We start from the raw sequence: 70,716 nt of genomic DNA on the forward strand, positions 1-70,716 counted from the left end.
GCCTGAGTCCTTAGAGGGACCATACAGCCACCATACCAATTCTGGAGTGCCTACCTCTGGACTTCTTCAATGTGAGAAAAATTAACTTCTGTCTTCTTTAAGTCACTGTTCATTGGGGTTTTTCTTTTATAGCCCACTGAAATGGATCCTAGTTGATTCAGAGATGGTCTTCTACTTACTCTGATTGAAAATAAATGACATCCATGGGCTGCTTTTCTCCTGGAACTTTCTGCTTCCTGTCCCTAAACAGTGGCCTGGGAAGAAAAGTCAATTAAAGTTCACGTTGCTGATGTCCCTGCTTGTCCTCCCTATGCCGGGAAGTTAATCATTGTCAAGCCTCAAGGTTCTCCAAAAGGGACTGTGATGCCCAGCCAGTGTCCTTGGGTAGAAAGTCTAGAACAATGGTTCCTAAAGCATTGTCTGCAGATCAAGAGCGGCGGTACCTAGAAACTTCTTAGAATTGCAGATTAGCATGCCTTACCTCAGACCTGCATCAGAAGTTCTGAGGGTGGGCCCAGCAATCTGTATTGTATCCAGCCCTCAGATGATTCTGAGGCATGCTAAAGTCTGAGAACCACTGGGTACCCAAGAGGAATTGCTCACACCACCTGGAGCAAAGAGCGTCACCAGAAATAACCAAGGTTGAAGGCATTCTTTTATGGGGCTTGGGACAAAAGAGAGCTGGAAGAGTTGACTAGTCGGGAGGAATGGATAGAGGAGACAGGATTTAACAGGTGCTCATCTGAACTAAGTCTCTGGTTGGTCTTCACAGTTGCCAAGAAATTCAAGACTGAGATGGAATTCAAGGCTTTCCATTTACTTTTGGTTCTCTTTGCTTGTTGAGTGTGACCTCTCTCTGCGAGTGAAACATATAGAACCTCAATATATCATGGTCACACCAGTTAGAATATTTTTCTAAGCACTAGGGAAGTTATCTTTGCGAGCGGTCAGCATAGTCTGACACACAAGGAGACTGATTTTCAACCTTCAAGGGTAGGTTCCATTTTGGAAGCAGCTCAAGATATCTGCCAGGTAAGTCATATGACATAGCCTGATCATTTCCCTTAGGAGTGGAAGACGAGGTGGACCTGGAGAGGAAAGAGCAGGGGTGATTTCAGGCAGCCTCCCAGCTGGGGAGCACCCGCACCGGATACCTAGGAGCTTTTGGCGAGTGGTCTAGCTGCCTGTAGGGATCCCGTGCAGTTGGGCTGGGATTCATCTTTCCGTTGATTTGACTTCCCCAGAGTGGCCCACCTGAACACCGAAGGGACCTGGCTCTGCAACTGCTGTAGACCTCAGGCCTGCGGTGGTAGGCATTTATTTCAGGACTTTGTAACCCTAATGTTCGATCTAGAAATTCTCCAGATGTAGGAGCCTGACCTCCCCAAGGTTAAATTTCCAGCCTCATTGCAGCTAGAACACAGTCAATCTGATGGACTCATGTGAGACTTTGATTCAGAAGTGAGCAAGTGGAAGAAAGGGGCTGCACGTGGAATTGGGCTTGCTGGTGACAAAGACAGCCAAGCTATTTGCTTTCAAAAGTGGTTAATTGTGAGGTTGGGTCCCTGGCACAGAAGAGACACCCCTGAACTGGTAGCAGCAGCAGTCAACAGCTTTGCCTCAGTTCCATGACATGATAAGGCTTGAGACACCTTTTCTGGTTTCTCCAGCCTCAAAAGAATTCTATGAGCTGCCTAATATCCTCTCTTCTAAACTTACTTTCTGATTCATCAGCCAAAATGATCTTCTATAGCTAGCAACTAAAAATTCTAATATAAATATGGGCATTGGAAGTTGTGGAAAATCAATAGAACCTCAAGGAAATGGGGGTTACCTGGAATTGGTTATCTGGTCTGGCAGGGGCTGATGACTCGGAATGTCCAGAAGAATTAGGGGAGCCTGTGGTTACCTGTGGAATGAAATGCTCGCTGCAGGCAGGCTTTGGGGATAGCCAGTGGCCACTCTCATAAAACAATATAAAGGCCATGAAGCAACAAAGACTATGAGGTGAGCTGCTTCCATTTCTAGGAACCCAGAACATCCAAGTGACCTCGATTCCACTCGGGTTGCATGATCCTTGCAGGTCCTTTTGAGGTCAGGACTTTACTCTTCCAAGTCCATTCTAAGGTCACGCAGGCCCATTCGCATACCTTTCTCGAAAAGGCTACAGGACCTTATAGACTGGATTACTCTGGGGGATCAGATTTCCTCCCCTTCCACCTCCTCTCCTCCCTGCCCTCCACTTCTGCCAAGTTACAGCCACCAGGAAAAAATGATAAGACATTTATTGAATCATCTATAGCAGTTTGACATTCTTAAAATCCCGGACAAGGTTGTGAGCACAGCAGTAGCAGTGAGGTCTGTGGGGCTTATCTTTATTGTGGGAGATGAGACCCAGGTGGGCCCGGCTCCCACAGCGAGCCTGGACCACGTCTGGGAAGCCAGGGGCGTCCCCACTCCAGCCCTCACAGGGGCAAAGCTACAGAAGACAGACATAAGACAAGACACACATGGCCAAGCACAGACACATCCCAGGACATTGAGTTCAGGAAAAGGAGAAAAATGAGCACACAGCCCTTGAGGGGTGTCCCAGATTCTTGAAGGATTCCCATGGGGGTGGCATGGAAACACTAACATCACCCACATGGAAGTCTCATTCTATCCGAAGAACAAACGCCCAACTAATGGGAATAAACGTGGAATTCTGTGTCCATCAGCGCCCACTGGCCTCCCCCTCCACCCCCCAGTGCTGGTGGTTTTGCAAATGGGGCCAAGGTTAACCCAGGAGAGCTCAAAGCAGTTGACAAACAGCATGGGGTCCCCCTTTCAGAGGTCTTCACCCCAGTAAACAGCTCACACCTGTGTAGTTTCCAAAGCCCTTCCATATGCAAGGGCATCTCACCTCAACCTTGCCCCTGACCCGTGGGCCAGACTGAAAATCATGTCCACCCATTTCTCAGATTAGGAAGCAGAGGCCCAGAGAGTGCCTGTGCCTTGGAGCACAGAGCAGGTGGTCAAGTGAGGCTAGAACGCAGGTCTCCCCTCACCACGCCGACTCCACTGTCCCTCCTGCAGTCTGGAGTCCCGACAACCTCCGTAACCAGAGCCCTTCTCCTGCGCAAGGCTGAATATTTTCTGGTCGGAAGCTTTACTGGGTGTCTTGTCCTGGCTCACGTGCAGGGGGGCACATATTGGCAGGCCATTTCCCCATTCAGGTTTGTAAAGCATACCGGGTCCCCAGATGGTGCAGGCACTGTGCTAAGCCCACCTGTCTGTGTCTTCTCATCAGCCCGATGGGGAGGTTTGACCTGCAGATCTCCAAGTTTCCTCCCAGCTCTAGTACTTTGTGAGTTTCCCCAAAGATACATGAAGGAGTCCAGGCCAAACAACAGCTCAGTGGCAAAACTGGAAGACACCCAGGTCCCCTGCTCCCTGCTCAGGGCTCCTCCAGAGGAATCCATAGTCACTGGGCCCAAGTAGGAACTTATGATGACAAAGCGCTCCCTGCTTTCACTCTGAAGTGGCCTTGAGTGGATCAAGGGTACTCACAGAATTACAAAGAAGCCTCTTGTAGCTTTCCTTCCGGGAAGGGAGAGGGTCAGATGAAGGAGGTGGGTGATAACGGACTTGAGGGTACTTCAAGGCTCGGGCCCCAGCTCCAGCTCTCTGGCCCTATGCCCTAGAGAAGCCGGTTCAGGGAGGGGTGTGGGTTAGAGAAGGAATCACTGCAGGCCCCTGGATATGTCAAGGAGGGTCATGGAGCTGCCCACTGAGACAGAGAACGTGGCCTGGCCTCAGGCATGGTGGGAAGTCATGAAGTCTGTCGTGCTGGGGACCGCCAGAGAGCCCCTGAACCCCGATTCCCACACTCCGACCCCTCACGGTTTCCCTGACAGGCTCAGCATCTTTGTCTTGGAGTCCCATTTCCCCCAGGGCTAGAGTCTCTCTCTTGATACTGCTTGACAGCACAGTCATGACAGAGGATGAGAGATTTCTTCATCCCAAGGGAACACTGCCTCCCCTGGGTGAGTTCTGTCCCTTAGGACTGCACAGCACAAAAACAACCCCTTTCTAGAGACATGGAGTCAGATAACTGCTCCTCTCCAGCCCAACCGTTCCCAAGGCCCTTCGGCCCCTCCTCACTCAGCATGATTTCCTACCTGTTCCTGGTCCAGGTGAATACTGCAATCCTTGCCTGGAGCCCATTCCCAGGAGATGGCTGATGTCTAGACGAGAATCTCCGAGATACAGTGGGCTATAAAAGCTAGCTAGTCTTATTGCCCATTTTACAGGTTTGAAAAAGCAGGTCAGAGAGGGAAGGGTGGTACCCAGACCTTATACTGTCCCCCCACTGCCTGTGACCCTGAAGAACAGCTCCTGGAGCATTCAAAATACATCGGGCGCATCTGCTCACAAGGCTGGCAATAATTTGTTCAGAGACAAAAAGCAACCAACAGGAACCTGGAACCTCTACGAGGATGCAGGCCCACAGCTCAGGGGGCAGCACGGCATGGGGATTCGGGGTAGATTTTGCTTTTGCTATTTTGTGATGATATATGTATAAGATCAAACCCTCTTCTTCCACAGTGAAGCAGACCTGCTGGTGGGGGCGAGGATGAAGAAACAGGGTCCAAACTCAGGGTACCGCTCCTAGGATCTGGGGGTAGCCATTGCCCACCCAGACGTGGCACCCTGCCCCAGCCGGGACACAGCTGGGTCTGCATATCATGCCCTGTCCAGCTGTCCCTGGCCTGAGCCTTCCCTCTCACTGTGGTGTCCAAATGTAAGAGACAGATGTCCCATTTCTAAGAAAGGGAGAGTACACAGCATCCAACCTCCCTCCACTCATACACAAACACAGACGTTTCAGAACCGCAGATGATACACATAACAATGATGTGTGCCCTTTTACCCGCCCTGGCTTTGAACTGGAGAATTACTGAAGCACAGAGCCTGGAGAAGCACTAGAAGTCGCCTCATGTCATGAATGGGGAAACTGAGGCCCAGAACAGGGATCACTGTGTCCAGTATCTCAGCAGTCTGAGCCCAGCTGGGGCAGACTGTGTGTCTCTGGACACCCCCTCAGGTAACACACGTGGCTCCCAGACAGAGGGAAGGGGATCATGAGGCAGGTAGGTGTAGGGTGGGAAGGCCGCCACACACTCCATGGCCAGCCTGAGTCGCCGTGTGTGCCTGGAGCAGGGAAAGCAGGCCCTGCCCTCCTCTGGCTTAGCCAAGACCCAGGGTCCACAGTGCTTCCCTGGACGTGGAGCTTATCTGTAAACCAAGCACTAGGCCCTTCTCCAGCCACTTCGAAGGCCTCTCCAGGAACATGTCCCTTCGTCCCCTGGGCCTCTTCCTCTCTATAAAACCAAGCAAAGCAACATTCCCCATCCTCCCAAACTCTCCAAGTGTTCCAGAACGTGCCCGTCAAACAAGCCCACACACGCACTTGGACAGAAATACCACAAGCTGACACAAACGAGGGGGGCCCCGCACAGGGGCCACTGCATTCTAGCACTTTCCTCCACCTGTCCTGAACCTGGTTCTGCCCCAGTTTAAATTCTTAGGGTGTGGTCTGGTAACTTGTGGCTGGGCAGCCAGGACAGGAGTTTGGGTGCAGCCACTCCTCCCATCAGCAGCCCCTACTAACAAGCATGGCAGGTGTGGCTTCCCCTCCCAAACCCTACGACACCCCGGCATCCGTGCTGACTCCATGTCTAAAGCGCACAGAGGGAAGTCTTTGCAGAGGTCTCCAATTTCATTAGCTGAGCCCAAGCCAGAGAAAGCTGGTGACGGAGGCTCCTCGTGGTCTGGGGCGGTGGGGGGGCGATGAAGGGGAGCCCTGGGCCCTGGGCACGTGGAGGTGTAAGGTGCTTCGCGATTCACTGATATCACAGAAAGGTGGCTGGTTCATCCCAGTCATGGCTTTGACTTCGAGGGGGAGGGGGAGGGCTTAGGGGCTCTATATGGTGAGCGTAGTTGGGGAAGAGTTTCTCTGAGGCATCCATCTCTCAATGTTCTGCAACTGATGCCTGGGGACAGGAGGCACAGAAGGGAAGCTACCAGATGAACCCCCGCCTACCTTGAGTCAGGGGTAAACTAATGGAGGTGGTGAAGGTCTTCTTCCATGGGTCCCTCCAAACTCTTTCCATCTCCATTCCAATCACATCCACTTTTCTGGCTCCTGGCAATTTTTCTTGGGCCAAATGAAAAGCACCAGAACTTTCTCTGGCCTTAGCCCCACATCCAAACTGAAGACTCTGACTGGAAGAGCCCTGGAGCTTTCCCACTGTCTGATACCCAGGAACTGGGCACCTGGATACCAAGATGTTGGGTGAGCATGGGTCTCGCCTGCACCGAAAAGCACTCCACGCTGGACCTCTGGCAGCCTTGGGGACTGGGCCAGGCCTGAAAAGAGCCACAGGGTGGCGAGTAGACTCAAAGAGTCCATACCGAGAGTCAGACACTGCAGGGGGGCTGTCAGGCAGGGCCCACCCCGAATCCACCAAAGCAAGGTCACCAGCCTCAGCTCACAAGGCCTCCCACACAGGGTCAGGCGATCACTGAGGCTGGTGGGGACGGGGTCGGGTGGAGCTGGGGACCTGCCTGAGGTGAGCAGGGACACAAGGTAGAGGGGGAGGGATGGGACGACTTTCCCAAAATTAAGGAGTATTTACATGTCTGGGGTCAACGCCCAGGGGCCCACGGTGGGCGGGGCCAGCGCCAAAACGGGGAGGGGAACTACCCGTCTGCGCCCTGCATCCTTCTCCCACCTCGGGGAGCTGGGCTCCCAGCCCAGGGCCAGCCCGAAGGGAGAGAAGAGGCACAGCACGCGTGGGCCGGCGCCCACCCACCGGAGCCCCAGCCGCTGTTCCGAGGAGAGGAGGGGGCAGGGTGGGCTCAGGTGGCCAGGTTGTCGGCTGGGAGGCCAGACATGCGGATCTGGGAGCTGCTTTTGCTCAGGATGGAGAGCTGGGTGCCCCCGTTCACCCCGCTGCTGGCCAGGGACGGGTGCCGGTGCTTGAAGTCCATGGTGAAGTAGCGGTTCACCTTCCAGCTCCGCCACTTCCGCTTGATCTCTGCCTGCACCTGCGGGGGCAACTCGGGCGGTCACTTCTGGGCAGACACCCTCCCACACCTCACCTGCCCGCCGGCCGGCCCTGGGGCCCCTCCCAGGCGGGCACTCCCATTAACAGCGGCTGCAGATGAGGATCGCCTGGAGAGCTTTAAAAACCCAGATGCCCAGACCATATCCAATCTCTGGGGTGGGGCACCCACATGTTTTAAAGCTTCCCAGGGGATTCCAATACGCCGTTAGGGTTGAGGATCACTAAATAAAGCACCCTTCTGGGCCAAGGCCCCCAGGTTGCTCTTAGCATGGCGCGCGCAGGGCATGCCCAGTTTCAGCGTCCACATACCCACCCCCTTCGTCAGCACTCTTGTGCGGTGCAGGCACCCTCCACCTCCAGTTCCGGCTCCCACTTCCACCGTCGGTCCTGACAAGCTACTTGTACTCCGACTTCTTGTGTCTCCCAGCCACTCCCTGCAGGGCCCTGTCTGCCTCTCCATATCTACCCTTATCTGACCCTTCTGTAGGTGGTCTGAGCTAATCTTCTTATTTCTCAGATGCAAAAAGAGGAGGAAGCCTGCCGCGGTCACCCAGCCAAGGCCCAAGCACTTGGTGCAATGGTTTCTGCCCGCTCTCCAAAGCCATCCGCCCATTCAGCCCCCATCCCCATCTCAGCATCTCTGTTCCGCACTCTGCTCGAAAGCCTCACCCTAACAGGCCTGGAAATGGAGCATTGCTAGAAGGTTCCAAGCCGCTCCCCAGGGTCCCTCAAGTCCCGCTCTTCCAGGGGATGGGTTTGGGCAGGCAGGCCGGCCTGCTGGGGGCAGGGCTGAACTTTGGATAGCTCCCCACTCAGCACCCCTGCCCATCACCAGCCTCAGAAACTGTATGTACCATTTCCTGTGCTTTGTCCTTCCTCACTTTCGGTTCGCCCTGACTAAGGTGTGTCTTATGGTGAGAGCCCTCCCAGGTGGGTCTGCACGCAACAGTTGGTGCCTTTATGGAGGGAGCTCGGCTCTGGAGGCTGGGCCTCAGCTGCACAGCAGGCAAAGCGGGAGAGAATCTGGCACAGGGTGGAGGCCGTCAGGAGACGCCGGCACAGCTGCCAGCCCCCTCCTGTAGGTGCTGGGAATCTGGCAAGTCCAGGTCGGGAGGATCAGCCCTGTGCGCCCAGCAGGCCACAGCCCTGTCTGCTCCCCAGCAAGCTGGACCTCCACTGCTAAGAAGGCCAGGATCTTACCTCCCCATTCAGAAAACAGTAGAGAACAGCCACCACAAAGCCCTAGGGAGAGAAGACAAACAAAACCTGAGAATGCCAGCAAGGAGCCCTCCACCCGGGGTGTGTGGGAGGCCGCAGGAGCAGCGATTGACACCAGGAAGCAGAAAACTAAGATGATCTGAATGCGGGCACCTGCCTGGGCATCCGCGGTAAGATGGGAAAAGTTCCGTTCCACCAGGCTGGCCACGTCCATGAAGCCAAGTGGCTGGCGGGGGCATTCCCTCCCACTGACAACCCTGGCTTTGGATCTCACATTCCCTTGGTCAAATCCTTCCCATTCCCAAGGGCCAGCTCTAACCCACGTTCTAGAGGAGGCCTTCCCTGCACGCCCCAGAGTGCTCTCTGGGCTCCCCAGCCAGCCCGCAGGCCCCCTGAGGGCAGCAGTCCTACAGGACAGAGCAGTCCTGTCTGTGTCCACCACCACCTCCCCACTCCACCCTCCCGCGGCCAGACACCCTCGTACGCAGAACACACAGAACACCACAGAAGTGCCTGGGGCAGAGTAGGTGCTCGGCTCGTCTACACACATTCTTGACTTATATTCTGTGCATTCAGAATTCTTGTGCTGAGACAGGAACCCCAGGCTCTGACTCCCAGGCTGGGGCTTCGTCAACAAACCTCCCAGCCTTCCCAGGCTAAGAACCCGAACAGGTAAAATGGCTTTGAATTAAAATGGGGCAAGGGAGAGAGTCCGGTCAGATACACAGAATAACTTTGCGACCATCGAGGTCAAATACTCCTCTAAACAGCTGGGCTAGGGAGAGGCGCTCTATCCTGGGGACTTTCAAGGGAGCCACCCACCGCCTTCACTGCCCCACTCATGCGCCCACTATTTCATTTACTCACTACGCGTCCTCGCACTGGCTCACTCACCCCTTCACTCACTCATTTACAGCCCCGTTTACTGATTCCTTCATGCACGGACTTACTAGTCTCTGGCTCTCTCATTCCCTGGATCACTGATTTACATATCTGTTTGCTCATCCCCCCGTTCAGCTCATTCAGCTCCCTGTGACCAGATCCTGTGCTGGGGATCTGTCTTACTAGGGTAAGACAAAGCTCCAGCACTCACGGGGTGCACGTTCTACAGGCTGCAGTCAGAGAGGTCTCTTGAGGCCACTCTGCCCACCCCCGGGGCCGATGGTGAGGGGCGGGGAGCTGCCGCCTTTGATTGCCCAAGGGAGGCCTGGCTCAGGACACCCAGACGCAGCAGCAACAAGAAAATAACAGCGTGTCTTCTCGTGGGAGCCTAGTGGGTGGACAGTAGAAAGGGCTCTCCCAGCTCCCTTCTAATCTAGTCCTATTATTCCAGAGGTGGAACCTAGAATAGGTTAAAGACATAGAACCACCAGCAAGGGCGAGGCCAGGGCCCTGGCTCCCCATGAGTTCTGCCCTCCACACACACCACACCTACCTGGAAGGAGCCCAGCCCCAGCTCAAACACAAGTCTCTCCCTCTTGCTGACGTCCTCTGGGGAGAAAGCAAAGACCGTGTAGTGGATTCCAAATAGTGGGATGAGCAGCAGGGTGGACCGGGCGAGCCGTCTGTGGGGAAAGAGCAAAACCTCTGCTCCGGGAGCTGCCAGGGCTTGGGGCCAGAGCCATGCAGGGCAGAGAAGCCCAGTCCCAGCCCCTACTCTCCCCCGGAGCTGGGGCCCCTATCCATGGGCTCCCTCAGGATTCTCTCCCGGTGCGTGGGGCCTGGGGGAGATGGCAGCCAACAGAGCCCAGGCTTCCAGAACTCCCTGGGAAGTGCTGGGGAGACAACCCCCTGTCTGCAGGGCACCCATCCCTCTAGGCCATGCCGGTATCCTGTACAACCACTAAACATGCACATGTGAGTGTGTGATTTACACAGACCCTTTTTGGGAGGTGTGAAACCTTTGGGAAAAGTGAAGTCAGGGCAAAACCCTGGGATGGGATTTGGAAGGACAACACGAGGTGTCCTCAAGCAAAACAAGCATTCTCCTGCTCTGAAAAGCAGCTCCCCGTGCCTGGAAAGAGCAGCCCCTCGGGAACCACAGAGACCGTCGGCTTTCCTGAGTCTGGGGCTAGCCAGGCATGCTCGTGGAGAGGGACGGAGAGGCGCTGATGACAGGGAGGCGGGTGGGGAGCACTGGGTAGACCACAGAAGGAGAGACACGGGAGGGGTCCTAGGAAGGATTTACTGACTCCGAGCATAAACAGGAGGAACCTGCCACCTGGGAAACTGAGCTGGGGGAGCAAAGGCTGTCTGCTCAGGTGGGAGTAGAACGGGCAAGGGAGAAACGGCCCAAGGGACCTCAGTACTCTCTGAGGCCAGCTCTTCTGAGGTTCCTCTGACTGCAACTGGCTCCTGGGCCCAGTGGGGAGGGGCTCTTGTCTGAGAGGGTGGGGTACAGAAGCCACAGGAAAACATCAAGAGTAGGCTTGGCGACGTGCTCTTTGTGGGTCCTGCTCCGGGGGTAGGGCGGTTCCCAGAGGGTCTCCAAAAGGGGGGACCCCGTCTCTGCCCACCCCAGCAGACTGGCTCCCTTTGGATCTCCTGGAAGAGCCAGCCCCGCCTGACAGGTGCAGTCCTCCCCCTGGGCCCTCCTAGCAGAGCTCGGCCCACCAGGGTGGGCAGCGGGGTACGGGGGTGGCCGTTTGACTTGGGGCAGTCACGCCGTGTGCCCCTCCCTCCCTCTTTCCCATCCCAGCCTTTCTGGGAGAGAATGTTCTACTGAATGTGGGGCCTCCGGATTTCAGGAGTAGAATCCACGGAGTCTGAGTGATGCCCGTGGCTGACCAGCATCTACCAAGAAGGAAAGGATGGGGAAGGGGAAGAAAGAAAAGCAGGGGAGGGGACACAGCGGAAGGGGAAGGAATAGCCTGGGGAGACCTTCAGGTGGACCAAGGCTCAGTCCCGGAAGGAAACAGCCCCTCGAGTGCCCAGTGCCCACCAATCCTCCCCGTGCTCACTGACTGCCCATTCTACAGGACCTGGGGGTGCCTGGACCAGAGCGGGCGCCAACAGGATCTGAGGGGCTCCCACTCGGAGCCCAGCTGAGTTTGGGAGTGGTCTAGCCTCTCATGTGTCTGTCCTCTCTCGGATGTGGCTCTCTGAAGGCAGGCACGGGACCTCACTTAACTGTCATCTGCCCTGGCCAGCACACGCCCTGCACAGGGCTCACACTCGGAAAGTGCGTGTCCATGAAGGGATGGCCACACGGGCCCGGGATGAACACCTGGGAGCCCTTGACACTGAGCATGACCTGAGAGCCCTGCTCATGCTCATCTCCAGGCACCCAGAGGGCAGCGAGAAGTGCTGGCTGGAGAATGAAAGTCCAAAAGGAAGAGGACAGTGGCCTGGAAACGCAGGCGTGTGGACATCTTGCGGGTGCCTCTGTGACCCTGCCTGAGGGGTTATTTTAAAAGAGCAGCTTAACTCAAGAAGCTGAGGAGGGAAGGCAGCCCTGGGATGTGCCGCGGTCCCTGCCTTCTTGCCTCCTCTCCCCAGAATGGATCTGTTTCCAGGGATCTGCCCCTGACGTTTGAAAAGTGCCCTGGAAACCGAAAGGCCAAACTTCTCCAGCTTCCGTGGTGGTGGCGGATGGGACGGGTTTGGTACGTGAGAAACACAACCTTTCAGGCCCTTCCCGGCCCCAGGCAGATGTGGCGAAGGCAGCAGGGCATCCCACAGTATAGTCCAAGGGCAACGCCTTCCCTCCCCTGTGGCCCCAGTGCAGCCCAGGAATAATCAGGGACTTCTACCAGGGACCCAGGGCACCCCCATGACTCCTTTTGGTAGATGGGACAGTGGAGGCAGGTGAGGAAGTCACTAGGTCTCAGAGTCCGAGGACCTCTGTCCTTCGGAGGCCTTGGGATGGGAACATATTGTGTGAACCTTGGAACCCCGCGTTGAGGAGTCACTGACTCAACGCTACGATCTGATTAACCCAGAGAGACCGCGGCACAGAGGCCTTAGCCTCTGTCTTCCTGCCCCAAGGAGGCATCACCGGGCAGAAGAGGCCTAAAGAGTACAAAGAAGAGCTCCAACGGTCAGAGCCCCCCAAATTCCAGTGCCCCCCCCCACTTCAAGGGATGTCCAAGTTGGAGCTGAGGCTCCAGCAAGAGATGCCCCAGGGACTAGTGCTTAGGACTCCCTGGGTTCAAATCCTCACCCTGCCAACCGTGTGGCCTTGGGCGAGTCATTTCACCTCTCTGCGCTTCAGTTTCCTCACCTGTAAAATGAGGATAATACAAGTACCCACCTAATAGGCTTGTGTGGGGAGTCAGCCACTCAGCACGTTCGGTGGGAGTGAGGTGCGTGGGGTGAGGGTCCCGCCCCCTGCAGGAGGACAGCCTAAACGAACTCAAGCTCAAGGCCCTTAAAAATAATCTGGCAGTTGCAAAGATTGAAACCCAGAGACGTGGGGATCTGCGGAAGACCACACATCACGACAGCGGCAGCGGCAGAGGCTTCAAAGCTGCTTCCTGCTCTGCACCGGCCGCACCCCACCTGCTCCACAGTGGCCACAGCCCCATGCCCGCAACCTCCCCTCCCGTCCCAGGCCACGAGGTTGCAGAGAACTCACAAGACACACAGATGTCAACATGCAAGAGCTGGGCAAGGGCTTGGGGCTGGAGGCACAGGCTCGCTCCCTGCTCTCCTCCAGCCTGGGCGGACGCAAGCTCTGGGCGGTGGCAGCAGCAGCATGCGTCCCCCTCCCGTCCAGAGCACCCAGCCGCAGCCACGCCACGCACACTTACAGAGTAATGGTGGACAGTTCTGACATCTTGCAAGGGTGCTGCTGAGCCCGTTGTGGCCTGCAGTAGCATTTCTGCACGCAGCTGCTGGGTGTGACAAGATGCGCATTACTGTCAGCTGCAGGCACTGGGCAACGAGAAACTGAGGTGGGACCTAGGGCGACACGGCTCACAGGGCGGGCAGAGAGGCCCAGGGTGTAGAGAGAGACAGGGCCGGGGCGTCACGTGGAGGAGAAGGAGGAAGCCAAGGGCCGAGACGTGGTCAGCTCTGGACGCAGAAATACACACCTCTACATATATACGTGTGTGCACGGACGCACAGGCACACGCGAGCCCTCACACTGGGAAACCGACAGGTGGTGGGGTTCGGGAGGGAGGGAACACATGTGTTTGGAAGGTGGGGCCTGACTGGGGCTCACGCAGGGGACCAGGAACTGTCTCCAGAGTCAGCTCCAGGCACAGAGCATGGCCTTGACGGAGATCCCTCAGCAAGATGGGCAGCTGGAAACTCACGCCATGGACCTCACGCCGGCCCAGCCCTGGAATCAGGCCATTTCTACACCTGCTTGTGAGAACCAGCTGGAGCACCCACGGGTCCTCCCCCCCCTCCCCTCCCGCACCTTCCTCTGACTGAGCCCCCGGGTACCTCAGTGTGGGCCTAAGGGGAGCAGAGGTGGGATGGATGGAGCAGACCCATGAAACACGACACATCCACCATGTAAGTTAAAATTCAGTGAAACATCCACTTCTTGGGTTGCCTGAGCCACACTACAAGGGGTCAACAGCCACAGGCAGCAGTGGTTCCTGGGCTGGACAGCACGGGTCTGGGGCATTTCCAACACTGCCGAGAGTTCCACTGCACAGTGCTGGCTGGACTTCTCGATAAAAGTTCAGAGGGCAGGGACTGAAGGCTGAGAGAGAATCTTTCGGGCTCTGCCCCGCTGCCTGCGGAAACGAGTCACCTTAAGGAGACACCCACAGGTGGGCCCAGGATGCCCGTCCAGCTCTACCTGGCACTGGGCGAGGCACAGAGCTCTGCCTCCTCAGAGAGGTCTCAGGCTCAATTTCCACCTGCTTGTGCTTGGGTCGGCACAACTCATTTGTTTCCATCTCTGACAAACATGGAAGAAATGGAGTAAGAGCCGTGTCATCTCATCAGACTGCAGAAGAGGTGCCCATTTCACACCCCCTCCTCAGGCACCGTGTGGCGGAGCTCCTAGTAGCTGCTGGCGAACTGATCAACCTGAGGGGGTCGGATGCAAATAAGAAAAGATACGCACAAAAAGGCCAGACCTTTGGCATTCATGGATTCATAATTTGTGATTCCCACTCTTTTAAGAGTAAGTCTGAAGGTCCTTGACATGTAGTGACACGTCATTTTGCTGAGGCGAACATGTGAATCACACACTTCAAAGATGGGGCAAGCCGAGGTCCACCCAGCATCCTTGCCTCAGTTATGTCTGTGGTTCTCTCTTTTAATTAACAACATGTTTCAATTCACACCAGACTGTGAGATGGGCACTAGTGAACCATCATACAGATGACGGATGTTACGATGCTCTGCTACCCAGACCAGCAGTATCAGTACCACCTGAGAGCTTCTTAGAAATGCAGAATTTCAGTGGCTGGCTCAGACCTGCTGCCTCAGAATCTGCATTTTAACAAAATCCCTAGGTGCTCCACCTGCAAATCAAAATTCCAGGAACACTGTTGTGAGGAAGTCATGTATTTAAGAAGTTTTTCATGTGCCTCAGTGAATGTCAAAGGTCTGTTTTGTACACATACAAAGAGACAGATGGACACATACAAGTATGTTTTCCTCAATAATTAGAAGAGCTTAATTGGGTGTTCAGGAATGGAAGCCATTCTAGTCTACAAATTTATTCTCTACCTTGCCCAGATTGAAAGGTTGACTACTCTCTCCTACAGCCAGTGGCCTGACCCCTCAACCTTGGCCTGGAAATCACAGAAATCAGGGTCCAGGAGCCCAAGAGCCCAAACCTCAGATGTCACTTCCTGCACACCCGAACTCTAAAGCTTCAGCTGTTCTCCTCTGAGACCCCCTTTCCCCAAACCTCCAATGACTGTTCAAAAGGATCCAGTGAAAAGAAACAAAAAGGAAAAGGGGTGGCAGAAAAGCCAGAGACAGGCATGAGAAAGACAGACGTCAGAATCTCTGAAAAGTCACTTGTTAGTGAAAAACAGAAAAGAAATGCAATCAACAGGAAGAGAGAAACCTAGGCTGGCTGATCAGCTCAGTTCTCATTTGGATCCAAGGGAGGATAAGAAACTCAGACAAGGGTAGCGGACGGAGGCTGCTTGGAGAACCCCACAGCAGGTGCACGGCTCACACCCACATCTGCAAGTCAGGGAGCCCTGGCTCCCGGGCCTGACTCTGCCAAGGCTTTGCTGTGTGTCTGCAGGAAGGTCAAAGCCATTTCTAGCCCATCTATAACCCAGGGATGCAGCACATGGTTTCTTCTGACCCTGCTTTGGTCTCAAGCTAAACTGCTGCAGTGTCTTCTGCGTGCAAGGCTGCCTGGGCTGTAGCCCCAGGATGCTAGACAGAGAGCCCTGCAGGGGAACCCTTTGTGGGCAGCACCCCTGTCTATTTCACCCTGCTCCTAGCGGTCAGCATAGCATTGGACACTCGGCAGGCCCACAGAATGTTGTGACCTGAGCTAAATGTTCTCCATAGGGTCCCTCCTGGTGCTAAGATGCTGTGTACCCACAGAGCCCCGGCCCAGTCCCCAGGGAGGCACTCCCCACCACACTGGTACGCCAGCCAGCAGCCCAGTTCAGCAGATCTTGGAGTTTCCCTGCCCACCCTCCTTCTCCCCCACCGCCCCCCCAATGAGGACCAGCCAGCCCTCAGTGCCCCTGGCCTGACCTGGGGGGGTCAGGGCACCTGAGCTCAAAGCTTTGTTTGACCACTGACTTGCTGATTTTAGGTGTTGCCACTTTCCTTCTCTGGACTTCAGTTTCTCCACCTGCAAAATGGGGGCAAACATTCCCTACTGCCAATCCCTAACAGGAGCTGTCAGGATAGGGTGCTCCCAGACAAGGGAGAGAGTGCTTTGGAAGGAGAAGATAGAGCCCCATGTGAGCTGGGAGCCTTAGGCTGTGGGCTGAGAGCTTCCCGGCTGCACTTCTGCCTAGACATGGAAAAGTCTGTCTTCAGAGGCGAACGTCATCCCTCCGACACTGGGTAGGTCACAGCCCTGCTGCGCTATATGCTATCGGGTTGGCCAAAAAGTTCGTTCGGGTAACATCTTACAGAAAAAACCTGAACAAACTTTTTGGCCAACCCAATACATCACGGTGTCTGTTCTCCTTCCTTTACCCCAAGGTGCCGTGGGGACCTGCTCTGTGGGATGCCTGAGGGAAATACAGATGGGGTTTCCCTCCCTGACCCCAGACCCAAGCGGCAGCTCCCAATGCCCATCTTGCAGCAGGGAGAGCACTGGGAATAAAGCCAGCTCCCTGCAGGGCCAGGCCTGAGATGCTCTCAGCACAATCAGTGTCTGCCCTGAAACCTCACCCTCCTGTTTCTCAACCAGTTGGCTTCTCACAGAGGTAAACTCTGGTCCCCGAGACAAGGCAGGCTAACCCTGACCCCAGAATGGGGCTGAGCCCAAACCCTCTGCCCCAAACCAAGTCGAGCCTAAGCGCAGGCTTAGCCCCGACCCAGGCCCACACTCCATGCCTGGCCACTGCCCAAGTCCTGAGCTCAGCCACTCCTACCAGCCAGTGAGAGAATGGAGGTGGCTCAGGGCCACTGTCTCGCTGCAGGAGCCCCAGCCCCCAACAGGTCCCTCTGCGGCTGGGTCGGGAGCGCCATCTCGGTCTAGGGAGGAGGACAAACCCTGATCATCTGAGCAGCTGGAACCAACCTACAGGAAGGGGAGTGAATGCTGGTCTGAGGGCACAGGCAGGGGGTCCTCTCGGGCTTTCTTGGGGATGCCCAGGCTTAAATTTGTTCTGGAAACAGAGGAAAAACCCGGAAAGCTGTTGTGGGCAGATATGAAAGGATATCAGCCCAACACATAACTCTGTTGACCCAAGGGGACTCGGACGCAGCCCCGAAATCTCCCTCTCCTACCATGCCATGCCCCTTTTTTAATCCCCCCCATTGTCTACCCCCTTCCCCACCTGCAGCAGACACCTCCCAGCTCAAAGCACTCCAGGTGGGGCAGTTTTTTACAAGGCTGGAACCCACTGGGGCCTCTTCTTCCAGGAAGCCTTGTTTAACACTATCTTCTTGTCTGTAAGGTCAAGAAGTGCTGATGGTGCAGATGATGGTGGAAATGATGGTGCAGTCGAGTTTGAAGTCAAGGGTCTGCCTGCACTGTGGCTATGGCCTCACTCTTTCCTGCTGGATTCATCTCCTTCACTGATAACTAGTTCCCTTGGCTGTAAAATGGGGATTATGTTTAATCCAGATTTGCCGTGTGGGCACTAAACGTGCATGTACTGAATGGCAAGTGTTTTTAAATGCTCTGAAGTCCTTCGCGGCACGGCCACTTGGAACGCCCCTCACTTTCACCAGTAGGGTCTCCTGGACCCTAGAAACGCTCAAGCATGATGCTGCATTTAATGGGACCACGCTGATCCCTTGTCCTGTGTCAGCCCTCCCACCTGGCTTGCAGACCACATCCACCTGAGGTTTCATCTTTGGGGCTTGAGACGAGCACAAGTTTAGATTTCTCTCAAAAAAAAAATGCTGAGATTTGAGGGGGATTTTTTACACGATAAAAGTAAACCAGGGCTTCCCTGGTGGCGCAGTGGTTGAGAGTCCGCCTGCCGATGCAGGGGACACGGGTTCGTGCCCCGGTCCAGGAAGATCCCACATGCCGCGGAGCGGCTGGGCCCGTGAGCCATGGCCGCTGAGCCTGCGCGTCCGGAGCCTGTGCTCCGCAACGGGAGAGGCCACAACGGTGAGAGGCCCGCGTACCGCAAAAAAAAAAAGAGTACACCAACTACAGCCATACCCCTGGGATATTGTGGGTTCAGTTCCAGACCACAGCAATAAAGCGAATACCGCAATAAAGCGAAATATTACAATAAAGCAACTCACATCAATTCTGTGATTTCCCAGTGCATATAAGGGTTATGTTTACACTGTCCTGTAGTCTGTTAAGTGTGCAATAGCATAATGTCTAAAAAAAAAATGTACACACCTTAATTTGAAAACACTTCATTGCTAAAAAATGCTAATCATCTGAGCCTTCAGTGAGTCGTAGTAGTAACAAAGATCACTGATCACAGATCACCACAACTATAATAATGAAGACGTTTGACATATTGCGAGAATTACCAAAATGTGATGCAGAGACACGAAGTGAGCAAACGCTATTGGAAAAATGGGGCTGACAGACTTGTTCAACACAAGGTTGTCACAAACCTTTAATTTGTAATAAAAGCGGTATCTGTGAAGCACAGTAAAGTGAAGCGTGATAAAACGAGGCATGCCTGCAGCTGGTTCTTTAAACGTTTGTACTTAAATGTATAAACCCTGTGCTAATTACAGATGGTTCTTACCTATGCATTAGGAAGGCCTGACAAGACTCTACCGCTCCCAGTCTACAATTTACCTTGAAAACCCTGGCTCCACACTTCCCTCCCTCCAGACCCTGGGGTTCTTGCTGCCTGGGGAGGGATGTCCAAGCTGGTAAAGTATGTCCGGGGGTCAATAGAGGGTCCTTACTCAGGCTGCAGCTGAGTCACCATGTGTGACCCTGCACAGGCAGAGTGAGGGGAAGCTAGGAGAGGCCCCAGAGGAGAGGTGCCAGGGACCTCAGAAGAAGAAACAGATCCTACCAGGAAGCAAGGTGGGGCAGGAGCTGGGGGAACCATGGTTGCTTAGAGCTCAAAGGAGAGACAAGGCCGACTTTGCTACCCACCAGCTTCAGAGGCCCGAGATGACTGCTAGCGTGGGAACCAAGCCACCCTCAAGCAGGATAAGCAGGCCAGACGTAAGGACGTGGTTTCTGACACTGGACCAGAAAAGGTGAGGGGAGCGGTGGGGCCCTGTTTAGTGGCTCCTGGGGAAGAAGGCAGGAATGATCTCTCCGGGGCAGTTACTTGCAGACAGCTGGCCCTACCAGCCCATCAGGGCAGGGCCTCCAAGAGTTTATGACTTATGTGGATGAACAATTTCCAGCTACATAACATACACATATAAGCAAAGGTTGGTAAACATTTGCCAAAACATGAAAAAATAAAGGGCAATAAATGGAGAGCCAAAAGAAGGAGGGGAGGGGCGGTCAATGTAATCATCCTACACGCGGGGAGAAGCAAGCCTGACGGAACCAGGCCCTAGGCTAACCCCTGCCCCCAGCGGAAGGGCTATCACAGGAGAGGTACCCAGGCTGAAGAGAGACCAGGGGCAATCTCCACTGACCTGGGGAAGCCTCAAGGAGCCTGAGGGAAGGATCTGGCGCTGATCCCTGAGCAGTTCCTGCCTCTCCCTCTCTCCGGGAGCATGGCAGGGTGGAGGAGCCCTCTGCTGGAGTCTCTCTGCTGTCCCACTTGTCCACTGGGCAGCCCATCAAGGTTCTGAGCCCCAGGTTGCAGCCTCTGATGGAGGCCGGACCAGCCCCCTCTGGTGCCACGAGAGCACTTCAGCTCCTTCTAACCTGCTCTCTCCTTAAACTGAGGACGCAACACATACAGCTTCCACGCCGGAGACTGTCCTCAGATTCCCTGTGCCTATGTGGCCCCTCCAGCCAATCACAGGGCACCAACCTGCCTCCCCGGGGCCGGAAGTGCCTCACAGCACACACACCCAGATGGTCACGTTCCTGACCACAAAGCAAGAAGGGTGAGATGGAAGGTGGCGGCAGGAGAGGTGGGCAACTATATTTTAAAGGTACTTTAACCCAAAAGAATTCTTGCCAATGCCCGTGCTAGGGTACCCCGTCAGCGACACCCAGGCCTTCTCCTCCTGTGTCCTGTGTGCAGGGCCCATACAGCTGTTGGACTTGACCATGGCATTCACCTAATGGTACTTACAAGTAGATGCTGGACTCATTGCCTCCCATGTCTGGAGACTGAAGTTTCTGCACGAGGATGACAATGATGCCGACGAAGAGCACAAAGTTAACCTGAGAAGCAAAGAAAAACCAGAAGAAAATGGTTCTGAGCAAAGACTTTCCACGCCCCGGCCTCTGCACTGTCTGTTACTCCCCCAGCAGGGCCCTCCTCCCGTCCAGTCAGGATCCCATCGAGGCTTAGAACCTTCAGATGGCAGCATGAACACTCATTCACCCCCCAGCCTCCCTCCATATCACTGAAATGACAGGAGAGAGAGATGAAGAAGAATTCCATAAGAGTACTGAGAAATAGCAAAGATTATCATGAGTGAGCCAGAAAAGGGAGCAATTTCTGGAAAAGAAAGAGCCAACAGTGTCAGGGTGATGGAAAAACTACAGTGCCAAGGAGAGAAGAGGCTATCGCAGAGGTGAGAGCTGTCCTCTGGAGAAACTCCAAGTCCAGAGTCACTGAATACGGAAAACCAGAATGGACAACCATATAAGTATTATTAATTAAAGGACTGCCTGGGAATAGCAATAACGTTTACCTTCAGACAAAAGCTCTCTAAACAAAGCGGGAAGCTGTGTGTATGGTGACAAAGGAAGAGGGAGGGGAGCAAATGAAAAGAAACAAGGCGACTACGCAGCAACATCTGGCTGTAGCAAAGCAGCGCTCAAGGAGGAAACGGAGAGCCTAACACTAACTTAATAAAAAATAATAAATATTGAAAATAGAATAATTAACCATTCAAATCAAAATCTAGGGAAAGAGTACCACAAATTTAAGTTATACAAGAAAGAAGTTAAAGATAAAAATTCATTAAAGAGGGCTTCCCTGGTGGCGCAGTGGTTGAGAGTCCGCCTGCCGATGCAGGGGACACGGGTTCGTGCCCCGGTCAGGGAAGATCCCACATGCTGCGGAGCGCCTGGGCCCATGAGCCATGGCCGCTGAGCCTGTGCATCCGGAGCCTGTGCTCTGCAACGGGAGAGGCCGCAGCGGTGAGAGGCCCGTGTACCGCAAAAAAAAAAAAAAAAAAATATTCATTAAAGAAATACAAAAAAAAAAAAGTAGACTTGATCGATAAAAATAGAATTTTTTGGTTTTGCTCTGCTCGTTTTCACAGATCAAGTAGAATGGTAAAGCCTCCTCCAGAGGGCAGGGTTCTGTCAGTCCTGCTTTCTACTGCGTGCTCAGTGTCTAATCAGTACTCGGGATTTAGCACAGTAAATACTGTTAACTGCACATGTTAGTCCAAAAGGAGAAAATGCAATTAAGCACATTTAGGGATGAGAAAGAGGACAACAGATGTACAGAATATTTTAAATCATCACAAGGAAAAAAAAATCAAACAAAATGGGAAAATATAAATTAATCAAATCAAATCAACATGTAGAAAATCAGAATAGAGCAATGACCTCAGGAGAAATTTAAAAAGTACTCAAAGACGTATGCATTAAAAGGCACCAGCCCAGATAATTTTACTGGCCAGTTTCAAAATACCTTTAGGAAAGATGTAATTTACATACTACTTCATTATTTAAAAGCAAATAAAAAGAAAACCTCCCAAATTACCTATGAGGCTAACAAAACCCTAGTACAAAACCTAGACAAGGACAGAAAGTGTGTGCGCGCACACACACCCACGCACACGCCTAAAACCGGAGAACTTACAAAGAACAAATGTAAAAACTATAAACAAAATATTAACAGATAGAATTTAGCAGTGCATTAAAAGAACAAACAGATCACGGCCATAAAGGTTTTATGTCAGGAATGCAAAAAAAATCTACTAATATTTGTTACATTAACAGATTAAAACAACGAACTACCTTTATCCCACATAAGATTGGTGAATAGTTCAATAATGGAAACATCAACAAAAACATAAGAAATGAGCACTTTCGTACTCTGCCTGTGGAGGGCAATTTGATATCCATGAAAATGTTAAATGTATACATCCTTTGTCCCAGAAATTCCACTCCTGGGATTTACTCTAAAGCATATTCACACATAACTCAAGAGTATACACAAATATATCCACCACAACATTGTTCATCATGAAGATAAACTGGAATATTATAAATGTCCATCACTAAGGGAATGATCAACTAATGTCTCCAAAACACATTTGATAAAATTCAACACCTATTCCTGACTTCTAAAAAATAAACACTAAAACAAGAAAAGAATAGAAACTTTCCTAATTCAGTGAAGGTAACTCCCCAAAACTATAGCAAACACCATCCTCAAAGAAACCAAGGAATAAACAGTATAAATATTGGAAATGAAAAGTAAAATGTATTTCCATTTATAGATCATGTAATTTTCCATGAGAACCAACTGAAAATGGATAAGAACCAATAAAAGAGCTTCAAAAGGTAACCAAGGAAAGAAAAAAATACACAAAAACTAATAGCTTCCCTAAGTCCCAGCACAAATACACCCACTAGAAAATATAACGAAAGAACGATTCCTAGACACAGGACGAGCACAAACGGAAAGACACCATAAAGGGAAACCTAACAAGACAACTAAAAAAAACTGTCAAAAATGACTCTATGAGAAAGACTGAATAAATGGAGAATCATGCCATATTCTTGGAAAGGAAGACTCAATATTTTAAGAAAACCACTTCTCCAAATTTGTTTATAAATTCAATGGAGTTCCTATAAAAATCTCAACCAGTCTTTTTTTTTGCAACTTGACAAATTTGCAACTTGACAAATTTGAAAGTCCATCTGAAAAAGTAAATGTGCGAGAAAATTTGGAAGGGGAAAAAAATAAGGAAGGGGATATGAGCACACCCAATATCAAAACATGCTGCCAGTTTACAGTAACCTGCCACAGGAAAAGCCAGACAGATTAGTTACATGGAGTAGGAAGTCTGGAACTAAATACAAGTAGAGTACATTGAGTGTTTACGATAAAGTGGCATTTGTACGTAATGGAGAAAGAAGGACCTATTCAATAAAAAGAACTGAGAGGGTGGATGTCCACCCATTGGAAAAAAAATAAGGTTAGCTATCATTTCAGATCAGACAGAGAAATAAAATTTCAGATAGATTAAAGGCATATGTGTAATAATGCAATCTATAAAATTGTTATAAAACGATTAAGAATACTTTTATATCTTAAGGTTGGGAAAGACTTCCATAAACAAGAAATAAGACTCAGTGCTTCCCTGGTGGCGCAGTGGTTGGGAGTCCGCCTGCCGATGCAGGGGACACGGGTTAGTGCCCTGGTCTGGGAAGATCCCACACGCCGCGGAGCGGCTGGGCCCGTGAGCCATGCGTGTCTGGAGCCTGTGCTCCGCAATGGGAGAGGCCACAACAGTGAGAGGTCCGCGTACCACAAAAAAAAAAAAAAAAAAAAGAAAGAAAGAAGGCTCAGAATTCATGATGAGAAAGCCTGACGGTCTGACTATATAAAATTATGCAATCTTGGAAGTATACTTACAACATGTATAACAGATGAAGCATTACTATCTATCGAACAGTAAGAAAGATAACAACTGGACTAGAAAAATGAGCAAAGAATAGATAATAACCAGAATAAAAACAAATTGTCAATAAATATTTGAAAAAAATGCTCTGTTGTACTAGCAATATGGAGAAATGCACGTTAAAACAATAAGCTACCATTATCTCCCACAAGGCTGTGCGAAAATTTAAATGATTGAAACTACAAGTGCAGACAATGATATGGGAATACCCTTTGTGACCCAGCAATTCTACTCTAGGGATTAATTCTAAAGAAATATTCACACGTTTTCAAAACTATGCACAGAACTGTTCCTAGTAGCATCTTTCATAATGAGGGAAAATGGGATAAAGATAAATGTCCAACACTCGCGGAAGAGCTAAATAACTTGTGCGCCCTTTTTGCAGAACATAACACAGCCACGGGAGGTTGGTTTGTGTGGTGACCTCTTTATTTCTCCTCCTCCCTTGCCTTTCAGCCCAGGCCTCTGTTTCTTCCCTGCTTCTTGTCCCAAGGACACTCACCATTATGGAGCCAACCACAGGGGCTTTGATCACCCACCACAGAGCCGTGTTGTCATTCATATCCCAGCAGCTGCAAGACAGACAGAAAGAAGAGAGATGATGCTTGCGGGCATCATCTCTCCTGGCTGGCTGGAAGGGATGCAAGGGCATCAGCATCTCCTTCCAGCCAGCCCCTCCTGCAGCTCTGAGGAGGGGCTGGCTGGAAGGAGAGCTCTCAGGCGGGCTGCACACCCAAGCCCAGCCCTGGTTCAAGTGCCTTGGTCCTTCCCTCTGCTCCCCTGTCAAGGCAGGGACTGGAGCCCAGGAGTGAGGGCACCAGTGGGCTCCTGGGCAAGGGCCACGTTCCCCCTTCAGACCTAGGGCTCTGGGGGATGCGACCTCACCCTCGATATTCCTCCTCCCCTCCCTAAAAGGAGAACAGCCACTCAGAGTTGGGCCCAGAAGCAGAGCAGGACTCTGAAACCTTGCACATTCCCTCACTGAGTCCCGGCTGAGATGTGGCTGGGTGGGTCCACCCGCAGTGGGGTCAGAGCACAGTCACTGCCCAGGGCTGGGGGTGCAGCCATGCCCGGCATTGGATGGTTTGCCTGAGACAGTTCGTGGGACATCAGGACAGCCGCTGACAACCATCTGTAAGAGCCTCCTTGGGGCTCCGGCCCTGGCTCTCGGGCACGTACTCACCCTGTGTCATCGAAGTAGAGCCTCAGCACAGCCCACACGGACACACACACAGTTGGGGTCCCTGGAGAGCAAGAAAAGGAGCCCCGTGATAACTGGAAAACCGATAGGCCCAGTGTCCCCCTCAGACTTGGGGCTTCTGGGGGCCAATGAACCCCTCAGAGGTGGGGTCCCGACCCATGGGGCATGTCTCCCTCTCAGACCTGGAGTCCTGGGGATCCTAACTGTCCCTCACACCCAGGCCTCCTGGGGGTCCATGTCACTCCCAAACCCTGGGCTACCTCGCCTCTCAGGAGGACTCTTGAGCATATCCCCTCCATCAGACAGTGGGCTTCCTACGAGAAGAGCAAGAAAGCGTCCAAGAACCGGGAGTGTGCCGTCAGCTGCGAGGCAGGTCAGTGCCTCCCTCCTCTGACCTGACGCTCCCGGACGGCAGGACCAAGGACATCCCCGGCCATGAGGCCTGAACCTGTCTGGGAGACAGCCAGTGACCTACCCCAGCCAATGAGGATGTACCAGTAGAAGTATCTCCTCTCGGGGAAGAAGGTCTCCACCAGCAGCGTGAAGAGGTACAGGCCCTCAATGAACAGCCAGAAGTAGTTGGATACGACACAGTAGTGGAAGAAAACCATCACAGCCTTGCATTCCACCTGCAGGGAGAGCGAGGAGGGGGAGGGTGGCACGAGACCCCACCGAACCCTGAAAATCCAGCCCAGCAGGACCAGAGAGGATCCTGAGGGCCCTTCAGCTGAAGCATGCTCGGGTTTAGACACCCCGTGGGTCTGAAAGACTCAACATTCCTGGATTCAGAGTTTACCACTGCAGCATCCTGTGAGTCTGAGTCGAAGCTGCCATGGAGGCAGCTCTGCACAGGTCAGAAAACATGGAACCCCCTTTTCTCCCCAGGCTCATTCTCCCCGATCTTCCCGTCCCGTCCCCAGTGTCCACAGGAGAGGCGAATAAGGAGGACCCTGCAGGAGCCTCCTTGGTAAAATAAAGGTTTCAGGCATCACATAGGTTAGGGGAACACCCCTGGCCCCCCGGAAATCTCACAGATCCCCCTCCAAGTGAGCCCTTTCAGGTCAAGGTCTTGTGCTCTGGGCTGTTCTTTCCATCCTGCCCCAACAAAGCCTATCTTCCCTGCTTATCTCCAAATGTATCAGAACTGGGGAGGTGGTCTGGAGGGAACCCCAGCCAATCAGCCCCTTGGCTCCATCTTGGGTTAAACGACCCGCGGCCAAGCCAGCCGTCTCTCTGAGCCTAGTCAAGCGGGACTTGACGTTTCCACCCGACCCTCCTCCACTGCCCTGCCAAGGACACACAGAGGCCAAGGGACAGGAAGTGAAGTCCCGCTGGGTCTCCCTGGCTGCTAGTAACCGCAGGGTCATTCCTGGGTTTCCGTGTTCACTGGGGTCGATACCTTAACCTGCAGGAAAACACCTGGACGGCAGGGCGTCGCAGGGAGGGCCAGTCCTGGCAGGGCTCCGCGCACTCACAGTGGAGACGAAGCAGTGGTTGCCGTCCTGCTCAGCGTAGAGGATCCAGTCTTTGATGAAGACGGAGATGGCCCTCAGCATGAACGACGCAAAGAGGTTCATGTGGATGAAGTTTCGGGTGCAGTGCAGCTTCCTACACCAGCGGCCAGGGAAGCAAAAGCCTTTGAAGCAAGGAACTCCACAGCCGTCCACCCTCCACCTCGGGGTTTGCTTTGGGCCAACTCCACGGCTTTGTCTCAAGGGGGTCCTCCACCTAGACCATCCCCTTCTTCCCACCTAGACTCTAAACCCTCGCTCACTCCCAGGCCCCTGCCACCTGGCCCCACTACCCTGTGACCTACTCCCTCCTGTGACCTCTCTTTATCTAGACCAGGAAGATAAAGTGAGGAACGTAGGTCTCCTGCCCAGGGTCTTCCTTGCTGTGTGGCCCTGGACAAGTCCGTTGCCCTCTCTGGGATCAAGTTTCCCATCTCTTATCCTAGGGGTGGGGGAAATGCCTTCCAAGGGACTTCCAGAGCTGACATCCAGGGAAGCAGTGGGAGGTGGGAGGGATGGAGCAAGGGCTCTGAGCTGGGGTGGGCTGCGCTCACTCGAATGCTGCCCAGGGTCTCACCGGAAACGACACAGGATGACCATGGCAGTGGTGAGGGTGACGAGGGACGTGCTGTAGCCAACTGTGTACAGGGCCTTCACCGACAGGTAGTAATAATCCTGGAGCAGAGCACAGGACACGCAGGGCTCCGCGTGGGGCCTGCCCCCGGCCCCCGGCCCCCACGGAACTGCATCCGATCTCCCAGGCGCCCCCCAGCCACCTCCTCCCTCTGCAGGGTCCGCACTGTGCAAAAGTTGAGCGCTGGCAGAGTGCAGGAGCACTGACCAGCCAGAAGGGGGCCCAGCCTCATCCTGGGGGAGGAGCCCGGAGGCCCCCTGCTGGGCCCCACATTAACCCTTCAATGGCTGGGCCACAGAAAGTCTGTGTATCCTGAAAGAGTAGCTAGGGAGGTGGAGGACGCGGGCTGGGGGCCGGAGGAGCTCAAGCAGCAAACCAGTTGTTTCTCAGCCCAGAATGAGCGAATGAAAGTCCCGCCCTCTCATGCAGCAGGCTATGCAGCAGGTGCTCATGAGCACTGCCTGGGGACCGGAGTTTCCGCACGTCCATCAGAAGTCCAGGCCTCTGGTAGACACACCCCTCCACCCACCTCCTCAGCCTCATCCCTCCACCTCCAGGTGAGAAGCAGACACTCACCTGGTCCCCAGTCTCAGACTCGTACTCATCAAACCCACAAGCGTCGAAATAATGAGGGAACGGCTCCGACCATCCATCCTCTGTGCAGTTCCGGCTCACCACCCTCATGCCTGCAGCAGAACAAAAACTCAGCAAGCCACAGAAATGATTTAAAAGGGCTCCGAGATTCTTAATCGAAAATTACTTCTTAAGCGGGAATTCCTGGAAATCCACATGCCCGTCTGAGAAGCACAGCAGCTGAAGGTTCATGAGATCCTCCACTGTCCAAGGGAAAGTAGTCATTGCTTTTACCCTTATACAAAGGATGAGGAGGGTAGGAGGACAAGGTGCAAGCTGACCTCTAAACAAGGGGTGAGGGGACTGAGCCAGAACGAATCCAGCCTCCTTCCGCCTAGGGAAAGGCCTGAGCCCCTGCCCTGGGCCCTGGGTCGGCACTTGCCAAACTTCGGCGAGCAGAAGAATGACCTGGGATCACAAATGTAGATTCCAGGCCCGAAGATTCTGGCCCAGGAGTCACCTCAGGTGGTGGTGCAGCAGGAGTTCTCGTCATACCTGGAGCTCTAGGTGATGCCTTTTCCGGGAGCTCTGGGCCTTCCAGCAGCTGCAATATCCCATGTCAGGGGGACACGTGGCTTGCTTAATTAACAAGGACCAGACCTCCACTGACCTAGCATCAGATCTTATTAAGATACATATTTAGGTTTAGAAAAAAAGAGACTTCGCCTTTTCAGGTTTAGAGGTCTGTTTCCTGTCACTAATATACTTTAATTTTCTTTTGCTCGAGTTTAAAGGCCATTTTGCAGGACACCAGAGTGGGCAGGAGTCATTTGCTGGCTGCAGAGTGGAGTCCAGTCTGGTTTTCACCCCGCCTGGGTGCCTTTTGGCCTTTAATGATTGCTCATTTCACCTTCCCCGCTCCTGATTGTCGAAAGGTGAACCACGGGTGTCTGGGGGAGGGGAGAAGGCAGCAGCCACCCCCTGCCTCCAGCCCAGCCCCTGAGTGTGGCCCCAGGCCGACCCCCCTTCCCAGACTGGCTTCCTGGGAGTTTACCTGGTATGTTAGGACACCTAGGGTTGGCTCTTCCTTTCAGGATTCAGGGGCCAGAAAGTCGTATACAAGAGACATCTGCATAAAAGAGGCTCCAACACCCATGTTGTTGGAAGAATCCCCCCCCCTGTGGCCAAGGCCACCTCTGGGGCACTCAGGAAGGGGGCAAGGGCAGAGGCCAAGAAAGGGGACCCCTACACTTTTCCAACCTCGTGTCCTGCTGGTTGAGTTGGAAGATCTAAGGCCAGTTCTTTTTTTTTGCGGTACGCAGGCCTCTCACTGCTGTGGCCTCTCCCACTGCGGAGCACAGGCTCCGGACGCGCAGGCCCAGTGGCCATGGCTCACGCAGAGCCGTGGAGAGGCCCAGCCGCTCCACGGCACATGGGATCCTCCCGGACCGGGGCACGAACCTGTGTCCCCTGCATCGGCAGGCGGACTCTCAACCACTGTGCCACCAGGGAAGCCCAAGGCCAGTTCTTTTTAGCCAGGAGTCAGAAACGCACTTCCTGGGACTCTGGGAAGCAGCGGAGGGTGGGCTCTCCTGCCATAAAGAGAGCTCTGCCCAGAGCGGGAAGACTGGTCTCCATCGCTGCTCAGATTCTGAGTCTTATGACCCAGGACAAAAAGGACATCTGGCAGGCCCAGGGAGAGAAGGGCTCACTTCTGTCCCACAGTTTGATGCCAAATGGTTCCTTCTTCCAGCAAATCTGTTTCAGGCTGCTACTGGCAACCTCTTTCCAAGTCCCTCTGAACGTTTCTTTCAGAAAGTCTGCACGTCCTAGGGGACCACGGCCTTGGCCAAGCCCTTCCCTCCCCTGGGTCTCCTCTCTGCTTTGCCCACATCGGGGTGGTGAGAAGAGGAAAGGGAAGTCGCTTTGAAAAACATTTTTGTAAAAAAGTATCCTGGAGATACAAGCCATTTCCTTTCTTTTATTTTCCTTCTTTCTCTTTTAGTAATACAGCGTGGGCTCAGAAAAGTATAAACCTTTTTGTTCAGAACTATTCCATGAATCTGCCACTCTACTGTTCTGATAGAAATCTCCGGAAGATGTAGTCCTCTCCGGATTGTCACCACCCTGCAGTGGCTGCACCTACTTCACTAGGCTGTTTTGCCCCAGCACCTCTGTAGGAGCACAGAATCTTAGGGCACGGGTTCTCAAAGTGGGTGTCCCCCCAGACCAGCCCATCAGCGTCACCTGGGAGACTGGCTGGAAATGCACATTCTCAGGCCCCGCCCAGGCCTGCTAAATCAGACTCTGGGAGTGAGGTCCAGGAATCTGCTTTAACAAGCCCATTAGGTGATTTTTAAAGTATGAGAACCACTGTTCTACGTATGGGAGTTCAACGCTATCGGAGACCACTTAAGGAGCTCTTTACTGAGATCTGTGCTTCCCTGAAATTGCATGCACAGTGTTCTGTCTGAGCACTTGCATGCAAATTTCCATGGAGAAAATCCACGGCTTTATCAGAGAAGGAAAGCGAGCTGCCAAAGATCACACAGCCAGAGAGAGGCATAGACCGGCCTGGAAGGAGGGGTTCCCCAAGTTCACGGGTTAGCAGATGCCCTCCCTCCAGCCAGCCCATGGTAAACCCCAGCTCATCCCTTACCTGAGGGATCCAAGGAGTTACTGTCAGCAAATCCAAACTCTCCTGCAAAACAGGCGTGAGCATGAGTCGGGACACCCGGCCATCAGCTTGCCTGGGCTATCCACTGCTTACTCTGCACCATGGAAGGCCAAGGCTGCCCCTGGCCTGAAGGATCAGGGCTGGGGGAAGGTGGGATCTTGGCCAAGAGGCTGCATCACACAGAGTAGCCACACACACCTGTCTGACTCACTGCACCTTCCAATGCCATCTCATTTGCTTTGTATTTCTATGATGCTAATGGTGGCCCATGACTCAGTTCTCCGCACTGGACCACAGGGAGTGGAAATGGGACATTGTCGGGAGGATGGGAGGGCCTCTGGAGTGGGAGAGGACTGGAAGAGGGTAATTGGGCCTTTCCTCTTTTTTTGTAGGTGCTTGTTGTTTATCTATTTTATATAAAGTAGTGTGTATATGTTAATGCCAAACTCCTAATTTATCTCCGCCCCCGCCTCCGCTATCCCCTTTGGTAACCATGTTTGTTTTCTATGTCTGTGAGTCTATTTCTGTCTTGTAAATAAGTTAATTAACTGGGTCTTTTCAAGAAAAGGGCAAAGAATAGCAATATGGGTCCTGGGCTTGCATTTTTTCTTTGGTGCTCAACCCTCAATCTCAGCCCACAAACCACTCCCATCAAAGGGAACCCAGAACTCCAAAGACTTCCTCCTCAGACATTTTTTCTCTTTCTCTCCTGACTCTTTATTCCCTCCTCCACCCGTTCTTTAGGCTGAATCTCCTGTTAGCAGTGAACCCCAATTTCCCCTCTACTTCTCAAAATTCTGTTTTCAAGGTGCAGCTGACATGCCACCTCCTCCAGGAAGCCTCCCCTGACATCATCGTTATTCTGCCCGAATGCCACCTGGTTGGGTCTCTTCTACTCTGGAGCTTGCTATACATTCCAACTCCACATGTTGGCTCACTCACACAATCAGGCCTGTACGTGTACATATGCACGTGCCTATGCACACGGGTGGCCTTGTTTGCTAACCCCTCCACAGGGGAGTGGGTGTCAACTTCCCCAACAAGCTCATGAGCACCCTGAGACCAGGAGCTCCATCTTCCATCTTCCTGTGTCTCCCCCACCTCCAGATGGCCAAGGAGGGGGGGGGGGAGGTGGGATGAACCCAGCCCCTGATGAGCCTCTCATTCCACCCCCACCCACTCCCAGCAGTCAGAGCCAGGCTCCTGCCGGATGGACAGATGATCGGCAGTCTGTCCTCTCCAAGGTTCCTCTTACCGATGGTTTCCGTCTCCCAGACTGAAACAGAGAGAGACAGACGGACAGACAGAAAGACAGAGAGAGAGAACACAGAGGTGAGCAAGGGGTCTAAAGTCAGGTCTGCTCTCTCTGGGCCCTGCTGACGATTTCCTCCTCTTTCCCACTCCCAGACTCTGGAGAGAGGCTCTGCTGGGGGCGCCAGAGGCATGAGAACTACAAGCTGGGGCTGGACCAGACACCGGAGACTTCTACAACTCCCTCGAGAACAGGACACAGTTAAAGAGAAATATCAGAGGCATGTGTAAGGAGGAGAGCGATCAACGTTCCCGTCTCTCCAATAGCCCGCAGAGCAACAATTATTACAATGAGATTCAGCCCTGAGAACCAGGAAATAAAATGAAAAAACGCCACCTTCAGCTTTCTAAGTATTTAAGGCAAGTCTCACTAATCCAGCTCTGTGAATGGAGATGCTAAAAAGGCCTGCCTTAATGAACCATTAAGAAGCAGGGGTAAATAACACATTCATTGTGCAATTGCCAGAGGGAGGCACAGAGTCTGAAGGAAAGTTTATCTTAAGAAAATGTTATTTTACTGCTGATTCATTTTACCTTTTTTTGTGGTTGAAAAGAAGTAATCCTGCCATGGTACCTGACCCAGAGTAGCTGTTCTGTCAACTTTAAATAAACGACTGAACGAAAGGAGTACGTGAGCGGAGGAAGTGATTAAGTTGGTTTCTATAGGAATGAATTCGAAACTGGGCTGAATCAGCAGGCGGCCACCTCGCCTGACGTCCCACCATTCATACTGTGTCTCTTGCTTCAGAACTTCCCATCCTGCCCTGGGTCACACCCAGTCCCCGCGCTGTCAGGATGGAAGAGTTCAACTGCCACTCTCCTGCTGGGCTGGCTGGAGATTCTGGAGGTGGGAGGTGTGGCTAACAGGCCCTGCTCCAGAGCGGAAGTTGGGGGGAGGCGAGGCAGGGGTGCGATGCAGCTAGACCCTGCCTCCTCTGGGCCTGGGCAGGGAGGCAGAGATGGGGCCCTGGCACCCCGATACAATGCCACTACCTCCCTCCGCCGCCTCTTGCAAAAAGAGAAGTCCAGGCACAGTCTAGGTTGCTGGACTTCCAGGTGTGAAAGACTTTGCCGCTGCCTCTCACACACACGCTAGGGACAGCGGCAGGCAGGATTCTGTAGTGAGGTGGAGCTTGGAGACTCTCCACTTCTGGAGGGACACTGGCTGAAGCCTTAGGCAGGTGAAGGACGAAGCTGAGACCCAGGTCTCAAGGGGCCCGAGCCTGGCCGCCCACACGTGTCTCAGACTCTCTAATCTCCTCAGGAGCCCCACCCTCCGTCCTCCTCAAACCAAGGCCCCAACCCAGGGCTCAGTGGTCCACGGGTGGTTCTCAGCACATCACCGGCCTGGAGCCCGGCCCCGCCATCTCTCCCCACCCAGCCCAACTCAGCACCCCTCAGCTTGCCACCCTGCTTCCCGTGACACCTCCAGGGTTGGGGTAGAGGGCCAGTCTGGCTCCAGGCCTTTCCCAGTGTCAGTGTGGACTCATCAGCCACCAACCTTCTTTAGGAGTCCACGAAGCCTCCACCAAAGACAGGAGCAGGCCTGGAGAGACCACCAGACTCACATTCAAAGGAGAGACTCCCCAGAACCCCCTCCCCATGGAGAGGCGGTCACCCAGGCCTCTCTGTGCGAGTGATAACGGTGATAACATCAGCTGACACCACTGACCATTAAGACACGTCCAGTCTCGCTAAGGGACTTCTCGCTAAGGGACTTGGAGTCCAAGCTCGAGAGCCCAGCCACGACGATGCACCTCCACGTGGACTTGCCACGTCTGAGGGGTGCTTCTGTGTCCCTGTGTGCACGAGGGTCCGTGATTTCATCTCCCCGCCAGCACACGAGCTCTGGAATGGGAAGTATCTGCCTGCAGGGCGCCCTATGTCCCTGGTGCTGGTCTCTCAGAAAAGCCTGAGGTCCGAACAAGGGGAGCAAGCTGGACCCAGAGTGGCCTGAAGAGGCCCCCGGGGGGGACCCACCTTGGTCTGGGTTGAAGATTCGGAAGAGCTCAGGGCAGCTGACGAGGACCATCTCACCCACGTGGGCAGGCTTCCAACATGTGATGTTGTCCCACATCCCAGGGCAGCCTGTGAGGAAGGGAACCACGGTGAGAGGGCAGCCAGACGCCCACATACACACACACACACATCACACGCACACATCACCCTGAATGGGCTCTTCCACGTCCCCAGGCTCCACGTCGCGGTGGGGTCTCCCTACCCCTCGGGGGAGGGGCAGGAACCGTCTGGCCCAAGGATGGTGCTCCACGCCCTCTCCCCACCGTCGCCCAGCGCCCTTCAGGGCAGACCTGCAGCAGGAAGACGACACGGAGCTGGGACCTGAAGAGGACCACAGATTGGCCAGATGGGGGTGGGGGGAGGAGGGGAGAGGCCTGCGAAGCCGAGGCCCCGAACTATGAAAGGGCTCGGAGCACGAGGAGCCAGGAAGCAGGGAGCACCTGAGGGGCCACTGCTGGCGAGGCACCCCCGCATCAGGTGAGCACCGAGGGCTGGAGGAGAGCAGGGACAAACCGAGAGCTACTCAGGAATCGCCAAGGCGCGCGACTCGCTGGACATGGGCTTGTGAGAAAGGAGGAAGAGGCTGAGCTTGACGACCAGGCTTTCAGATTTGGGGGCTCCGTGGACACTCCGACCCCCGTGCCTGCTCTCCTTCCAGCCCTTGCCAGCCTCTCTCTGGAGTCCTCTGTACTCCCATCACCACCACCTCCCCTCCCCTTCATGCTTCACCCCTCGTCTGACTCCACCCCTCCTCTCCATGGAGAGGCCTCTTGCCCTTACAGACCTCTCCGCCCTCATGGAGTGGGCTCCACCCTGCCCACCCCGACTGCGTGCAGGGGCTCGTGTCTGCCCTGCCCTCGGCCCCTTGCCCCACTGCCCTTAAACGAGACCACCGGGCCCAAGGACTTCAGGATAGAATTACACAGACAACCGCCAACCCTGACTCCTGCACAACAAGGGGGCTACCTTCCATGGCCGGGGCCTGCTGGATATCCCCACCTTGAAAGGCCTAAGACGATCCACACACAGCGTGTCCAAGACTCAGCTCAGCATCTCCTACAAACTCTGATTTCCTGTCTCAGCCCCAGCTAGAGCCCTGGAGTCACTCTTGCTTTGTCTCCTCCTCCTTCGTGCTCACAGCCGACCGGTCACCAAGTCCTGCTGGTGTGACGTCTGGATATTTGTGGAATCCATGCCCTGCTCTCCATCCTTGCACTCCCACCTAGCTCAGGGCTGACCACCTTTCACTGGGACCATGGTTACAGCCTCCCCAGTGGTCTCCTCACTCAACCGCACAGAGCTGTGACCGTGAGCTCTTCCAAAGGAAGATCGGGCTGGGTCACACAGCCGCCACCCCCAGTGAGCACCTTCCAGCGATCCTATCACCTCAGCTGTAACGTGGTTCCTAAGGCCTGGCCCTTGCTTCTCACTCTGGCGTGTGGGGTGTGGGTGAGGCCCTGGGATGAGCGCTCACCCAGGGAAAGGATGTGATGTGAGAGGAGCATGGAACCCCCCATTTTCCAGGTGGGCAGAGATGTAATCATGACGGGGGGGCAAAGGCAGAGAAGGGAGGCAGCAGTGTGGCGTGTCTGACGGCAGAGTACAGACTTTCAGAAAAGGGACCACATCCTGCTGAGCGGTCTATAGTAAGGGCTTTGGAGGGCTTCCCTGCCATGTAAGGGACAGCCAGCGCTTGTCCTAGCCCACAGGACTGCTAGGAGGACCAATGAGTTCATACATGTAAAGCTCGCAGAAGAACGGCGGGCTCACTCAACGCATGCTCGCCATTGTTATTACCATTGATTTCATTATTTCAATTAGGGGTCCCTGGGGATCATTCCCCTAAGAGAGATGAAACACAGCCCTAGCAGGTGAGAAGAAAGGCCAGTGGAGGGCCACTGACAGACACAGAGGAAGCCCGGGCAGGTGCTGGACAGGGATGGGGGCCCGGGGCAGGCCTCATGAGCTCACAGCCTCTCTGTTGGGGTCCATGACTGACTTTCAGGTCCTGTTTGGACCAGAAGGCACCCAAAGCTTCCAGGTGCAGAAAACCCTATCTCTCAGAACTCAGACCTGGCTACTTCAGAATTCACACCCAATCACATTAGCCTCTAGCATCCTGCTCCCAGAATGACTGAGTTTGGGAGACAGAAGCATCACAGAAAGCTCTGAGGACAACAAACCAAGATGACGAGGATGCTGGGGCCACATGAAGGGAGATGGGTCCCAGGTCTGTTACTGACGATTCCTATCCGCCCACCACAGCAGGGCTCCAACCTGCACGTGGCTGGTTATGACAACATATCCTTGAAAGAGACCTAACAGTACATCTTTGGCCGCCATGGCCCGTGTTGACCGTGGAATGGCCATGGAGCGTGGCCGTGTCTGGCCCATGCCCTGGGAACCCCAGTCAACAGATGTTCCCTAAATGTGGAACATTAGGCCCTGGCACGGCCTAATGTGTTCCCCTGAGTTCTGTGAGCCATCATAGCAAAGTATGGAGCCTGAAGAGGAGGCTGTGGGAACTCTTTTTTTTTTTTTTTGCTGTACGCGGGCCTCTCACTATTGTGGCCTCTCCCGTTGAGGAGCACAGGCTCCGGGTGCGCAGGCTCAGTGGCCACGGCTCACAGCCCCAGCCGCTCCGCGGCACATGGGATCTTCCCGGACCAGGGCACGAACCCGTCTCCCCTGCGTTGGCAGGCGGGCTCTCAACCACTGCGCCACCAGGGAAGCCCAAGGGAACTCCTGATTTGTAGCCAAGACAGACTGAAGTGTGGGTAACCTGGGGCCCCACGACTTGCAATTGGCATCTGAAATGGGGGAGCAGTCTCCTGAAGCTGACCCTTAACCTGCTGGGTCTGTGCTAACTCCAGGTCATTAGTGTCAGGTTTGAATTAAATTGTAGGGACATCCAGTGGGTATCCGTAGAAAACCGGAGAACTGCTTGGTATGGAAAACCCACACATTTGGTGTCAGAAATGCTGTGAAACAGTTTTGCTTTATGGGACAATGTCCCCGACCCCAACGGGAGCTTTCAGCCATCCACACACCTCTCTGGCCTGCATCACTGGGGTCATAGGAGACGCAGGTCACCATCTCGGGGCTTTCCAGGATGCCCTGTGCACATTTCTCCCGTAGGTATCACCTCCTGGCCTGACCCACAGAGGAAGAGAGGTGGGGTCTGTCTCCTCTCCTGTTCTGGATGGGGTCTGCTCTGGCCTCAGGAGCCTTGGAGCTGAATCCTCCCAGGAACATTTTCCAGGGAGATGAGGATGGGATTTGGGCTCCTGAGAGTGCCTTGGGTTTTTCTAACTAAGGACAGAAACTCATTTTCCTTCCACGCCCACAACACACATCCAGTTTCTCTTTCCCCATCTGTTCCAGACTCCAGTCCCAACAAAGCTTAGTTCTGTTGAGGCTAGAAGATTTCAAGATGCCATTTCTCCCCCACTCCCCCTTCTCCTTTTACCTTTTCTGTGTCTTCTCTTTCCCCTTCCCTTCCCTCTTTTTCACTCATTTATTCAAGAAATATTAAGTGCCTATTACAAGTCAGACACTGGAGAGCAAAACTGGGGTGAATAAACCCCCCTGGTCTGTGCCCGCACAGGGCTTATAGCCTGTGGTCCTGGGAATGAGTTTGGATTTAATACCAAATGCTGAGAAGACCTTGGATGGTGTATTACTTTCCTGTTGCTGCTATAACAAAGCAAACTTGGTGGCTTAAAATGACACAATTTCTTATCTTACAGTTCTGGAGGTCAGAAGTCTCACTGGGCCAAAGTCAAGTTGTCAGCATTCCTTCTGGAGGCTCTAGAGGAGAATCTGTTTCCTTGTCTTTTCCAGATTCAGGAGGCCACCCACATCCCTTGACCTGCGGCCACTCTCTCCATCTTCCAAGCCAGTAGCATAGCATCCTCAAAGCTCTCTCCTCTGACCCTCCTGCTGCCTCCTGTCACCTATAAGGCCGCTTGTGACTACACTGGATCCACCTGGATAATCCAGGCGACTTGCTCCATCTTAACTTAATTACACCTGCCAAGTCCCTTTTGTCATGTAAGGCAACACACTCACAGGCTTTGGGGATTCGGACGTAGGCATTTTTTTTTTTTTTTTGTGGTACGTGGGCCTCTCACTGTTGTGGCCTCTCCCGTTGCGGAGCACAGCCTCCGGATGCGCAGGCTCAGTGGCCATGGCTCACGGGCCCAGCCGCTCCGCAGCATGTAGGAGCTTCCCAGATCAGGGCACGAACCCATGTTCCCTGCATCGGCAGGCAGACTCTCAACCACTGCGCCACCAGGGAAGCCCATGGACGTGGGCATCTTTGGTGGGGGCATTATTCTGCCTCCCACAGATGGGTCTGAAGACGCAGAGTCACATGATCTGATTCAGCTGTGTGGGAAGGTAATATATTTCAAGAGCAGGAAAGCAAACATGGAGACGTGTCTGTCAGGATATGGCAGCAGTCCAGAGGAGGGTGGTGGGGCTCGCTTAGGAGCCATGGCAGCCAAGGTAGAAAGCAGTTCTGCGTAGGAGAGTCTGGAGGCAGGACTGACAGGACTTGGTGACACACTGGCTGGACCCAGCCAGTGAGTGTGCCAGGGAGCGTTGGTGCTCATCCATCTCACGTGACTAAGTGCTCACCCATGGGAAGAAGGGGGAAGTGATGAACAGGTCTCAAAAACATCCCTCGCAGACTCCATACCCTTTCTCTCTCTCTCTCCCCTCTCTGCAGCATCCCTGGAGGCCGCATATCGAGGGTGGCAGTGTTGCGAGATGCAAGGAGCCTGGATCTCTGAAGGACCGGGCAGAGTCGAACTCCACCTCCCACCTCTGCTGACCACGCTGGCTGGTGACGTGTGCAAGCAGGAAATGTTATGGTGCTAAGTCTCTGAGATGTTAAGGTTCATCTGTTACCTCAGCACGGTCTAGGCTACCGTGACTGATGCACTAAACGGGAGAGAGGGGCCAAGGATGGCACCTGGGTTTGAGTGTCCAGATGGCTGGCTAGCTGAGCCACTCGCCACAGTGGGGAGGGCTGGATGAGAAGCAAATGGTGGGGGGAATCGGCAAGCTGGAACTCAAGAGTGTCATCTGGGGTATGTTTAGTTTGAGATGATGTGAAGAGCCAAGTGAAGCCAGATTTCAGATAGGCAGTTAGACAAGTTTCTGGCGTTCAGCGGGGAAGCTGGAACTGGAGGAAGAGAACGGGAAGTGGGCGGCACAGGGATGCTCTGTAGGGCCGTGGACCCGGGTGACATGTCCAGTGAGAGGGCGTAGATTTGAGAAGAAAAAAAGAGAAGAGACTAGGGCCTGGCCCCAAACGAAGAGATGCCACCACTCAGAAGAGGAGCCGGAAAAGAAGACTCAGGAGGGGTGGCCGGAAATACAAGGAAAACCAGAAGACATTGGTGACACAGCAGCAGGAAAGCCTGCTTCAAGGAGGAGGTGGTCAAGTGCATCAGACACGGCTGCGGGGTCGAGAAAGTTCCTGTCCTCTTCTACCCTGTGCAGAGGAAATCAGAACCGGTCCTCTTCCCTGGGAGAACTCTCCACTCTGACACCCCAAGCCTTCCGATCTACCTGCCTTGGGCCCCAATTCCACACGAAGCCTGCCTGTGCCCTCCTGGCTCAGTCTGTCCCGCCGAAAGCCTCTATGGGACTTGATGGGAGGAATTCAGGCACCGGGGGATTCCCGCTCGGGGGGAGAATGCTGGGCACACTCTCCGGGGCTGCTCCCACTAAGATGCTGACACACAAAGCAGCCAAGGAGAGGCGGTGCCTTGTGACAGCAGGAGGGGAAAAGACCACTTGGGCAGGTTGAATGGAGAGAGAACGCAAGAGCCATTAGCCCCGACAGGAACAAAATAAGGAGCTAATCTCGGGTTGTCATGGTGATGATTCTGTCCAGTTCCACACAGTGTTCAAAACTCGTGAGACCAGGGGTGCCAAGGGGACTCAAACAAAGGCGCAGTCCTCTCTTTGAGAAGCTGCCTGAGGATGCCTGCGTATCGTTAGAACAAGCCCCTCATTTCGGCATGCGATTCACGGGTAAAAAATGATTCAATTTACTGAAATTTACTTTACAGCCAATGTTACTGATCCATAAAATGAAGAGCAGCTGTGAATTCCGTGCTGGGGGAGTGGAGGAAGGACTGAAGATGCAGCCCTCCCCTCTGGAAGTCAGCGGTTCTCAAAGTGCAGACCCCAGAGCGGAGCACCACTGGGAGCGTGCCAGAGACCCAGACACTCAGGCCCCGGCAAATCCACTGAGTCAGAAACTGGGGCTGGGCCCCGTAATCTGGGTTTTCACAAGCCTTCCAGGAGGTTCTGATACAGGCTTAAGTCTGAGAACTACGGACCAAAGAGAAACAGGTTTGGACAGAAACAGAACCCTTTGTCAGATCTGGGAGCGAGTTCCACAGAGGGTGGGTCCCTACAGGCCCCGCCCCCTCCCCACGCTGGGGGTCTGTTCGTTCTCAGAACAGCTGGGAGGCACAGACAAGAAGCTGGTCTTGCCCCGAGGATGGGGAGCCTGGGCCCAGCCTTGCAGTGGTTCCCCCGCCCTCCTCCAGGCCTCTCTTCCGGTGAGGGGGTGGAGCTGGGGGCTAGGGTACACACTCTGCACCCTGGACAGGCCTCAGAGGCTGGGTCAGAATAGCAATGAGCAGGCTTTCCTGTCTCTCCTCCAAGCCACTTCCCTCCTGCCCCTGCTAAGGCCGCGTCAGGCCTCCCTCTTCCATCTTCTCCAGAGTATGGGGCGTGGGACCCCCAAGGAGGACCACACCTGACCAGCCCACTTAGACGCAGGGAAGGCCTCCAGACTGATGCAAGCCCGCAGTCCCACAAAGAGGACGTGCTGGCAGAACTCGCCCTGGACAGCCAGGTTGGCCGGGCTGAGCCGAGAGAACAGAAGTGGCCAGCCCAGCAGGCAGTGCCTGTGCCCTGTGTGGGTCTGGGGACGCTCCGGAGAGGAGGCGCAGGTTCCCACGCACAGGAGTCCTTTCTGCTTCTCTCTAGGCACAAGAGCACCGCAGCACAAGAGGGCCCTCCCTGGCTGGGACAGCAGACCTGGGTCCTGTCCCAGAGCTGGCTCTGGCCCTCGGTGTGACTTGGCCAGCGACGCCCAACTCTGGCCTCAGCCTCTCCGTGCGTCCCACGATACAGCCGGACTTGGTGCTGTCTCAAGGTCTGTTTAGCATTCAGGAGTTTGGAACGAGGGACAAAACCACTAAATGTATCACCTCAACAACAGTCCCAATAAACATCTTTAAAACCCGCCAGGGACGCTGTGGACAAAACCACCCAGTCAGAAAGCCTGCTTTCACTCTCCGCTATCTTACCTATATTTTCTACCCCCTTCAGCTGCCTGCTGAGCGCCGGTGCCCCTCCCTAGCATATCTCGGCTTCCATTCTGAAGGCCCCTGTATGCAATACAGTCCCACGTTCTCTTTGCGGTGAAGGTCCCAGGATCAGTGAGGGATATGGGTTTGAGGGGATGCAGGTGTCATCCTGGGAACCCCTCACCATCCCCCCAACCACACGTACATGCCACAGACACACCTCCCCTCTAACAGATCAGTGTCTTCATTCCAATGCACTCACTTTATGGGATTTAAAAGATCATGGGGACACACAAGTTATATATATATATATCTCTACAAGCATTGCTGTGAATACACACTCACAGTCACTGGAACAAGCTGACAGATTTTCTTTTTCAAGTGTGTTTCCGGGACATCGGCTGACCCCTGGCCAGCGTTCTGTGCATGGTGTATGTGCTTGGGACAGAAGGGGCAGGGGAGGTGCAGAGAAGGGGTACAGCAGGAGGGCTGGCCTCTCTCATTTCACCCCAAGCACATACATTCACACCATAATGCTGATTCTCGCTTATAGTCAGATTGGACTCTTGGCTCCCATCCAGGTTTGCCTGGACGCTGGGGGCTGCTCTCTGGCCCCAGTTGACATAAGCACCCTGGTAGAGGCTATTCTCTGGCCAACCCAGTGGCTCTCAACCTTGGATACACTTTAGAATCGTCGGGAGGCTTTTAACACGTACTCTCAACAAGTGCCCCCGTCCGAACGCCAATCACGCTGGTGTGGGGAGGGCCTGGCCGCCAGCATCTTTCAATTCTCCCAGAAGCTCGGCAGGCCCCACCCCTGGCTTTGCCCTCACTCCGCCGGGGCCGGACACCTAAGATCCCAGCTCGTCATGTGAGTTGAATGAGTGCACGAGAGGATGAGGGGATAAGTGAGCGAATGAATGAGCCGGTGGATGGGTCCGTGAAATTCTTCCACAGGCTTGGGGTCCTTTGACCAGGTTCAGGTTTGGGGGTGACCTGACTTACAGGGCCCCCGAGGCAGGGCTACAAGAGGGAGGTCCAGGCAGGGTCCTGGGCAAAGCTGGAGGCACGGCAGCTCAGGGGATGCCACCACTGCCGTCCCCTCCGACCTCCAACTCCAGGGGTGGCAGACGTGCAACACACAGATACCTGCTCCCGGGCCCTCAGCCACACGTCCCTCTAGCCCATCCCCACTGACTCCAATTCAGGGTTCCAGACCTAGGCGGGGGCTCACTCCCTTCCCCCACCCGCCTCTTGCTGCTGTGGTTCCCGCAGCCCAGAACATCCATCCCTCAGCTCTCACCTGCCATTAAGTGCCTACTCCTCCCTAGGGCCTAACTCAGGGGTTCTTAGCCTAGTTTCTCGTCAGAATCGCCTGGGGAGCCTCTAAAAATCACAGTGACTCCAGTGGAGTGAGGCTCTGGCCTAACTGGTTTGGATTGTGTCCTGGGTACATTTTCCTCAAAGCTCCCTGGTGACTCTGACGTACAGCCAGGTCTGAGGACCAAGGACCTGATGTAAAGGCCACCTTCTCCATGAATCCTTCCCCACAGAGAATTCCTTTCATCGTCCTCTCCTGAGCATGCCTGGGGGTGGGAGCCCCTCCCGGCAGCACTGGTCTGCCCCTCTTGGGCTGGCATCCATCCTTCCATCTGCCTCACTCACGCTCACACCTCTGCCTGGATGCCCCTGGGGGGAAGGTGGCGGGGGGGAGGTCTTGTCCTCTCCCTGCCCGGGGCTCCACAGGTGCCTTTCACCTACATGCCTGCTGGCCCAGTCCCAGCCCCACATCCCACCTCGACCCACCCCTACGGAACGCTTCCTACTACTCGATCCCAAGTATACCTGAGACCTGCGAAGCAGGAACAATGGCCCCGGGTTGGGAGGGACGGCACCTGGGTTCCAGGCCCACCTGAGCCTGCCACTCCCCCTTCCTATGGTTCTAAAGTCACTGCCCTCCAGGCTCCACATTCCCATCCCCTAGACAAGAGGCCTGGACAGGATATTCTTTGAGTCTCCCGCAACCGTGCACCCACCTAGGCCCCCTGCCTCAGGTTCCCTGGCTGGTGAGGCCTCAGATCCACTCTTGGCCTCAGTGAGAGCTGAGCAACAGCTCACCTGGAGGGAAAGGACAGCATGGCTGGGAGTCGCTCCATTACCAGTTAATGCCTGCTGAGCTGACTGGCTGGGGAGCCCAGCCCAGCGGGACGATCACGTTTAACTGGGCTGCCGACTAATCCCGCATTTAAACAGATGGTGCTCAGAAGAGCTCCCTGTAAATGGGGAGGAGCGGGGGGAAAGTGGGTCCCTCCAGGGTGGGTGGAGAGCCCCACCCTCCAGTGACTGGCGAGGCCTCCAGCGATGCCCCCCTACCCCCAAACCCCCAACTTCCCACACAGACCCTCTCCCTGGCCCTGCTGGAGTCAGGAAGCCGAGGGTGCCCTTGCTCTACGGGCCTCAGCGTCCCATCTGCACAGCAGGGGAGTTAGGAGGAAAGGGGTTACACAGGACCACTGGTTCTCAGCCGGGGCCACGCCACTCCCTTGGGACATCTAGAAAAGTGAGGCTTTTGGGACTGTCACTGAGATCAGGGGCAGTTAGGGGTATCTAATGGGACAGCTAAGGCCACTGCATGTCCTGCGGTGCGTGGTACCATCCAGCACAAGGAAGCAGCATCCGGCCCCCCACGCTGGTAGCAGCCCCAGGAGAATGGGAGCACCAGACACGCACAGGACTGGGGCTCCTGCTCCCTTGTTCTCTCCCTTCTGATGGAGTGAGCCGAGGAGATGGAAATGACCCCACACCTCATGCTCTGGGGAGACCAGGTGCTCTCTAGCTCGGCCACCAGCAACAGCTGTGTCCCTTCCACCACCAGGCCCAGGCGGCCTGCTAACGAGCTCTCCGACAGCCGCTGCTCAGCCCAGACACCAGCTCTAACCCAGCTCCCATGGGAGTGAAGGTGGCCACGTCCAGTCACCCGGAATAGCCCCTTCCAGAGGGAGGCATCCAGGGCAGGCCATCCCCAAGGAGGGCAACCCCAGTGTCACTGCCTAGAGCAGATCCAGGACTCCATCACCCCAAAGGGCTTTCTGAAGGATCCAGGGACCTGTACCCTCCACTACTTTCTATAAGTTGGCCAGAGGCTGGGACATCACTTCTAAGGCTGGCCTGGATGTGCCAGGGATGGTGGCCCTCCCCGCCACCCTCCTCACCTGGGGAGGAGTCATTCAAGCCCATCAGCTCGTTGGCCCTCTGGATCTTCTCCAGGCACATGGCTTGTCCCTTCTTGAAGATGCAGTCAGAGTGCATGGCGGTAGCCTGCAGGAGGCACAGGGGATACATGGTGAGAAGGAACAGGGAGGTTCACCGACAAGCCCTGCTACCTAAGCCTCCGGGGCAGTGGGAGAAGGGGAGTGACAGAAGCAGGAAGACGACAGTGACAGAGAGATTTCAGAGCCAGCGGGGACCCTGCCTCCACTTCGTCACAGGCGCCATGAGGACTCTTCCCCTTCACCAACTCAGTGTGGGACCTGGGCAGATCCCACCCGCTTCCTGGGTCTCAGTTTCCATGTCTTATAATAACATTAGCAAGTACACACAGAGCACCGTACTAACTGAGTGCATTACTCTGTCATATGCACGCATATATATATCAAGAGTACTACAAAGCAGGCGCTATTTTTACCATTTCCCATTCCACAGATGGGAAACTTAAGCACAGAGACGTTACGAAACTTGCTCAGGGTCACACAGTGTAGTAGACTGTACAGCCAGGATTCAAACCCACGCAGTCCAGCTCCAGAGACCACGAGGCTACAAGTGCACTTTAGGGGAGCAAGCAGGAGGTGAGAAAGAGGAGGGGCTGAGAGAGCTCATCCTCTCTCTCCTCTGGGGGCCTGGGAGCTGCAGGTGAAGGACAGTGGCAGCATTCCGTGGGGCTTAGTAGCCACTCTCATCTACTCCTGCCCCATGTGACAAAGGAGGGAACTGAGGCTCAGAGAAGTTTAGAAACTCCTGCCCAAGGTCACACGGCTGGTTAGTGGCAGATACTGGATTTAAGTGTAGGACCAAGTAACTTCAAAGCCCACGGATGCTATCACGACAGCTGCATCCTAGTGTTGTCACTTCAACTCAAAAGCCAGGGCAGGGATGGTCCCATAAGGGGATGCTGGCGAGTGTGGAGGCAGGCACAAGGCACCCCAAGCTGCCAGAGCAGTGCTCAGGGATCCAGTCTAGCTCAGACCGTTCACAGATGTGCACGGAAAGGGATGAGCTGGGCTGTGGCTCACACGGTAAGGCAGGGCAGAGGCAGGACTGGCATCCAGGGCTCTGAAGACAGCTGCATCCATGCTGGTCAGAATTCCCAGGTTGAGGAGCAGGGGCCAATGTCTGGGAACCCTGCACCCCATCTCTCTCACTCAGAGACATGAGCAGAGAGCAGCCTTCTGAGCCCTAACCTGCCAGAGATCAGTGAGCTGGGGACCAGGATCACAAGTGCCTTCTGCAGCCTTGATGAGGGCCCCTGCATACGGTTGAGCAGGTTGTGTACTGTACAACTCTAAAGGCTGCCGCATATGTTACTATCATAATAGATTTGTAAATTATGTAACAATTTCTGGTCAAATCGGTACAGGGTCTTGAGGAAGGGGCACCCTTTTTATTTCACCCAAAAGTGCCAGATGGTCCAGGGGGGTACTGGCAGTGATACCAGCCATGTGAATTGAGCTCGGCTGATAGCGCACAAAAGACACAGGTTATCTGGGGTGGGAGCTCAGGTGAGCCTGGGGTTCTAGCTGGTCATGGAGGGGAGGGTCCTGGGCCCTTACCATAGGCAGCAGAAGGAGGGCAGCCAGGGAGGCCTGTATGACACTGGCCATGATGCTTCTCAGCCCAGAAGGAGGCTCAGGCCAGTGCTGCCCGCCTCTCACTCACAGCAGCTGCTGTTCAGCCCCAGGTATCTACAGGCTAGAAAGAAAGGAAAGGTATGAATCCTGCGGGTCCAGCGGCATAAGAGGGGCGGCGACAGCCCCCACCCCTACCTGCAGCAAAGCCTCCAAGGGTAACCCCCCTCCATGCCTTTGTGCTGTTCTTTATTCTTCTATCCCACAAGCACCGGCCGAGGGCCTACTCACTACCAGGCACTGGTGGTACAGCAGGGAACACGCTGGCTCGGGCGCCTACAAGAATGGTCTGAATGGCTTTCTCCTCTGCAGCAGGTGACTGTGTCCCCAGATCTCCCTCCACAGGAAGAGAGTTTTAGCTGGCACACGCGTGCCCACCTGGAGAGGACATTTCCAGGTGCCTCTTGCTCTCAGGTGCGGGCATATGATGAATTTCCCACCTATGGAAGGTGGGTGACAGTGACACGTACCACCTATGCGCCACCTGTCCCTAAGGCATCACGTGCTCACCCCTGCTGCTCTTTCCCCCTCCCCGATGCCAGACCCAGGCTGGACAGAGCCGCCAGGACAACACCAAGAGGCGGGGAGCGACACACCGAAAGGAGCCGGGATGACTGAGTGCACCCGCGGCGCTGAGCCACCCAGCCAGCCTGACGGCCCACCTAGCTACAGGCTGCTACGTGCCCTCCTCTCTAACTCACTCACTCATACAGGGCCACTTTGTTCCAGCAGCCAAGCCCGGTCCCCAACAAACATAGCCTCCTTTCACCCTGCCGCAGCCCACTTGGCCTCCAGGATAAAGCCTTTACCAATGCAACAGACAAAAAGAGTGACTACTGAGAAGGATGTGCCTGGACCTCGAGGACCTTCCCCCCAGAGCTCCTGTGGCTCTGAGGCCCGAGTTGCTACTAAGGACCAGAAAGGGCACGGGCAGTCGAGTGAGGAGCCTGAGGGAGCCCCAGCACATGCCCAGAGGAAGAGTCCGGTCAGCTTCTAAAACTGATCATTAACACATATTCCCTGCAAGCCAGCAATTCTGCATCTGGGTGTCTATCCTAGAGAGAGATTTGTGCTTATACAGAAAGAAGCATATGAAAGGATATTCACTGCAACATCATTTAAAATAGCATCAACAGCAAAAAATGCGGCCGCCAACCATCCTTCGAGCAGGCACTGTTAACAGGCCCCTGCATAGCCATACAATGAAATACTATACAGTAATTAAAATGTTTTGTTACTATTATTATTAAAGAGATTGAGTAGGCCCATGTCAGGGCCACCACTAACCCACAGGTGGCTGGTTTAAGAGGCCCATGGGGGCTGCTTCCCAACCATGAGTCCTTACACACCCCCCATCAATGGGCAGAGCAGCCAGTACCCTGGGGCCCTTTGTGCCCCCAGTGGCTGCCTCCCACGCCTCCCTCCCTCTCTCCTTGCCTCAACAAGCTCCCCTTGGCCTCTCCAAGCTCAATCTGGTGACAAACGAGCACCCGAAAAGGAGACAGAAAACCAGCCGCAGGAAGGTTCAAGGAAAAGGGGGTCCGTTTCATCTACCCACTGTTCTGCCTTTTTGGCGCCCACTTGGAAATACTGAGGGAGGCTTTGGTATCCCCAGGAGATGCTCTGAGAAGCCCAGGGTAGCCGTGGGGATGCTGGCCCAGCCTCTCCCCCAGGGACCTTCCATACACCTGGTGGCCACAGGCTGCCTCTGGCATGATGTGACACCAGTGGTCCGCATAGGGTCGGTCATCTCCACTATCCCTGGGGAGGCCAAGGCGCTGTCTGCAGGGAGCTGGTGTTCCCTACCAACCCGGCTGGAAGAGAGGAAGGCCGGGCCCACAGCTTCTCAGCAGATGCTAAAGACTGAGGGCCTAGAGGAGCTACTAAGGCAGAAGGCCTCCGAGACCTGGATTGACTCTCCCGCACAGAGGACAAGGTCAAGCCAAGGCCTGCTGGGGTCTGGAGTCAAGGAGGCTTCCACCCAGGACAGTCCTGGGTACCCCCAGCACCTCCCTCGACACAGCCTGTGGCCTGGGCCTGGGTTCTGGCCTCAGCACTTGGCCACAATCAAGACCTTTGCTTCTGCGGGTCTCAGCCTTCTTAGCCGAGAGGAAGGTGACTCACCACCTCAGCTCCCTCCTTGGCCTGCCTCACAGCCAGCCGGGCCCAGACAAAGCCAGAGGAGGGAAATGGATGCATGGCCTGTGTCTCTAAGTGGACACACGGTGCTCCTTCCTGGAGGCCGTCGCCCTTGTACTCCCAGCAACATGCCACCAGAAACACATCTCTTGGGAGAGACCTCTGCCCTGGGACATAAAGCAAGCTTCCTGAAGGAAGAGGCCTGGGAAGAGGGAAGAGTGCTCAGGGCTCCCTGAGACGGCCACAGCACTACCCCCTTCCTTCAGGACTGGGTCCCCACAAACGAGACTCACGGCCTCCTCCCCCGAGCCCTGACCCGGGACGCAAGATGAGCTCTGACCTCTTAACACAGTCCTCAACATGGGCTGCTCAGCACAACCACTGAGGAGTGTTTAAAAATACCCCTGCCCATGGGGCTTCCCTAGTGGCGCAGTGGTTGAGAGTCCGCCTGCCGATACAGGGGACGTGGGTTCGTGCCCCGGTCTGGGAAGATCCCACGTGCTGCGGAGCGGCTGGGCCCGTGAGCCATGGCCGCTGAGCCTGCGCGTCCGGAGCCTGTGCTCCGCAACGGGAGACGCCACAACAGTGAGAGGCCCGTGTAAAGCAAAAAAAAAATACCCCTGCCCAACTAAGTCAGAATGCCTGGGTATCAGTGTTGTTTAAGTTCTTTAAGTGATTCTCATGTATAGATAGGATTATAAAGACTCCATTTTAACCTTAACTTATTAGAACCAAGAGAGCTGGCCTGGGAGAGCTAGTGGCTTGCCCAGCTGGGGGTGCTCCGGAGGGCAAGCGGGTGGCAGCGGGCAAGCAGAGAAGGAGTTTGTGTTCTGAGGACTGGCGGTCTCTCTCTCTCTGACACACACACACACACACACACACACACACAGAAACAGGTTTACAAAGAAGAGCATAAGGACACGTCAACTCCACAGAGAGAGACATTTATCCCCAGGGCACGCACCTGAAGGCATCAATACAAACACCCATGTGTGGAATACACAAAGGTGGAGATTCCTTCAGGGACTGAGAGACAGCTCCACACGCCTTCACAGAAATGCAGAGGCACACTCAGAGCACAGCACAAAGGTGTGTGCAGAGGCATCACACAGCGATGTAGACCTTCACGTGTTTATCAGACTATTGATGCATATTATCACACACACACTCATTCTCATTCTGCAAAGGCACTCAGATATTCAGCGGCAGTCAGATGTATCCGGATTCAGATGTGGCCGCAGGTACACACACACATGAGCATGCGCAGACACACACACACACACACACACACACACACACACACACACACACACACACACACACACACACACACACACACACACACACACACACACACACACACACACACACACACACGATGCCCAGACTTGCGGGCTGCTTATCCCTGCAGTGGATTAAAAACAAGCTGAAGCGATCAGAGGCCCCCGCCTAACCATCCCCCCGCTCCCTGCTTTGTCACCAGGCTGCTCAGACAACGCGGCGAACCAGGAGAGCGGCGTGCCCCCAGCCCAGCGCCGCAGGGTGGAGGGGCTGGGGTACTCTCAACACGAGGCCTCCTCTGGCACTAGACCCGGGTTCCTGATTCCCACTTTTGCCCCCTCTTGTTCACCTTCCCCAACTACCGTCCACCCTCTGCCCAACAGGACACAGACACTCGCTAGCCAAGAGATGGAAAGAGGGAAGCTGGGAGCTCCCAGGCCTTGACCTTCCCACGCCCGACCTCAGCTGGAAACCTCAGAGACGACCTCCTGCAGCCTCTCCACGATGGTGACCTCAGCCCCCACCTCTTCTCCCCTGACCCCCGCCCCGAGGCAACTGGGCACAGCCCCCGCGGGACAATGCTCAGAGTTTACGGTCTGAGGCCACCTGTCCCAAACCTCATACTCCTCTGGACCACATGCCTGGCTCCTCTGTCCCAGGAAAGCACTTTGAGATGTGTCCCCTGGGTCAGCCATTCCCAGCCCTGTCCCCTGCACCCTGTTCCAGCTGCCTCTCTCCTTTGGACTCCCCCAAGCTGCCAGTGACCCTCCTAAGGGCCAGGCCTGGCCACTGCAGCCTGGGGTTGGACCCTCCCCTCCCTGAGGATGGATGCTGGGCTCTTTCAGCCCAGCCACGCATGTGGGCTCTGGATGACCTGGTCACTGATACTCCCAGGTGCTCTCTCTAGGGTCCAGGCTCTGCTGGGATAAACTGGCTTTTGCAACTAATCTGAGGACAATTAAACTACCTCCTGGCATTTAGCGTGGTGGACTCATGAACCATTTTGCTAGGGTTTTAAGCTTAAAGACCTCAGGGAAGCCACTTAACTTTTCTGTGGCTTAATTCAATTATATGTGAAAACGGAATAACAGTAATACCTACTTCATAGATGTTACTGGGAGGCATCAACCAACTGATATAAGTAAACTATGAAGAGCGGAGGATAGCCTGGCTCCCAATAAGGGCTACACATGTGTTAACTATTATTATCATCTTACCACTTTGTGTTCAGGTTTTTTCACCTTCCTGCTGCCACCTCCACCACCATAAGCCCTCTGTCATATTCAAAATAGGAACATCAGGCCTGCTGCACTTTTATTTGCTAATGGCTAACATTTATTAACCACTCGGTACATGCCAGGCACTCTTCCAAACAATCAGTATGCATTAACTCATTTCACCTGCCCCAAACCCATGCAGTCGTTCCTAGCATTATCCTCATTCTATAGCTGAGGCGACTGAGGCACAGAAAGGCTAAGCAACTTCCCCAAGGACACACAGCAAGCATGTGGTAGAGCTGGGAAGTGAACCGAAGCAGCTTGGCTCCAAAGCTTGTGCACTCCATCCCTATGCTCCTGCCACTCTCTGTTATTGGTAAAAGGAAGACCAGCTCAGAGTCCACTGGTACCCTAGTAGTACCCTCTCACATCCCTGGGGACTGGCCAGGCCCTCTGCTACCCTCTGCCCACACTTCTATATCTGAAGCACCCTCCTTAAGAAGAGTGAATTACAGACACAGCATTTCAGACCTGAAATGGACTTTAAAGGTCACCTCCCCTACAGTACGGAGTTTCCTGTGGGGAAACTGAGGCCAGAGGCGGGGGAGACACTTCCCAAGGTCACACAGGAGAGAGTCCCGGAGCCCTGCCTGGGGAGAACGCACGTGCCCCCCTTACAGACTTGGGAGGGCCTGCCCTCCTCAGGCCCCAGAAGCCCAGCGACTGGCCTGGGGCGGGAACAGAAAGAGCAGCTGTTTTCCTCCGGCGAGCCACTGCGCCAGGCACGCAGGAAGACGGCGTCATCAGTCAGCACACCGGAGCCAGCGGTGACTCACCGGGCTCTGACTTTCCGCGGGCAGTGGGAGGGGACTCGGAGACCCTGCAGCCACCCCCCACACTGCCCCACACCCTGCAGGACCCTTTCTGCAGCCCCCCAGCTGAGAGTGGTCCAGCTCCTGGGCTGAGGCGCTCAGCCCTCTCCAGCAGCCAGTCCAGGGCCCTCGGGGAAGCTGACGTCTCTCCACCGCACCCTTCCAGGCCAGCCGTGAGCAGCACAGGCTCCTTTGCCTCCTGGGAGCCCCCCACAGTGGGAGGGCAGCATCTCACTCCTCCTCTCCATGGGGCCACACAGCCCTGGGTCCCTCTTCTGCCCTCATGGAGCTGAGGCATCTCCTACTGGACTCCTCTGGCCGCTCCGCAGCCCTCTCCCTCGTGGGGCAGTGCCAAGCCTGGGCACCACACCAAAGATGACCCAGGGAAGGCGGACCCTACACCTCCCTCGCTCTACCCGTGCTCCCTTTATTAACGAAACCTGAGCAGCACTCGCCTCCCACTTCCTCCTTGCCCTCCTAGTACAGAGGACCAGAGAGGGAAGCCTGAAAGATGAAGAACTGCCTCTCCAACTCACCCCTCAAAGGGAGAGAACTCAACGTCATTCTGGGAGACAAGAACCTCTTTCCTCCCCAATAAGGTCAGAGCTGATAAAGGTCAGCGTCCAATGCCGGAGTGAGGGGTGTTCTCGCAATCAATGGATTAATCATTAACGCTGACGTTCCTCTTTGATGTTCCAATGTTCCCCTTTCAAAGCCTGGTCCCCGGAGTCCTGGGCACAGCAGGTGACAGAAGCCAGGTCCCTGGAAGGCCTACGATGATTCCACCCAGGCCCTGCATTTTACACAGAGGGAACCTGGGCTCAGGGTAGGGAAAGGCTGGGCACACATGCACACGGGTAGTAATATTCCATTTCACAGGTGAGGGTTTGAGGCCCGAAGAGACCCAGAGCCTTTCCCAAGGTCACGTTGCAAAGCCCTTCCACACTGGCTAGTTCAGGCACATCTCCTGTCCTGGAGGGGTCCTGGGAGTCCTCTGCCTGGGACAGCCCCCCAGGGCCTGAAAGAGGATGAGGGGAGAAGAATGGGAAGGAGGAAACAGAAGATACCAGAAAGGGGAAAGGAGGGACGGGAAGTGATGGAAGGCAGTGGGAGGTGCGTGGGGAGAGGGCGGGAGGGAGGGCACAGGAAGCAGGCTCTGGTTTGTGGAGAGTTTGCTTAGCACCTCCCAGGCGGGGGGTGAGGCTGGGGCAGGTGGGATGGCGAGCACTGCCACCTGCGCTGACCCCTGCTAGCCAGCAGTCCCTCCAGAGTAGCTGTGAGGCCCTGGAAGGGCGGGCCAGCTCTGACTGGCACAGGTAGAACACGCGGTGGGGACCCTCAACCCTGAGGAGTGCCGGGTGGACGGGTTTAGGAAAGTGAATGCGGGGTGTCGAGGGACCCAGCAAGATACCAGGAGTTGGGGGTGGACGAGAGGGTGGAAGACTGGTGCTAGTCTGCGGATGCCAGGGCCACTGCAGCCTAGCTCCACGGGAGAGGGCTGGGGGCACTGAGGAGTGTTACAGGGCAGTGACGTGCTAAGCTGCCCGTTTAGGGAGTATTCCTCAGAAGGCTGGTGAGCTGAGCGGAAAGAGCAAAGTGCAGGCAGAAAACCTATCCTGGATTCAGGGTAGAGGTGATGGGGGCCTGGGCAGGGAAGGGCAGCTGGAATGGAAAGTGGGGGACAGAATCCAGAGGCTTGGGCAAGTGGGAAAAGAAAGTCTCCCTGGCCCACCCCTCTGGGGAAATGGCAGGAAAGAAATGTCAGAAGGGGACAGACAGGAGAGATAGGAAGAAACCAAAGGCAGGACCCGATTCACCACACGACCTTAAATCAGACACTGGGACATCGGAAGTGCCCGCAAAGGAACTGTATGTTTAGTCTTTTGTCTCAGCCGCCCTTCTCTGATGCCCATTTTTCACGGGGGAAAGGTGACAGCTAAGGCAATGCCTGGAGCTGGGAAGAGAATGTCCAGATATTCCACAAGGCCAATCTAACCTCCTGCCACCACCTCCAGGAAGCCCACCCCGGCTGCACCCACCTCCACTGGCCTCACCCTCCTCTGAGAACTACCAGCCCTAGATGAGGAGCCCCTTACTCTTGCCTCGGCTATTTCAGGCCTCATCCTTCTCTTTGTGAGTTTGAAGCCTGTCTGGGAACAAGGGGCATGTCCAGGTTTCCCTGAAGTTTTCCTACTGGTGGAGATGGGCATGCCCCTGGCCAAAGAGGGTGAATGGGAATGGGGGCTCAGGACCTGTTTGGTGAGCTCAGCGACGCGATGTCCTTTCATTTTCAGGCATGGATGTTGTCTCCGGGTGTCCTTAGTACAGGAGATTTATCACATGAACACAGCAGAGGCCTGTCTAAGGTAGGATGCTGAGGCCAGGCATTACATAGATGGGCACCCTGAGCTCCAGGCAGGGTGAAGGGAAGGCCCCCCCTAGGGCGGCTTGGGTCCCCAGGACTAAGCCCCTCCCTTCTTCCACCTCTTAAACCACTTCTCTTTGCTAACCTACAGCCCAGGGGTTCACAAACCCTTCCAGCAGGTCAGATCCGGCCTGTCACCTATTTTTGTACAGCCAGTGAGCCAAAAATGTTTTTTAATCTTCAAATGGTCAGGAAAAAATTAAAAGGCTCATACTTCATGACACAGGAAAATTGTACGAAATTCAAATTTGTGTCCGTAAATAAAGATGATCAGAACATAGCCCTGCTCGTTTGCATAAGTATCATCTATGGCTGCTTCTACGTTATGACAGCAGGATGGAGCAGTTGCAACCTAGTGTACGGCCAGCAAAGCCTAAAATATTTACTATCTGGCCCGTTACAGAAAAAGTCTACCCACCCTCGTTCCACCCTCACGCAACACACACGCTTTCTCCACTCAGTGCAACGTGCATCTGGACGCTCATTAAGGAAGAATTTGTGATCTTCACTGGGCAGACGTCTGAGTCCCCAGGTGTGTCGAGATCTGTGTGAGAGGGTGTGTCCCCGTGTCCGTATGTATGTCGTGCTCTGCTGTTGTATGTTTGCCCCAGTTCTCTGGCAGGTGTCATGGGAAACCTGCATGCCGCCCCGGCAGTGTGTCACTCCCTCTCTGTGTGTCACTGTGGAGGTGGCTGTCACCATGTGCCTCTGACGGCATCCAGGGCTCAGTACAAACACGCCACAGCTGAAGAGTTTGCAGCCTGAATGTTGCCAGGCAGCTGGACCACTAGGCCCAGACCAGTCAGACCCTGGACTTGTAGATTCCTCCATTCAGAGGTGGCCAAGGCTTCCAGGGCCCCTGCCCCACCTGTCTGGGGCATGGGACCTCTGCTCACATACCTCCCCAGACAGGAAACCCACAGTCACCCCAAGTGTCGGCTCCACACTGGGTAGCTCTCAGGGAAGCAAGGCCTTCCTGGCACTGAGCTGAGCTCGTGCTCTGTGCTTGGCACACCTTGGTTCTGCCCTCTGGCAGACAGCACAAGGTGTCCTCTGCTTAACAGTGCCAGCCCTGGGTCAATGAAATCTTCACCCCTAAGAGGCCAGAGACCTGGGACACTGAACCTGAGGCCACATCCCCAGGAAGAAAGCCACCTTGTGGCCTTAGCTCTTGTCTTTCCTAGGCTCTTAGGTGCAGATACTGATCTCTAAACACCCATTTTGTGTTGTTTTGTTTATTCAACACAAATTGAGGAAGTGTCCCAAAGTAGGAGCATGGCAAAGAGGGGCGGCCGCGCGAGAAAGGGTGTGTTCCAAGCGTTTCTCCAATCGACGCCCTGCCGGCCTTAACCTTACACAAAACAGGACCTTAATGAAACTTTAGCCTGATTAGTTCTTAGAATGTAGGAAAGAGTCCTTCAAGAGGCTTCCCAGAGATAACCCCTCTCACTGCACGTAGCGGCAAACAGAATCATACGGTCTTGTCCCAGACACAGAATCATGGATGAACTACCCACCACAGGGGAGGGAAGGCACCGGGTTCGCCTCCCTGGTCACCCCACACACACTTGTTGATGAACTGTTTGGAAGATCTGGACAGGGCCTGCCCCAGTGTGTTGTATCTCTAATTCATATACTCGAATTTTGACTGGTGTCCAGACTGAAACCTCTACTTGCCCTCCCCAAAGTCAGTGGAGAAGAGGAGCCCCAGATTCATCTGAGGACTGGGGGTTCTGCCAACCCGACCTGCACCCAGCACCAACTCAGACTGGCCCCCTGAGAAAATCTGAGCGTTGCTGCCCCCCAACCAAGGCCCATACACAGTTGTGTATCCCCTTCAGAAGCCCACAGCCGCTCAGAGCCTCCAGCCTGACCTTCACAATGCTTGTCTGCCTCTGCCCAAGAGGGTCCCAAGGCAGGCTGCCCTCCACAGACTGTGTAGCCCCCTCCCATCCCCCAGCCGCCCCCCATGCAGCGCTGCTCACTAGAAGAGCCAAATGCTGTATATTTTCTTTTGGTGTGTGTGGGAAGGCGGGGGGAGCGGATAAGGGAGACATGCACCTGCACTAAAAGCATAGAAATCATCTGGAGAATTTAGCAGGGGTCCTCCATCCTTCCCCCAGCAGCTTTCAAAGGGGGTCTGAGCACGGGCCAGGGGTGAGCTTCCACTCCCAGCTCCACGTGAAATACAATCAGCTCCTGGCTGGGCTCTCCCCTGAGCGTCTAGCTCCATCCATTGGCACCCTGGCCCCTTCGGACCACCCGCCACCCAACCTGCAAAGGTCCTGCCTGCCCAGGATGTGGGCCCCAGCCTCCCGCAGCTGCAGCACGAGCCTGTGCCTTTAAGGCAATGGGCAGGGGTCTCATCTCAGGCGAGCCCACTTCAGCCAGGGGAGGCCACCGCGTTTCTCCCACAGGCCCCCGTGGGGCGTTTCCTCGCGGGATCGCAGAAGCCCAGGCATCCGGACCCCGCCTCTCTGCGCCGCGGGAAACCGAGAGACGACGCTCTTCTGAACAATCCCGAAGGTGTCACTACAGGGGGACATTCTCCGCCGGCCCATACTCCACTCTGTACACAGCACGCCGCTTGCCCACCCCTCAAATCCCGTGAGGACTGCGGTACCCAGCCCCCTGGGGACCCTCCAGCTTCGCCTGGCCGCGTCCGTCTGCCCTGGGAGTAGAGAGACAGGTCCCTGTGGGTCCCTCCGGCCGCAGTGCCTTCCCTGCCCCTGGTCCTCCCTTCTGGCACGGAGAGGGGCGCGAGGTAGCTAGCCCACCCCACCCCCTGCGAGCTGCAAGGATCGGTCGCCCCCGAGCATGATCCCAGATATTGGGAGGGCGGGGGAGGGGGGCGAGAGGGAGGGTATCAGACAGTCGCGCAGGATGGGTGCAGCGGCGGGAGACGGCTTCATTTAGGTTTCGGGAGGTTGGCCCCGCTCTGGCCCTGGCCCGCTCTCCGTCGGTGAAGGACGCTGCTTGCGGAGACAGCCGAGCTGGAGGAGGGGCTCCGCGGTCCCCAAGGGGCGAAGGTTCTGGAGTCGGGGGAGGGCGGACAGGGCTTAGAGGGGCAGGGGCGGCGGGGCGGCCCTTACCTGCTCACAGCGGGGCCTCGCCGCGGGGCCGCGGGCTGCGGGTCGGCCCGGGGCAGACTCCGCGCCCCGAGCCGCCCGAGGACGGGGAGCGTGTGCGCTCAGCAGCGCACGCCGAGCCCGGGTCTCCGCGTCCGTGTGTCCGCCGGCTGCCGGTATCCGTGGGTCCCTGCGCGGCGGAGTGAGCTTGTGCGCACGCGGGGACCGCGCTCGCCTGGCGCCGCCGCTGCCGCCGTCAGTAGCCGCCTGGGGCCCGAGCGCGGCGCCCCCCGCCTGCCCTCGCCCGCCCTGCGCCGCGCGCCAGCCCAGCTGGGTCCGGGCTGCGGAGAGGCGCCGCCTCCACCGCGAAGCCAGGCCGGGGGCAGGAGGGAGGCGAGCGACCACCGCCTTCCCCCAGAGCACTTCGCAGGCTGGGGGTGGGGTACAGGCCAATGGGCGCCCGGGGGAGGGGTTAGGCCGGGGATGGGGTGGAGCGGGACCCCGCCCGCCGCACATGGGAGCAAGAGCTTCGGCTGGGAGACCTGGGGGCGAGGATGCGGAGGCAACAATTCCCCTCTGTAGTTCGGCTTCCGGGGCTCAGCGTCGGGCCTTACCCGGGGCTCACCGCCCTCCTTTCAACCCTCCCGAGATACCCAGAGCGAGAAACCCTCTGCCTTCTCCCTGCCACGTCCTCCTGATTTCCTGTCTGAGCCAGCTCCTCCTCCTCCAGGAAGCCTTCCTTACAGGGCAAGTCCCAGACTCCCCTTGGGATTTTCTTTGCCCACGCAGCCCTGGCCTGGGAAAGTCAGCTAGCTCCGGCATTCCTGCCTGGATGTCTTCAAATGTGATCCCCTAGAAAACGCCTCTATGGCCAGAAAAGGGAGGTGGGGGCCTTACCGGGGCGGCCTACAGCAACTTAAGATGACAGTGCTCTGGAGTCAGACTGCCTGGCTTCAGTCCCTGCTGTGCCAGGGCTAGCTCTGTGAGCTGGGGCAGGGGACTGGGCATCTCTGAACCTCAACTTCTTCCCTGTACGTGGGAATCATAGTACCTACCCCCCACCTCTTAACAACATCATTAAACAAGAATGGTACACACATCCCAAAGTAGGTTTTCACTGATTTTATTTCCTCACTAATTAATTAATTACTATGGCTACTGTTATTGTAGTACCACTCAGCCTCCTCCTAGTACAGATGGATAAGTTGAGGCTTATTGCGGGGAACTAAACAGGTCAAGACAATGTAGCCAGTTGGTCGTGGAGCCAAAGCCCGACAGAGAACAGTTACCCACTCCCACCAACCAGCTCATTGCTTCCACCTGCCCCTGCTCACGGTTTCTGGTCACTACCCCAGGTGTCAGCAACCCAAGTCTCCCTCCATAGCCCCATCCACAGTTCTGCAACCAGGCTCTGTCTTTCCTCATTCAAGTCATCGTTCAGCCTCCCTGTGGGCCTGAGTTTTGGGTGTGGCCACCTTGTTGAGGAAGCTTCAAGGAGGAGGAGGGAAGAGAAAGAGACTTAAGCCTTTCCTTGGGAATTCTAGTCCAACTGGGGAGGAGAGGACTGGAGCATGAAGCAGGACTCCATAACGAAAACTTGAAGGAAGTATCTGGAATGATGCGAGGAGTTCCCTGGGCCCGCTCAGTGAGTTGATGATTTTTCTTTACTGCGCAGTGAACCCTGCCCCCCTCTGTATACCACACTGTTGGTCTTCACGGATCACATTTCTTTCAGTCCAGAAAAGCTTCCTGGAGGAGGAGAATGTTAGTTCTTCTCTGTATCAGTATAGGGTGAGACCCTTCTGGAAAGAAGAGGGCCTGGTGCCTTGCTAGAGTCAGACAGACAAGATGGACAGGACTTCCCTCTGGACCTGGGTACACCCCTTTCTAGATTGTTGCCATTACCCCTGGGAGCCTACTTTCATCTGTCTCCAGCCCGGGTATCTGAAGATCAAATAAGATGCTGTGTGTGAAAGTGCTCTGTAAACTGTGAAACATCGTGAGGGGGAAGGAGGGGCTGCGGCAATCTCTGAGTCAGGAGGGGAGCATGGAGCATGGGACGCTGGAGGCATGAAGTGTGAGGAAGGGTGGAAACCAGAGTCACCTGCAGCAGGCCAGCCGTCCCTGGGAATGTCAGCAGTCGGGCCGCCGGATGAGGACCCTTGGCTCTGAGTCAGCCTTCATTTCCGGGTTTATTGCCTTTTCCATACTCCAGGTCCCTCTCTGGGCTCTGGATCCCCTGCCCTCTGTTCTGTGTCCCGGATGTATGTCTTGGTGTGGGCAGTGAGCAGGTTGGGCACCTCTTGCTCTCTGCCTGGGCAGCCAGTGGCCAGGAATGAACCCGCAGTCCTCTGCTCACACCCCTTCCCTTCACCTGTTCTCCCTTTGCTGCAAGGCCCCTAGCCAGAGGGTAGGCTCCTAGCTGACCATAGCTAGGGGTCAGTCAGGGCTCCAGGTCCCACTGTGCAGTCCATTCCCCGCATGGGGCAGGTAGGGGTGGAGATCCAGCTCCTGCTCTGCCCACTTCCCACCAAGCCAGGCATGCAGAGTCCACCAAAAGGGGTGCTTTTTCTAGCTGGTCCTGGACAGGGCACCTCTCTAATTTTCTCCAAGGTGCTGCAGTCCTTGTAGATGGCTTCTAATCCCAGCCGTACCTAGTAGCATCAGCCTGGATGAGGCACAGAAATGAACATCATCAGAGCTGGGCTCCAGGAAGGCTGGCTATTCCGCTTCTCTACGCATGAAGTGCCCAAGCCCGAAGGGGCCACAGGACTGGCCCAAGGACGCACTTTTCAGACTGGGGACTAAAGCTTGTGTCCACATGCCCAATTTAGTGTAGTTCTACCTAGTGGGCTACCCCTGTCATGCTGAAGCAGGCTGGGCTTCCATGCCCCAGACCGTTCTCTGCCCATCCAGGCATATGGCTTTGGTCTCTCCAAACAATCTTGGTTCTCCCTGAGCTATGCCAGGTCTGGTCCCCCAGACTGGGCCTCCCCAAGGACAGGACCACAGTTTCCTTCTTCTTCCAAGATAGCCAGCCCCTCCTCACCCTGCCTGCCTGGCTTGAGGGAGACGGGGGGCCGAGGGACCACCCCTGGGAATGGTCTCCTTCCAGAGGACCCCTTGAGTTGCCTTCTTTCCCTTAGGGTGGGAGGCTGGGGCATCTCCTCAACAGCTTTTCCCTACCCGGAGGTGCTCACTGCCTCGGCTCGCTTCCACAAGCCAGCCAGCCAAGTAGGCAGCCGCCGAAAAAGATAGATTTTAATTCAGTTTTCTGAGATGTGGCTGAGGGAGATGGATGCCAGGCTGCCCTACCCAGCATTCATCTCTCCTGAGCAGCGCTTCCCTCCGCGACTCCCGGCCCCCACCCCTCTCCAGCCACACCAGCCCAGCTGCACAGGCAGGGAGAACAGCACATTCGAGGACACCAAGGGGTTTTTATTGTGAATCGCTGACATTTGCTGAATGTTCACCTTGTCTTGAGCCAGTGCTTCTCAACCCTCCTGTGCTACAGAATCCTTGGGGAGCTTTCAAAATGTACCCATGGGGGCTTCCCTGGTGGCGCAGTGGTTAAGAATCCGCCTGCCAATTCAGGAGACACGGGCTTGAGCCCTGGTCCGGGAAGATCCCACGTGCCGCAGAGCAACTAAGCCCGTGCGCCCTAGAGCCCGTTCTCTGCAACAAGAGAAGCCACCGAAGTGAGAAGCCTGCACACCACAGCGAAGAGTAGCCCCCGCTCGCCGCAACTAGAGAAAGCCAGCACGCAGCAATGAAGACCCAACACAGCCAAATATAAATAAATAAATTTATTAAAAAAAAAAAAATGTACCCATGCCTGGGCCTCACCACCAAGATCAGTGGACAGTTGGTCTGTGGTGAGGCCTGGCCAAAAGTATTTTTTTAAAAGCTCCCCGGTGGATTGCAGTGTGTAGCCAAGGCTCAGGACCACTGCCGTAGGCCCTCTGCTAAACGCTTTACCTGTGCACGTCCCAAGGGGCCGTGCTCATATGTCCAGAAGCCATGAGAGGCGTACCGAGGTGCTGTCCCTCAGAGCCCTTGGTAACCGTAAGCATCCTCTTCTACTTCCTCTGGGAGCTGTACACACGTTTTTGTTTTCTATGTGCTCCAGGACATGGAAAGGATGCAAAATTGCTGCCTTACGGGCATTTGCCCATTGAATTCATATTTGGGGAACGTCCTGGGCATTCATTGAATAGCAGTCTATGGAGTATGGGTTTCTTTCTATGGAGGAGCAAAATGCTGACCCTGGGTCACTTCTCCCCCAAGCTAGTGGGAGCCAGAGTTCTAGATTGTGCAGCTCTGGGGAAAGTTTGATTCTGAAGGCCCTCTGGTCACCTCCTGCATCTGTGCTGGAGTCAGACAGCCAGGCAGGCTCTGAGAAGGCCCAGGTGCATCAGGGAGTGCCCACTGGAAGGCCCAGAAACACAACAGGGTGAGCAGCAGGGAGGCTATGGAAGGCTCAGCCCCATGAAGGGGCGTAGGCCAGGCCCATTGCCTCATAAAGGTCCCCTCTCCCGCAGATACGCAGGCTGCAGGGACATTCCAGGTAGCAGGGCCTGGGCTCCCCTGGGCGAGCACCATTCCCGAAGTAGGCCCCCTGCCCTCTCCCCCAGGAGGCAGCATCCTCATCAGATAAACCAATACCCTCCAGAGCCTTTTCAGCCACCCCAAGGACCCTTGGAATTTTCTAAGAAACCAAGGCAATGAACATCAGCCCATTTAGATCCATGGTTTTCAAACTGTATTCCAGAAGCTCTACAATACTTGAAGCTGCCTCACCAGAAACCTGGAGTAAAGAAGGAAGGGAGACCTGTCTTCCTGTCTTCAGAGCTTCCTGGGACCTCCACAGAGCTGAGGAGTCCCAAGTCCTCTGTGTTCCGCCCCCCACAGGGCACAGCAGTAGATACGGATGAGCAAGGGGAGGATTGTCAGAGCAGGGGGAAAGGACCAGGGAGACAGGGATCTGGAATCCTAAATTCTAAGTGCAGACTTGACTAGCTAAGCACCCCATTTCACAGATGAAGCAAATGAGGCTCAGAGAACAGGAATGGTTGGCTCAAAGTTATAAGGCTAACTAGTAGCAGAGATGGGGCTGCATACCAGGTCTTTGAGAACTCAAGTCCTGAGTTCTCTCCCCTGAACCATAACTCTTAAAAGGGAAGATACACGTCCCGAGAGCTGGAACGTGTGGGTGTAATGGGAGTAGGTACCAAAAGAGGTAAAAGTGAGAGATACATATGGAGAGCCAAACGCCCTGTCTTCTTCCCCCATGTACATAAATCCTCAAATGCAGCCTCTGGCCCGGAGAAGCATACACCCAAATACACATACTGCTGCACGCGACTATACTCTGCACACACGCACATGTGCATTTCCATCCGTTATGTATGCCCAAATGTACATTCACACAGGGTCCAAGCGTGTTCACGCACATACACAAGGGCACCTTCCAGAGATCTGCGGTGTGAAAGTGCATCGTCTCTACCAAGAGAGGTGTTTTCTCTCTTACAGAATTGAACCAGGCAGTGGGCCACTCTGCAGCGGCAGAGCTGCATCACTGTCAGGCAGTTCTCCTCAGAGAGAGACATTTCCCATCCGCCTTCCGTAGTCCCCTCTCCAGGGGACTCAGCTGTTTACCCGTGGGAGCTGAATACCCTGCAGCGAACTCTGGTTGAAGGAGAATGTGCTACTTCCATTGCATTTCCAATTCTCCTCTATCCACAGGACTTTCTTTTCTTCCCCCACCTTCACCCTCTCCAACATCTTCAGCACACTCTGGAGTTGGTGTGTAGAATTCTGCTGCTGCAGGAAAGTCCCCCTCCTGGGCGTCCTACAAATGGGCCACATTGTGCGTGTCCGAGAGCCGTATTGCTCACGCCTTGCCCTCTGATTGCCAGGTGCTAGCTCACTGCCTTCAGTCTGGCTCCAGCTCCCGTTGGGGTGGACACCCACACCCCCTCTGCCTGCGCTCCCCTCCCCCCTTGCAGGTCCCACAGTCAAGGCCAGGTCCCACTTGCTCTTGTTACAGTTTCCTCAGAACCTGACTTGGCTGCCTTGAAAATAACAGTGCGCCCGGCCCAGCACAAGTCCTTGCTTTTACAGAGGACCTCGGCAAGCAAGCACAGAGGTGCGGAAATTACAGATAATTTACGTGGGAGGAGGCGGCAAGCGTGAGGCATGGTTACAGTTGTTCCCAGAAAAGCAGCTCGGGATAATCGGGGGCCTGTGACAGGCTGAGCCCTGACTCAGTGTCGTGATGCTGACAATTATATTAAAAGTAGGGCAAACAGAACACTCTTTGACGACCAACTTTGGGAGCAGCTTGGCAGCTGAGGAAACAATCCTTTGCCACGGCTGATGGGAGCATTGTCTGCGAGGAATTCACTGGGGCACTGAGGCTCTAGGCCCTGAGCGGGGACTGGGAAGACAGCTGGAGCCAGCAGGTGGCACTGACCCAAGGCCTTGCATGCACTCAGGGGCAGGGTTTGTAGATCAGGCTTCTATTGCTGGGGGACAAGTTCCCACAAACTTAGCAGTTTAAAACAACGCACACTATTTACAATAGCCCGGAGATGGAAACAACCAAAGTGTCCATCATCGGATGAATGGATAAAGAAGATGTGACACGTATATACAATGGAATATTACTCAGCCATAAAAAGAAACGAAATTGAGCTATTTGTAATGAGGTGGATGGACCTAGAGTCTGTCACACAGAGTGAAGTAAGTCAGAACGAGAAAGACAAATACCGTATGCTAACACATATATATGGAATTTAAGAAAAAAAGTCATGAAGAACCTAGGTGCAAGACAGGAATAAAGACACAGACCTACTAGAGGATGGACTTGAGGATATCGGGAGGGGGAAGGGTAAGCTGTGACAAAGTGAGAGAGTAGCATGGACATATATATACACTACCAAACGTAAGGTAGATAGCTAGTGGGAAGCAGCCGCATAGGACAGGGAGATCAGCTCGGTGCTTTGTGACCACCTAGAGGGGTGGGATAGGGAGGGTGGGAGGGAGATGCAAGAGGGAGGGGATATGGGAACATATGTATATGTATAACTGATTCACTTTGTTATAAAGCAGAAACTAACACACCATTGTAAAGCAATTATACTCCAATAAAGATGTAAAAAAAAAACAAAACAAAACCAATGCACACTGATTATATCACGGTTTCCCTAGGGCAGGAGTGCAGCGGGGGATGCCCTGCTCAGGGTGTCATAAGACTGCAATCAAAGTGTCATTCAGGCCTGGGGTGTCATCTGAGGCTTGGGGTCTTTTTCCAAGGTTGTTGACAGTCTGTTCCTCATGGTTTTTGGGCTGAGGCCCTCAGCTTCTAGGGCCCCATCTGGCCCTCTCTACCACATGGCAATTTGCTTCTTTAAGGCCAACAGCAGAGAGACTGATGCCTCTGTCTTTGAGTTCTAGACCCTCTCTTAAAGGGCTCATCGGATTATCTCAAGCCCTCTCAGGATAATCTCCCTTTTGACAAATTTAAAGTCAATGCATTTAGGGACTTTAACAACCTCTGCAAAATCCCTTTCCCCTTTGCCACATAACTAGCCTAACCAGGAAAGTAAAATCCCGTTATATTTCTAGGTCCTGTCCACATCCAGGAGGAGGAGCTTGTGTGGGCTTGTACCCCAGGGGACCTTACAATCCTGTCTACCATAGTCCGTATCACCTGGAGACTGAATATGAGGGATGGGGTGGGAACAACCTATTGACCAAAAGCTCTCTGAGGTCAGAGCCTGTGTCAGTCTCATTCCATCCAGGTGCTTGGTATGAAGTCAGTCCTCAGAAAATATTTTTTGATTGAATAAGTGAGTCACCAACTCCTACCTCCATTGTACAAGTGGGGAAGACAAGGCTAGAGGAAGGAAAGTACTTTTTCAAGTCACCCAAGGCAACAGATGACAGAGTTGGAACAACAATAAGCACTACCATTTATTGAGCACTTACTGTTTACCAGACACCATGTTTGGTTATTTTCCCAGCTCCTCAAATTGCCATAAAGCTGTGTGATTAGGGATGATGAATACCTCAGGTCTACACGTGAAGAGACCAAGTCTCAGGGAGGTGAAGTAACTCGTCCAAAGATGCTGCTGGCACGATCGCAAAGCCAGGACTCAAGCTCACTCAGCTTCATCCCGGTGTCCCCAATGCTCCCTTTTCCATGCTGAGTTGCCTGTGTATGCAGGCGGGACAGACTGAGACCAGCGTCAGGCCAGGTGTGTGGGATATGCAGGCGGGACAGACTGAGACCAGCGTCAGGCCAGATGTGTGGGAATGCTTGGGGATGCTTGTCCACCCTCGCCCGTAGCTCTGCCCACCGCTCCGCCTTCCTTCCCGGGAGGATTAAGTCATCACTCTGTTTCACACTGGGCCACCCAGGGCCTGACAAGGCGGGGAGGTGTTTCTAATTACTCATAATTAGCAGGCTGATTAGTCCTGTCACATGGGATTGTCTATTTTAGCTCTCTCCTTTGCGTTCTGGGGACACTCCTTTGGAAAGGAGGGGACCCGTCTGCATGACCAGGGAGGAGAGGATGCAGGGGAATCTGACTGGGATGGGCAATCAGGTCGTTTATGACCACAGAGGCAAGCATCTTTCTGAGCTTAACCCTCCCACCAGATCCCCATGGGAGCCTTTTTCCAGCCCCGGAGCACAGAGAACATGTGTCCTCCATAGTGGAAACGGAACCTGGCTTACTCCCCAGGGGAGTGTCCTTCCCCAGAGATGCACATGCATTGCCACCTTGCCTTCTGTAAGGCTCTGGTCAAATGTCACTGCCCTCGCTGTGTGATAGCGTCCTCCCTCGGTCACTGTGCCTACCCTCACTCTGCATGATAACACACTGGTTAAGCGTGTGATTTTGGAGTCAGACTGCTGAGTTCCAATCCTGGCTCTGTCACTTGGACAAATAATTAACCTTCTGTGCCTCAGTTTCCTCATCTATAAAGTGGGACTAAACAGTAGCATCTACTTATTAACATTATTATAAATGTAAATAAGTTAATATATTTAAAGCATTAGACTTCCCTGGCAGTCCAGTGGCTAAGACTCCGTGCTTCCACTGCAGGGGGCCTGGGTTTGATCCCTGGTCGGGGAACTAGGATCCCACATGCCTCGTAGTGCAGCCAAAACTAACTAAATAAATAAAGCATTAGAACAGTGTCTAGCACAGAATAAATACGATAAATTGTTAATAATTCCTTTGTTCCCTCTTTTTCTTTGTAGCGCTTATCACTTATCTGACATGTTGCATATTATTTGTCTATTTGTTTAATATTAGTCTCCCCTAAGAGAATGGAAGCTGCTTGAGGGCAGGATCTTTCTTTGTTCATTTCTCTATTTCCGGCACCTAAAGGGGCTGGACAATGTTTGTTGAATAAGTGAGTGAATCCCACCTTCCCTCTTCCCAGGCAGAGGTTTCATTTCTCTCTGTGCTCTTCAGAAGTTCTCATTTAAAGAGAATAAAAACGCAACTTCCATGCCCTCATCATCTTCCAACCTCTGTCACCCTGATTCATGACCACAGTCTCCATTTCTGGAACCACAAGACCCCTTTGTCCAAAGTCTAGCCTACGGTGAATAGTCTGAGACCATAAGATCCTGGAACTCTAGAATTCATGAATTCCTAGAATGGACGCCAGGCCTTGAAGAATTCCAGAATGGAACTCTGGAATCGCAGAAAGTAAGCTGAGAATTGCTGTTAGGACCCAGGAGTTTTGGAGAGGAGGCCCAGAATTTCAGAAGAGACTCTCAGAACCGGGTCACTGGGAGAATCTGGTGAGACCAGCTGGCTCCGCGGTGTTGGCTTCTTTGCAGAGATAAAAACACAAGTAGGGCTTCCCTGGTGGCGCAGTGGTTGAGAGTCTGCCTGCCGATGCAGGGGATGCGGGTTCGTGCCCCGGTCCGGGAGGATCCCACATGCCGCAGAGCGGCTGGGCCCATGAGCCACGGCCGCTGAGCCTGCGCGTCCGGAGCCTGTGCTCCGCAACGGGAGAGGCCACAACAGTGAGAGGCCCGTGTACCGAAAAAAAACAAAAAACAACAACAACAAAAAACCACAAGTGATGCTGGTGCTCAGAGCTGAGGGGCAGGGGGAGAGGCCAGGATGGCAGTGGGAAAGGGCTCCCCTGTGAGGGTTGCTAGGCACTGGCCCTGGCCGCAGACAATGAGGCTGGCTGGGTAGGTAGAGCCAATCTCCTAACCAGGTGCAGAAAGAGAAAGGGAGGAAGGGGCTTGCGGTTACAGGCAAGGGGTGGGCATGGCTGGCCCTAATCCCATTACAGCTCGCCATCCAGCTGCCAGGCCTGGCTGGGCCCTCCCCTCCAAAGGCAGGCTTAGGCCGCGCAGTGCTTGGGTTTCAGAAGATGCTCCATCTTGTTCTGAAGTCCGTACCATAGAGCAGGAGTGTGGTTGGGTCTTGAGCCCCAGGAGACTCAGGGCTAAAAGGAGGATGTGGTGAGGGGTCAGAGGATGGAGGAATCCCTCAAGAAAATGAACTGGCCCAGAGTAAAATGGTGATACTTGGTGAGAATTCTGGATATAAGACAAAGGTTCAATTAATGGACACCTGACACTACTTCTACCCTGAAAATTGACTCAATCCCAGTCAGCCCTTTGACCTGGGCTGGACACTAAACCCTGAACTTGTCTCAAATTAGGTCCCAATTCTAGTCTCAGAGTACGTCCCTGTCCCAGCTACAAACTAACCTCTAGACTGAGCCCCGGCCCCAGCTACAGATTCTTCCGGACAGTGCCTCATGAGCCCACAGATCTCTGAAAATAGGATTCACCTCAAAGAATCCAAAGACCAGTAGGATTCCTTAAAATGGTAGAATAGTCCCACACCTCTGAGGCCTGCTGGCTTCTAGAAGCAGCTACAAAGACCCGGGCTGAATCCCTCTCAAAGCCCAGAGCAAGCGGACTCTCCCCTCCCTGCTGTGGGAAGGTCTTCTGTTCAGATGTAGCCATGCGCCATCCTGAGCTCTTTCCAACATGAGAAAGACAACCTGGAAGGAGGTCAGTGGACCAGGGGTTAACCTGACCCAGAGTCAAGACGCTGTTGGAGATAGAGATACAGACTGGCGCGAGAGAGTCGGGCGAGTGACCATGGAGGTGGCCCTGGTGATATCTGAGGTGGAGATGGCCACGGGGATGCTTGCCTCGGTGATCTTGGCAAATGGAGTTGGTGACACAGATGAATATTTGTAAGCCCGGTGGTAGCCACATACCCCATGCGGGTCTCCCAACTTTTCTGCTCTTCCCTCAACTGCACTCCTTTCTGCCCTTCTGCCACCCACTGTCTTGGCCTCGACTTGGCTGGTTTTAGTGTCTTGGAATATGTCACTGTTTTTCCTTAATGAGCCTAGAGCTTTTGGAGGAGGGACCCTGTAACAATACAAATAACAAATAAATTGGAGTCTTTGTGTGTTCCCTGTTTCTCCTTTTTTTTTTTTTTTTCTTGTGGCATGCGGGCCTCTCACCGTTGTGGCCTCTCCCGTTGCGGAGCACAGGCTCCGGACGCACAGGCTCAGCGGCCATGGCTCACGGGCCCAGCCGCTCCGCGGCATGTGGGATCTTCCCGGACCGGGGCACGAACCCGTGTCCCCTGCATCGGCAGGTGGACTCTCAACCACTGCACCACCAGGGAAGCCCCCTGTTTCTCCTTTTAGCATCTCCAAGGTGGAGGGATGGCTGTCTTCTTCCCATCAATATGGTGCCCAGCAGAACTGGAGGCTTCCCCGCGCCAAGGCACTTAAAAATGTCTGACACACGCACTGCTCACTCCCAGGAAGGTAAGGTGGTCCTGTCTGGAAAGGATGGATGGACCCACTGACCTCTAAGAGCTGTGATCACCTGGACGAAGAAGCAAGAAACCATCACCCATATCCCAGGGGCTGTGCCAGCTGCACCACTAAGGGGCAGCCTGTCCAGCCTCACTTGGCTCAGATGCCCACAGGAAGTGAGGCCACAAGGAAAGGCCCTCTATCCTCTGGGCAATCTTCCTGTTCAGTGCTGCACAAAAATCTCTCCACTGGCATGCATTTTCTTTTGGAGGGAAGTGGAAATATACGGTGCAGGGAGCTCTCGTGTGATGGGGAGAGAACCTGCATTCTAATCTGGGTCACAATGCTGCTTCTAACCCGTACTGGTGCCACATAACCCCACACTGTGAGCATTCGGGTTAGGATACTTCTTTATTGCCAGGCTGTCCATTGCTACTCAGACCATGAAGCATTAGTCGAGTCTCCAGTTCTAAAGGCTAGTGGCATTGCCTCGTCATTGTGACATTAAAAACACTCCTGTGCATTCCCACCACTGCCCTCTCCCTACCCCCTTGAGAAACTATTCAGAGAGATTGTCTATGAAGGACTTGCCAAGGGAAGAGCCTCAAACCTGCTTAGCCAACATCTTCCCACCACTTCCAGGCTATATGAGAGGGGGTAAGGAAGAGATGTTCAAATTACTGAGGATGCATTTGTTGGGGGTTCCCAAGGGAAGGCAGGTAGAAAAGGGCACTCCCCTCACCTCAACCCACTGAAAGGAGCTTGGAAAGCCACACCTGGAGAGGTTGGCAGTTTTTGCTGAAATTGGGTGACGCGGAGACTGACAGCTGACAACCCAGAGACATGTCCCAGCACAAGGTGCAGGAAGAACTATAGCAAGAGATTGGATTTAGCTGTGGAGGTTGCAGAGCCAGGCAAGGGCTTAAATCAAGGGATGCTAAACAGAATCATTTGGGCAACTGGACAGAGGGTGTACAGGAGGCACTGAGTAGGGAGTTAGAAACCTACTTCAGCAGTCCTGAGGGTGATGAAGGGCTGAACTGAACTAAGGCAGTGGCCACAGAAGGAAAAGGGAGGGGCTGGATCTGAGGAAAAAAATAAGATAAATGAATGGTAACTATTTTTGAAAACTCCAAGAGGCAGAACCCATTAAGAGGATCTTTTGTTATTGTTATTATTCAGTGTTTTAAAACGTAAAACTCTCTGGAGAGGGAATCTATTGCGTGCCATTATCAGTCATTAACACCTGAGCATGAATTAGCTGATTCATCCATGCAGCCACTGAAACTTAGCAGACGCAGATTTTAAACAACCTGGTGGGGAAAGGCAACAGGAAAATGAAAGACCTAAGTGGGAACAAATCTGGACACTTGGAGAAGGTGATGCAGGCGGAATTGATACGAAGTGACTTCAGACAGACTGCTTTGGACAGGGAGTCTGGAGAACAAAGTATAAGTTTCTGTCCTATCCACAACCTACCAGCCCCAGGATCCTGGCAAGTCACTTAACCTCTCAGAGTCATATGTGACTCATGGATGATACTGTTATCTCACAGGGTTCAGTTCTATAAAGGAACTTTTTAAACTACCAAGCTCTGTGAAAGGGTATTATTCCACCAGTGTGATGAAAGTTAACCTTGGCAATGGTTACCCATCACCTTTCACTGAAATGCAGTCAGCCCATCAGTGGCCTGTCTTCTTAAAACTAGTTTTGTCTCTTCTGAGGAAAACTGGATTAGTCCTAACGGGTACAAAAGGAAAAGGGCTAGAGAAAGGCAGAGAGAATTAGCGCAGCTGGGAAGTGTTATATTCACCAGATCGTTTTCCCCATCTATCTAATGGTAGTGATGATAGCTACCCTCACTATTACAAAATAATCCCACACCTCTAAGCATTTTTAAGCAAAGGGACTATAGTTTTCTTCTTTTTGCCACCAAGTAGCTGTGATCTTGTTTTGACGTTTTTGTTGCCTTGGTTTCCCCAGCTGTGAAATGTGAAGGATAATGACGCACAGGGCTGTTGAAAGGGTTAAATGTGTTTCAATATATAGTGCCTCAGTGGCGTCTGGTATGAGTACGCTATGAACAGTAGCTACACTACTCTG

At 54.3% G+C, this 70,716-nt stretch overlaps 1 protein-coding gene across 1 annotated transcript; it reads right to left on the minus strand.

Moving 5' to 3' along the window:
- Nucleotides 1-6,807: 6,807 nt before the first annotated feature.
- On the minus strand, nt 6,808-56,851 carry ADCYAP1R1 (ADCYAP receptor type I). The gene is made up of 17 exons (XM_082661779.1): nt 56,809-56,851; nt 45,708-45,846; nt 44,094-44,199; nt 33,503-33,610; nt 31,467-31,487; nt 30,194-30,235; nt 27,538-27,647; nt 26,905-27,002; nt 26,292-26,424; nt 25,292-25,445; nt 24,799-24,859; nt 24,118-24,187; nt 20,093-20,184; nt 13,082-13,165; nt 9,766-9,895; nt 8,313-8,354; nt 6,808-7,092 (listed from the first exon to the last, which is right to left on the minus strand). The coding sequence occupies exons 2-17, from the start codon at nt 45,756-45,758 to the stop codon at nt 6,904-6,906; spliced, it is 1,491 nt and encodes a 496-aa protein (XP_082517905.1). The 5' UTR covers nt 45,759-45,846; nt 56,809-56,851; the 3' UTR covers nt 6,808-6,903.
- Between the last annotated feature and the right edge of the window lie 13,865 nt (nt 56,852-70,716).

The sequence above is a fragment of the Grampus griseus genome (genome assembly GCF_964374135.1).
Source record: "Grampus griseus genome assembly, chromosome: 9".
NCBI lineage: Eukaryota > Metazoa > Chordata > Mammalia > Artiodactyla > Delphinidae > Grampus > Grampus griseus.

Bases quoted from the DNA above. Each gene is read 5' to 3' on its own strand.
- ADCYAP1R1 (XM_082661779.1), bottom strand. From the start codon at position 45,758: ATGGCCAGTGTCATACAGGCCTCCCTGGCTGCCCTCCTTCTGCTGCCT. The intron at 24,188-24,798 runs GTGAGTACGTGC...TCTGTCTTGCAG, and splicing joins CTCTACTTCGATGACACAGG to CTGCTGGGATATGAATGACA. The intron at 13,166-20,092 runs GTAAGTACCATT...TGTCACACCCAG, and splicing joins AATGAGTCCAGCATCTACTT to CAGCTGCGTGCAGAAATGCT.